This window comes from Prosopis cineraria, unplaced genomic scaffold (assembly GCF_029017545.1).
Source record: "Prosopis cineraria cultivar Desert tree isolate PC_DT_omini unplaced genomic scaffold, ASM2901754v1 PC14, whole genome shotgun sequence".
Lineage (NCBI taxonomy): Eukaryota > Viridiplantae > Streptophyta > Magnoliopsida > Fabales > Fabaceae > Prosopis > Prosopis cineraria.
Window position 1 is genome coordinate 29,958,941 of NW_026555345.1, and position 59,766 is coordinate 30,018,706.

The 59,766-nt window shown below is 33.2% G+C and overlaps 7 protein-coding genes and 1 non-coding gene across 9 annotated transcripts; 2 read left to right on the plus strand and 6 right to left on the minus strand.

Moving 5' to 3' along the window:
• The first annotated feature begins 2,481 nt into the window (after positions 1–2,481).
• LOC129294042 (small nucleolar RNA snoR118) lies at positions 2,482–2,577 on the plus strand. Its single transcript, XR_008589284.1, has one exon. It is a non-coding gene; the product is annotated as a small nucleolar RNA snoR118 (small nucleolar RNA).
• Positions 2,578–7,014: 4,437 nt separating this feature from the next.
• On the plus strand, positions 7,015–8,846 carry LOC129293204 (protein ROH1-like). The gene has a single exon (XM_054931023.1). It carries the CDS (start codon positions 7,303–7,305, stop codon positions 8,506–8,508), a length of 1,206 nt encoding a protein of 401 aa, XP_054786998.1. The 5' UTR covers positions 7,015–7,302; the 3' UTR covers positions 8,509–8,846.
• Positions 8,847–14,936: 6,090 nt separating this feature from the next.
• Positions 14,937–19,585, minus strand: LOC129292717 (uncharacterized). The gene is made up of 2 exons (XM_054930329.1): positions 15,689–19,585; positions 14,937–15,374 (listed from the first exon to the last, which is right to left on the minus strand). Exon 1 carries the CDS (start codon positions 19,466–19,468, stop codon positions 17,189–17,191), a length of 2,280 nt encoding a protein of 759 aa, XP_054786304.1. The 5' UTR covers positions 19,469–19,585; the 3' UTR covers positions 14,937–15,374; positions 15,689–17,188.
• On the minus strand, positions 15,685–17,183 carry LOC129292474 (uncharacterized). The gene is made up of 2 exons (XM_054930026.1): positions 16,016–17,183; positions 15,685–15,965 (listed from the first exon to the last, which is right to left on the minus strand). Exons 1-2 carry the CDS (start codon positions 17,181–17,183, stop codon positions 15,685–15,687), a joined length of 1,449 nt encoding a protein of 482 aa, XP_054786001.1.
• On the minus strand, positions 19,468–20,917 carry LOC129292476 (uncharacterized). Its single transcript, XM_054930027.1, has 2 exons — positions 20,764–20,917; positions 19,468–20,570 (listed from the first exon to the last, which is right to left on the minus strand). The coding sequence occupies exons 1-2, from the start codon at positions 20,915–20,917 to the stop codon at positions 19,468–19,470; spliced, it is 1,257 nt and encodes a 418-aa protein (XP_054786002.1).
• A 4,160-nt stretch (positions 20,918–25,077) lies between these two features.
• LOC129292060 (uncharacterized) lies at positions 25,078–27,590 on the minus strand. 2 transcript variants are annotated; one of them, XM_054929565.1, is made up of 2 exons: positions 27,278–27,590; positions 25,078–26,723 (listed from the first exon to the last, which is right to left on the minus strand). In XM_054929565.1, the coding sequence occupies exons 1-2, from the start codon at positions 27,435–27,437 to the stop codon at positions 25,234–25,236; spliced, it is 1,650 nt and encodes a 549-aa protein (XP_054785540.1). In that variant the 5' UTR covers positions 27,438–27,590; the 3' UTR covers positions 25,078–25,233. The 2 variants fall into 2 exon arrangements, with proteins under 2 accessions (XP_054785540.1, XP_054785541.1); XM_054929566.1 differs by having other exon boundaries at positions 25,081–26,760; positions 27,278–27,404.
• A 7,192-nt stretch (positions 27,591–34,782) lies between these two features.
• Positions 34,783–35,115, minus strand: LOC129292477 (uncharacterized). Its single transcript, XM_054930028.1, has one exon. It carries the CDS (start codon positions 35,113–35,115, stop codon positions 34,783–34,785), a length of 333 nt encoding a protein of 110 aa, XP_054786003.1.
• A 19,489-nt stretch (positions 35,116–54,604) lies between these two features.
• LOC129292614 (glycine-rich cell wall structural protein 1.8-like) lies at positions 54,605–56,180 on the minus strand. Its single transcript, XM_054930194.1, has 2 exons — positions 55,443–56,180; positions 54,605–55,063 (listed from the first exon to the last, which is right to left on the minus strand). The coding sequence occupies exons 1-2, from the start codon at positions 56,070–56,072 to the stop codon at positions 54,866–54,868; spliced, it is 828 nt and encodes a 275-aa protein (XP_054786169.1). The 5' UTR covers positions 56,073–56,180; the 3' UTR covers positions 54,605–54,865.
• Between the last annotated feature and the right edge of the window lie 3,586 nt (positions 56,181–59,766).

Here is a 59,766-nt window from a genome sequence, read left to right on the forward strand (position 1 = left end):
AATCTTGGAACCCAATTACCCACATGATCTCTTATATAACTCCACCACATCTAACTCTATTGTTAGTGCTTGACATAGCACCATCAACATTAACCTTAATGTAGTCAATAGAAGGATGTTTTCAAATGCCTACATCATTACAACATGAGAATTCCCTATCGACAATCAATTCAGCATGTATAGAAAAGGATTTTCAAATACTATTAATTACCACAACAGGTTCACTGAGCTTAATAAAGTTAGAATTGAAGATGAAATTATTCCTCCAAATCCAAAGCTTACATATTACTACCCCCATACCAGATTCCAATTCTCATGCAAATTCAAACTAAAATTTTCCTTTAAGATTAATTGCAAACAAATATTTTAAGGAAATAGAGTAAAACTGGTTGTAATGCTTGGAACTCAAAAATCCATTCCATAATTGCTTAGCATGACTGCATTCTCTTAAAATATGTAAAACATCCCCAGCGACGGTGTTGCACTATTTACACATAGGAGATTGTGTTGTAGTTATTTTTTGTATGTGTGTCAAAAGAAGAAGTTTCACATTACTTACATGAAAAGAGCTACTAATGTATAAATACTAAGGAGTAAAATTGGCTAGTAAAATAGGCATAGAGGAAAAGTGGGCTCGCGTGCATGAAACAGGCTAACTGAGGGTAATCACAATTGAAAACAGCTAATTCACCCCTTGCGTGCGAGTTTAATAGGCATTAGGTTTCTTTTATTCAATTATTTTTGTGAAAAATAACTAATTATTTATTTAAATTAGCTTACTAAAAAACCTTGTTTTTTAATTGATTGAAGTTTGAATTTGAACCTTAACTGTTTTATGGGCTTTAAACAAATTCTTAAATGGATTTTATTATTTCTATTGCACATTTGTCCCCTAATGGCTCTGGACAATTGTTTAATGGTGATTTATGTGTGTGTAATTGAGGTTTAATTGTGGTTTATATTAAATCCCAACGTTCATGTCCAGGATCTCGGCCTATGTATAGGCATGCATGTGGACTGAACCTTTTGCTTGGCTCTTAAGTTTTCGAGCCTATTCTTTCTTCCTCCATTGCCTTCTATTTTGTGTCAGTTTGCTTGAGTTATCTTGTTAGTGTTTGCTATTCTATTGCTTTGCTTGTTTGCAGGATGAGCTCGTTTTAACCCTAGGGAATTACTGGTCTACCATACCAGTGTGTTAGAGTAATTTTTAAGGACAATGTCCTTTGGCACGACTTAAGTTTCATTTTCCTACTTGATACCAACAATCTTAAGAACTAATATGGCATCCAATGCTGAGAATGTCATCCCCGAGGATGTGCCTGGTGGAGATAAATTCATCCTTGTGCTGTTGGTATTCCCTATCGAGGCTATTCCTAAATATCTCAAAGATAGAAGTCTCTGACAGTAAGAATTTCAAACATTGGCGAGAACGAGTCTTCACCCTCTTTGATCAGCATGGTGTAGCCATCTTTTGCTAATGCTGACCAAGCCTACAGAGTTGTATGCACTTATGCAAACAAGTTATGCCAACATACTATCATTAGCGCTTTATCTAATGATTTGTTTAATATCTGCTGCGTCTACAAGAAAGCTTGTAGGATATGAGAGTCTCTAGTGACAAAGTACACTGCTAAAGATGCTAGAAAACAAAACTAATTGTAGGAAACTATTATAGATGAGAGATGATCAAGAAAAAAGATATGAAAGAGTAGATAAATGAATATCACAAGCTGTTAGAGAAGCTTGGTGCCAACTCATGACAATTGCCATAGTAGATGAGCAATTAGCCTTCCATGTTGTTAGCTTGGATTTTTCACGATCCACAATGTACTGAAATTTCACTATAGTTTTCCTTGTGTTAGACAATAAATATGGGCTTTCTCATGGGCTTGAAAACAAAGCCCCCAAAACCAATAAAATGAAGATGAAGAGGAGCTGTTTTGTAACTGTTACTCATATACATGGCTGCTCTGCTCCCCCCCACCCTCAAACCCTTGCCTTTTGCGCCGCTGCAACTTCGCGGCGGTGAAATTGTGAAACGGACACATGATCTCTTTTTTTGCATCCATCGCTTTTCTTTTCACCTCTATAATTTTTATTTCCTAGTCGCTTCCATCTCTTTTGTTTAGTCTTTCCTATTATTCCAGTTACATCTCTATCTTGATGATGCCCAATGGTGCACAAATTAAACTCTGTTGAGCAGTTTTCAGCGGTTTCAGTTCTCTATTTGCCTTCACTTACCACTGCTTCTCTCTCTCACTACATGCACACACATACATGTTTTGTGATGGTCTGTGAAGGCTTTCGAAGAACGTCGTTGGCCTTCAAACTGTGAATGATCGATTAAAAGCTATGAGATCTGAGGCCATTTTTTGAGATCTATGCTCTTGTGTGGATTTTTGAGTTCTATTTGATATTTGCATTTTTATTCATTGTTTTGAGGCTTGTTTTCTGATTCTTTTGGATGTCAGAATTGGAGCAGAAGATGATGCATCATGCATGCACTGGGCTCTGAGCAGTTTTTTCTGTATTATCGATTATTGATGGAAACGCAATATAGAAAGCTATTTCTGACCTCCCTTGACAATTCCTGATATACATTACAATATACATATATATTCCCTTTACTTGATATATGATGATTGATGGGGTCAAGCTGTTTCAAGCATGTGCTCGGTACTGTTACTTCAACACCATTCATTTGGTAAGAAAAAGGCCGCTCCTCTGTATGACTGATTGATCAACCCGAGACCCTCAGGGTTTGTGTAAACTAAAAGGGTGAAAGAAGTCGGGTAATTATAAATAATCATCTTCGCAATAGAATTTATTAAGGAAAAATTACATATAAGCCCTTCGTTATCGTCCGTCCACCGTTGGTGACTGTGATAATGCCATTAATTCTTCCTCTTCTCTGAACATGTAGTAGTGTCAACTTTCCCCTGTTCCGAATTACATCTCCTCTTCCTTCCTTCTTCAGGCTGTCTCCAACGTTAATGATCTAAGGTGAGAAATTTCTTTTCTCCCTTACGCCGATTTCTGGTATGCACCGATTTGTGATTTCTTGTATGCACCGATTTTGTGATTTCTTGTATCTCATAAACAGGGTCTAATTTTCTTCAATATATATATATATATATATATATATAATAATAGTTAAAAAGACAATAATATCCCTATTAAATATATATACATTACATCAATTAAATAATTTACAACTACTTTATTTATTAATAATTTATAACTATAACTTCAATTTTTTATAATTATAACATTACAAATTTAATAGTTAATTTTTCAACTATTGAAAATGTAAAGTTACAGTTGTAAAAAATTAAAGTTATAATTACAAATTACTGATAAAATAGTTGTAAACAATTAATATTAAATTTTGTTAGTAACACATGGTTGCTTAACTATTGAATATATGAAATTATAATTGTAAAAAGTGAAATTATAATTGTAAATTGCTGATAAAATAATTATAAATTAATTATTTAATTGATGTAATATATGTTTAATAGAAGTATTATTATTTTTGCAGCTTAATTTTAGTTTTTGAATTTTATGAGACTTATTTGTAAATAAACCTGCTCTATGAGACCTATACATAATTTTTTTTATTTATTAACTAGTATGCATTAGCATGCTTGAAAAAAAAAAACAAAATATTCAAACTATACCTAAGCATGCTAAGTAGTTTAAAAGATATACTTTCAGTTCAAGATAAATGGTGGACTGTGGCTCACGTGCCCTTCCCACCATTTGTTTTGATTATATATTTTATATTATTTAGTTTATCTTTTTTACCTTTTTTTCAACTTCTATAAAATATTTATTTATATGCATAGTATAATTTTTTAAGGCTTTACTATTTATTTTGTTTAAATAGAATTTTCTAATAATAAAATAATTATAACTACTTGTAATAACTTGAAACACTTCTAAATTTTTTTATTTAATTCTACCTTACCTTATAAATTTTCTACTTTTCTAGGTTATGGCTCGGAATTAAATTCTCAAGAGTTATCCTCTTTTGGGCAAATTCTCCAAGATCTAAAGCAAATCAGAGTTCCATGTAAATATCGATCAAAAAAGGTAATGAAGTCAGAGTATCCTTTCATTAATTTCAACGATCAGAACCAAATATACATTGCTACTTGTGCTCTGCCACAAAACCATACAGCTTCTGCAATCAGACAATACAAAGACCATAATAGTGCCAAATTGCAAATAAAAGAGGTCATCAGATTCTTAAATGAAACCTAATTGCTTCCTTAAATTTCAGTGACAAAACAATGTCCCTTGCTTACCTTGCATACATGGTTCCATCTCTTCAGTTGCAAGAATTTTCTTCCATTTTCTGCAAGAATTTTTTTATTGCTAACATAACCATAGAAACTACAGTCATTATCCCACTTATCTTAACCTTGGCAATTCCACTGTCAAAATTTTCTGGGAAATATATATACAATACAACACTTTTGGAGGACGAGATATTTAACATCCATATGCATAACCTCACATAATATGTATACTTACTGGGAACAAACACATAGAAGGTGACAACTCACAGGAAAAACCATAGCAAGGGATGAACTCACGAATATGAAAAGTGAACAAAGAACCTAAAAATAAATGGAAGAGGGAAAATGGAGAGAATAGCAACATGATAGTGAACTAACCTATGAGAATCATGCGAAATGCTCCATGGGAAGGTCCCTTGAACAGGTGGGTCCCTGGGGTCAACAAGAAGAGCAAGGGGAGGAATTTAAGATTAGAATCACAAAATCCCTTGAGCGTGTTTTGCCTGTTTCTCTTTATCATTAGGGTACCTATCATCGATAAAGAATACCTTGAATTGATAAGAAAAGGGGAGATTGGGAGGGATTTAGGGGTAGGGTTGAGAGCAGAATTTGGAGAAAGAGGGAAGCAAGGAAGAATACGGTGCACTCAAAATGCAACGGCCATGCTCAAAAGAGGAGGAGTCATGTGCGAGGTCACGAGCAACGGTGAAAGGAGAGGAGCTACGAGGTCCAAGTTCTGAGGGAAAAGTCATTGATTTTGATGGGCACATTCTGAATGTCAATTTTTATTCTCTTAAATGACCCAAGTCTTTAAACAAATTTTAGGTACCTCCCCACAATTAAATTTGTGGTGAGGGATTTTTAAGCAATTGTTCCTTTTTTATTGCACTTGTTTTTATTAGTTGAGAGTTGACAAGTCAATAACAAAAATTAAGTTTAGTAAAAGAGATTAATTTTCTATAATATGACAAATTAAAATTTGAACTTATGTTGAAAAGGTATTATTTAGTAACCAATCATATTTTAAATAAGAATACCTTCAATTATAAAAGCATACATATGCATAATACAATTATGACAAGAAATACAGCCAGCATGTTGTCATATGTGGCGAACAGAAAGAACAAAAATTGACACTTGCGAACCTCTTAATCGGTTCGACTTAGTCCAATCCACTTTTATAAGGTTTATCTAAATTTATATGAGAAAATTAGATGATATATATTTGAAACGAATAGGAAAATCAATTTTATTTATTAAACAATCATCAATAAAAACCAAGAACCGGAACTCCTTTTTGGCATTCTACAAGCTGAACGCAAGTAAGCCCAAACTGAAAAAAATGATATATACATATATATATATATATATATATATATATATTACATGTAAAAATGAAAATTATGATTAAGAAGTGTGAGGTTCATAGTGCAGCACAGGCACACAGGTTCATACTTGTTGCTAAAGAATGCAATCATGCCTGAGAAGGAAAAGAGGTCCTAAAGCTTGGATTGGGGTGAAATCTATATCTTGCACCGCAAGTTCGTGTGCTTGTTCATTAGATTTTTCTTAATCTTACCAAATAATATTATTTTTGGCACCTCCAGAATAGGATAATATGGTCCCCAACAAAAAAAAAAAGTAAGATAATGACATAAAAACTATTTTATTAATTCAGCATAAAGTGGTATAGATTCGGTGATTCATTGAATATTTTGTTTAGGTTTTTCACACATTACAAGCGTCAAGTGTCACATCAAAAATAAAAATAAAAAAACCTTCTATGAAGCGGTCCACGACTTCAATAAGAGGTTCTGGGAGATAATATTTAAAAAACCAGAAAAAAAATTTGAAGTTGTAATACCTCGTCAACCTGGGCTTTTATCCTCTTTCCGCAAGGGTATTTTCGTCAATCGGACTGATGGGCATCTGACGTCACTCGCCACTCGTTCTAGAGGCCCTGGAATTGTATGAAACAGACCGAGTCCCTCCGTGGTTCTGTCTGTCTCTTACGCGCCAACGAAGACTCGGTACATCCTTCCATGTCAGCTTTTCTGACCCCACAAACAATAGAAATACTTAGTCCTGCCCAGTCAAACATCCCGGCATGGCACATCACGTGCTGTAAGGGCTCAAGGTGGAATAAATGTTTTCATTTTACTCTAATCTTTTAAGTCTCGGGCATTGTTTTAAAATTACACTTTCTCCAGGATGATTTTTACCCAATCAAAAACTCTGACATGCATGGGATGCACCACGTCATCTACGTAACAAATGATATAATACGTTCGATTATAGTAGTAGAATGATCTATGCAATGATTATTTACTCATGTAATGATATTCCGTGGTTAGAACTTAGAAGTAAAAGAATATCAATCCTGATTAGAAGTAAAAGAATTACTGTGACTTTTGATATGTAAAACGAAAAGTACTTTCACAGTAGTTACAAAACTTGAATGTGGCCGTACATGTTAATGCGGAACCTATGTCCTTGCCGGCGTGTTGGAATCGCGTAAGGTGCGCGGTTAAGTTTAGGAGGACAAGAGCCTCGATTGTTTAGTAGTAATTGCAAAGGTTAAATTGTTAATTAATTCTAATTACGGAAATGCGCCTTTCCCATTTCACGTTCATTGTGGTTTTACTCTTTTAGCCCTCCCGCTTTCCCAGCTACCTCTATTACGCGGTCCATTTGCGCCCCTTATAAGCCCTCTCCTTCCTCCTAGGGTTCCCATCTCTCACTTCACACCCATTCCTTCAGTTGTATCCCAACCCGACTTCAATCCTCACTCGACTCCTCAATTTTTCCTTGTCTCCGATTTCATTCAACTTCATCATCACTCTCTGGGTTTAGTGGGGACAATTCTGCGGTTGATTCTTGAATTTCATTTTCTGGGTTTTCAAATCTGGGGAAAATTTCGGCTTTCTGGGGATTCGGCTTTGAAATTCAGCTCCTAAAGTTGTGATTGGTCTTGAAGCAACTGAGGATATATGTGAGAATGCCCGCAACGGACTGTCAAAACTCGTCTTCTACGTTGTCGTTCACTCATATTGGACGTTCGCTTCTGAGTCTCCGGCGTGATCATCAGGTTCACTCCATGGAAGTGTCTACGACGCCGACCTACCAAAACGGCGGCTTGGACCACGATCTCGAGTCGTTTCAGGGACTGGTTAGCGAGCTATTTAACGGCCTCGCTTCTGCAAGCCAGGACGATTTGCTTTCCCTATCGTGGGTCTTGAAGCTTCTTGATTCCTTCCTTTGTTGCCACGAAAACTTCAGAATGGTTCTGCAAAGCCACGGAGGTCAGGTGTTCAAATCGCCGGTGGATCGGATGGTGTCCGATTACTTCGAACGGAGCGTGAAGGCTTTGGATGTGTGTAATGCAATTCGCGATGGAATTGAGCAGATTCGTCAGTGGCAGAGGCTTCTTGAGATCGTGGTTTGTGCACTGGACCGTGAAAGAACCGTCGGAGAAGCTCAATTTCGCCGTGCCAAGAAAGCGCTCATTGATTTAGCAATTGGAATGCTTGACGATAAGGATTCTAATTCCAGTACCGGCTCGTCTCTTGCACATCGAAACCGATCCTTTGGTCGAAGCAGAGACAATCATCATTTTCATTCTCATAATCATCATTTTCGATCACTTTCATGGAGCGTTTCTCGTACTTGGTCGGCTGCGAGGCAGCTTCAAGCAATTGGGAACAACCTTAGCCCTCCCAAAGCGAATGATCTCGTTGCCTCCTATGGCCTGGCACAGCCTGTATACACCATGAATGCCGTTCTGCTCTTTGTGATGTGGGCTCTCGTGGCTGCAATTCCGTGTCAGGATCGTGGGCTTCAAGTTCATTTCAGCGTTCCACGGCATTTCTCATGGGCAGCACCTATGTTGTTCCTTCATGAGAGGATCCTGGAGGGGTCGAAGAAGAGGGAGAGGAAAAATGCTTGTGGGTTACTGAAGGAGATTCATCAGATTGAGAAATGTGCGAGAGTCATGAATGAACTGTCTGATTCTGTCCAATTTCCATTAACGCAGAAGAAAGAAGAAGAGATTAGGCAGAGAGTGAAGGAGGTTTCAGAGGTCTGTGAAGCTCTTAAAAATGGATTAGACCCATTGGAGCGACAAGTGAGAGAAGTGTTTCATAGAATTGTGCGAAGCAGGACTGAGGGACTTGACTCTCTCGGCAGACCAAATTTTGCTGAATAATCTGCGAATGAAGAAGCAGGTGATGTAGAGAAGTTTAGGGCATGTGAAGAAGATAGTCCTCTGTGATTTATATGCTTTTTTTCTCTCTGATGTTGCCATTGTATAACATAATTTCTGGGCAAATTGATAATGCATCGCTCATTGCAGCTGATTTTGTTGGTGAATTTTTGGTGCGCGCGCGCGCACACACGCACTCATCATTGTGTTGGAAGAGCTGATTTTTGTTTTAAAATCACGTATCTTCCACTTCCACTGAGATTCTGTGTTTGCTGCCATATAATCTTATATTTGTTGTAAATTGATTTAGCTAAACTTGTTCTTTATCTTTTTAACTTTTACTTTTGGCATAATTTTCTCCTCCTTTCCTACTAATCTCTATCATATGCAAACTTTATCAAGAAGAGCAGGAGGTTATGAATGATATGACTCGGTTATCAGAATTTGTGTAACTCAGTTGACTCACGCTAGTTGCTATATGATGATGATTCAGTTAATTTATTTTATCTTTTCAACTCTTAAAAGTAATTGTAGAATTTAAAGACTTTGTTTTCTGGTGTATTATCTAAAAGATGAGGAACGACTAACAAACTTGATCACTTAGGTAAATAATAAAATGTTTTATATTTTATATTGATAATCTTAATTTATAATCCTAAACTGTAAAATATGCATAACAAGGTTTCTGATTTTGAGCCGTATAAGCAAAGGAGAAAAGATTTGGTTGATTAAAGCTCAAGATTATTAGTTAGCGAATCTTTTGGGAGTTTGTGGTCAAGTCATGAGAGTGGTCTGACTTTGACTCGGTACGATACATTATACATTGCCATCCATAGTTGAACATTTTTCAACTCGTGATAATGCAGTTGGATACTGGTCAAGGATAATTTTCCTGATCACATGTCAATGTCTTCTGTATAATCCTTTTCTTTATCTTTTTTTTCTTAAATAACATTATCGGAATCTCACTTTTTAGTTAACTTTAACATTTATGGCTTTTGACTGCTTTTCCCATTTTAATACTCACGTAATAGCTTGCACTTGCAGGCTCTGTTATCATCATCATCGTTGAGTTCTTCAAAATTACTTCTCCAAATTTTTCTTTACCTATTAGTTTTATTTTTTGGGTCAAATTATTTACCTATTAGTTTAATCTGATAAATAAAACTGATTTTTTTTTAAAGTGAGTTACATTTTGATTGAAAGAAATAATCTAATTTTAAAAGATATGGCCGGGTCAACTGAAATCTCTCATACTTTTGGCCAAAAAAAAAAAATCTCTCATACTCGAGTATTTCCATGATACAATGAATTTCTGAAATTATAGCACTCGTACTGAAATGTCACTGTCTTCGAATTTCTGAAATTTGTGGCATTAAGCAACTTTGAACTTATGGACTGACCTGAGAAATCAGAAATACTCCCCCCGCCCTCTCAATATATAAAATATTTTTAAAAATTTTGTTTTGTTTCTAAATATAAAATGTGGTATGATAATTTTAAGTAATTAAATAATTTTTTGCCTTTATCTTAAAATTGTACATTCGTTGCAAATATTTCTGCAAATCCTTTCAATTAAGTGAACAATATTTTATTTAAAGAACTCCTGTCTATTTCTTTTATTAATGAGATTGAAATCACTAAGAAATTCTTTGTGAATTGCACCATATGATTTATCCTATCACCATAATATTAATTATGATATTATTAGAAGTAAAATTTAAAAATTATTACTATGTAAAGTTCAACTTATACAATGTTTAGATATATATGAATTTGAATTTGGATTTGAATTTGAATTTGAGCCAAATTTATTGTTTAAATAATTAAAAATATATGGATTTGGTCAAATCTAAATTCTACCTCAATTGTCCCTCCATTTCTATATATAAAAGAAAAAACTATATCACACAATTTAAAAACATTGGTTAATTATAATAATTATTGAAAATAAAATAATTGGACTAAAATACCCTGTATTAATTAACATAAGTATACATTAATTATTTTTTATTAATGTAAATTATGAGAGGTGATTTAAAAAATGTATAATAAATGCTTATTAAAATAAGTGATTTTACTCATAAAAAAATATAAGTAAAAAATGATAGTTTCTCTAACAATAAAAAATTAGAGGGAGTATTAATTTTTAATTAATGTATCATCAGACTTTGGAAGAACGGAAGAGGAGGTGGTATACTAATTACAAAACCTTAATTTCCAAACTCAGTTGTCCTACCACTAAGCTGTCATGTTAATGAATAATCATTGAGTTTCAATGAGACGAGAACTTGAAATACTTATTATTATTATTATTATTTTTTAGGAATGCAAGAAGAATCAAAATTAAACGTGATTTTATAGCCACACATTTACCTGGAAATAAATGTCTTCCCCTTATCATCTGAATGCATCATTCAATGCCATGTCATTTGCTTACTAACAATTCAATCACCATGGGTTTTTCAAAACAGCTTCTTCTCTTCGACAATTATTTCTAAAGTTCAATGCTTTAAAATCGATATGATAGTTTGAAAACTATCCGCGCATCCAAGCACCTGTTTCAAATTTCAGGAGAAAATAATTTCAAAATATTATCAAACTATTCAAGGTATAATTAAGATTTAAGTATATTTCTATCTATGAAGGTTTTGATTTTAACATTTGTTTTTTACTCTAGAAAACAACATATAACACACGTATTCACATTATTATTATATGATCTCTGAATGATGGATTTTATTCTCCTTCAAAGTTTATTTCTCAGCACATTCAAACTCATGCATTATATATATATATATATATATATATATATAGGGAGGGTCCTCCTGACCTAAAACTCGCTGACAAAGTCGTGAAACCATTAATGCAGACCAAGCATGTTGCCAACTTTCCAATTAAAAGATTTATATTTATGTGCGTTCCTATATCTCTAATTGTTAGCAAGTCCTAGTCTTAAGATTTGATTCACCCCTAAATACAAGTCTCCGTATAAATCTTTTTCTTTTTTCTTTTTTCATAAAATACCATATGAGATATTTATTACATCTTTTTTCATAGAACTCTTATTTAGTATTGGATTATTTTTTGTAAATCGCATCATATGGGTTTAAATGAGGGTAAAATTAGAAACTTCTTTAATTTTCAAAAGAGTTGATGAGTTTAAACTTTTCATTGGTTCTGATGATGATGCTCATTGCCTTATTAAAAGGAGAGGAGGGGATGGAGTATATATATATACACACCAACTTTACTAGGACTGTAGTCTTTATATTTCGAAATTACAAGTTCAGATATAAGTGTCTATTCTGGTTATATTTTCAGATCAACCAAATTAACAATAACAGAAAACATTAATCCCAAATCAATATTAAAATCCTTAGAAAACTATTGGCAACTAGTAGGTAAATTTTAAGTCTGGGTTATACCAATGACACTATTATTAAAAGCTATTTTGCTACATTGTATCGATCACATGGCAGCTCTTTATAATTAAATATACTCGTCTTACAAAATTAATAGGTGCGTAAAACAACAGAGACTAACAAAATAACACAATACAAAAGAGGAGCTCAAAAACCCAAGAGCTGAGCCTCAAATACACTGTGAGCTATATATAGGCAAAGATTAAATGAAGCCTTAAAGTACAAGTTAATTGTGAGTTTCACAAAAGTAATAACACATTATTGTAATGAAGACAATTAATTCTGGCGTTTTGAACGTTTGCCATTTGAAGACAATTGCAAATTCGGTTTCAAGCTTTAATTGACAATAATGTCTAGTTAAAGCAAATTAATAAATCTGAGGATAATGAATTTACACTCGAAAACTGAAGGTTGGGGAAAGGACATTTACAAAATTAATTGAGACTTTTGGAGATATAACCCATATTATAGGACCAAACCAAATAAACAGCAAAATATTTATTATATTGTATATTATGGTCAGTTTATTATATTTGTTAATCATATACTATTATATATCAATGATAAATCCCTTATAACTTTTCAAATTTTCAATAATAAACCCTTTATATATTAATGATAAAATCCTTGTATATCATTGTGAACTGGCCATATAATGAGGATGGTCGCTCATCTCTCAAAATAATTCTAAGTTAACCTTAATGTAGCAAAAGGCCAACCTAGATCATCTCTGATGAAGTGTCCACTAGTTCAATCATGGAAGTTGTTTGAGTAAAATGGGTTTCAAATGTTTAAAGTTCAAATTGACCACTAAAACTAATGAAATAAGGAAAACAAGTTAGGGGTAGAATTAAATTGTTTGACAATCAAGTGTGAATGGATTGGTTCTTAAAGCTTGAATTAGGGAGAATTCCTTATTACTTAAGTTATTAACCAAGAATTATGCCCTTACTAGTCCAAAGTGCAACTAAATTCAATTAAACCTAATTGGCTTTAGCTAATGACCCAAGCTTAGTCCTAAATTAAGTAATCAAAGTGATGACCATCACCTAAATGAAGACTCCTAGTGTGTTTTTGTCTCACCAAGGCACGACTCTCTCTCTCTCTCTCTCTCTCTCTCTCTCTTTCTCTCTCAAGGCACTCAAACACTATGAGATTATGTAACACAAGAGCAAGGCTAAAGTTTAATCCACAAGATTATGTAAGACTAATTCTAAGCAAATTCACATTAATAAACCATAAAATTATGCAATTAATCAACATGGCAGCATTGAGAAGAGAGTCAAAATTCTAGGAAAAGTTCAAACAAATCATCTTCCATTACAACATAATATACTCAAATTAGAGTTCAAGCTAACCACAATATAACCTAAATTTAGAATTACAAAGTGAAATAAAATGGATAAGTTAGGTCAAATTAATCCTTAGCTAAAGACATAAGTATAGAACCATGGCTCCTCCTCCTTCATTCTCTCTGTAGCAACCAAGAATTTCTTAACCTTCAAGAACCATGGAAATCACCTTTAAGTTCTTGAGTTGACCAAAATACTTCATGACTTCAAATAGATGTTGAGGCTTTAGATGGAAGATCAAATGATAGGAGTGTGTAGAGGATGATAAGAGGAGAAGAATGGTGGTGGTTTTGTAAAAATCTAATGGTCAGATGTGGAGATGGAGTGGGAGAATTTTAGAGAGAAGGAGGAGAAATGAAGAACCCTAAGGACTAGAGAGAAAAAGAATAAAAGATGAAATGAAAATGATAAATGAATTGAGTGTTGAATTTGATTTTTTAGTGTATGAGATGTGCATAATTAGTTTGATCAGATTGCCTCTCAAAATTAATTCTAAAATAAAATCAAAAAGGTTAGAGAATTTCACACTTTGTGCACATGCCCTTAGGTGGTGCATTCTCATTAGTTGAGTAATAATTCTTATATTAACATGAATAATCCCATGCTTTGCACTTCAAAAATTTGATCTACTGCATCCTTTCAACCATTTGCATGCCACTTTATGTTCATAATGCTCTCTTGCACTTCTTTGACTAATTGATACAAGTTCAAATACACATAAATTACCTATATCACACAATGAACAAATTTAATCAAATAAATACAAGTAACATAATAATTCATATTTTGACATATAAGATTAATTGTTTAGATGGGAGAGAAATAATAAAATGTATTTCAAGGGTTGCCCCACATGAAAACACACATGTGCACACACATGCAAAATACCTTAATTAAGTCAACAATCCTAATTTTTGATTTGTAATTGATATCTCCCAAATTAAATTGAATTTTAAAAATTTAATTTCATATTCATTCTCCTGAATATCAAACATATTTGGACTAATTTTTTTGTACATTTTTTCAAAAATTTAATTTTTAGACCAAAATATCCCCAGTGTACAATTTTAACCTTTACACGATTTTCTTACTTCTAAGACCCTAAACGTGCCAAAATGAAGCTAGATAAAGTGTGTAAATAATGTGTCTTATTACCATGCTCTCAAATTTTTAAAAATTTGATCCATATTTCTTGAGTACAAGATTTTTTTCGACCAATGAACTAATTTATCCAAATTAATTTAACAACTTTTGCAAAATAAATCCAGTTTAAAAAAAAAAACTCAAGTGTCTTTTTGACTCACAAACACATGTCTCCTCTAAGCTCATGTATTAGTCTTTTTTTATTTCTAAGCATATACAAACTAAGAGCTATGGGTAATATGAGACTTTTTTTTTTTTAACACACTTACACAATAACTACAACTGTTTTCACCAATTTAATATCAACTATTTACTTGCATCTCAGTTGTTTTCACCAATTTCCAAACTTCACAGATATTAAGAACGTCCTTTAACCGGTTACTCTATTATTTTGGTTAAAGAGATGAAGCTAACACAATTCACAAATAATGGAAGATGCATCAGAGCATTCCAACAAAGCCGGAATTAAAGCACGCGCAATATAATGCCAAATCTAGGTTGTGTTCTCTATTGAGGTCTATCCATATACGCAATATGCAGAGACTAACAATGCCCTGTTCCGTGCTTTTCAATACAAAAATGAACTTATTGCAATATGCAGACTTACTAAATCAGCACTTTATAAGTGGAAAAAATAAAAGAATTTATCTTCATTAGTTCTAATCGTCTGTTCTATTCATTTCCATTGTTTTCATCTTTATCTGCTGAGACTAGTTAATCTGAGCCTGTACGTTTGTCAACAGAACAGGACCTCCTCATTGACAATGTATGGGAAAGCTATTGCACTTTCAAAGATCAGAACTCGCCAAAAAAAAAAAAAAAAAAGACTCAGTAGGAGCCTTGGCTCATTTGATTGATTACCTTCTCCTTCACTGATTTATTACAATTCCGAACTTTGATAACTTTCGCTTACTTACGTTCTTTCCACCTCTCTACATGAATCAGTTACCTACAAAAAGATAAAAAGATAAGCTACGCTAATTTTAATATCAAAATTCAAGCACAAATTAACAATAGATAAAAATTAACAATTCAAGCACATGAATTGTGAAATAACCAAGTTTGAACTTACGGAAAGTGTCACAGCACTCACAACCATAACAGTGGAACTAGTACTCTAAAAACATCTCCAAGCATTATAAGAGAAGTGACCCACATTGCACTCTTTAAAAGCAACATGCACGAGTGCAAAATTTGATATAAACTTCAGTTGTTGATTATTAGTATTGGATAAACAAAATATCTCTAAGTAATATACACTACCTTTTTCCACTTCTTTTATGGCCGAAGAAGAAAATTATGAGAGATACAATGAAGACTGATCCTGCAACAACCAGAGGAGCACGCAGTTCCACTCTCTTTCCACTTGCTTCCACTTCAATATCTTCTAGATCCTCTGACTCTCGAGAGATTTCCAGCTGCACCACATTCTCTCCTTCGCCAGCTTTTTCTTCTTCAATTGCATGTCCTTCATGGTCTTCTTCTTGCTGTGAAGAATGCGTTTTCTCAACTTCTTGGTCTGGTCTCCTTCTAGTTGATTCTTGAAATTCCAATTCTAGATGTCCGCCATCATGACATCATCTATTCTGCCTTCTTTTGCAACTACTAGTTTTTCAGCTAGTGGATTGTCCAGTTCATTCGCTACATCTTCTGATGCTCTGGTGCCTTCTACGGAAGAAGTAGACTCTTTACCCTCTTGGAGTTGTGGAAAATTCTCAATTGTTGGAGCATCTTCTTTAACACCTGATCTTGATGTTTTAGATGGCCCTTTGCTCAATTTTTTTATAGATGGAGATGGCAATTCTTTTCTTTGTAACTCATCAACCTCATCATTTGTTTGATCGCTGCTGAACTCTATGCTTGATTGTTTTGGCTGTGCAGCAGTAGGTTTTGGAGATTCTACTTCTCTGTTAGATATGACTGCTTCTAATTCTTCATCAGCATGAAAGGGAATTTTTCTTCTTTTTTCCTGCTCTACTCCTCTTACCTCCGAAATTTTCTCTTTGCCTTGAATTTCTGCAGTTTGAGGTAACAATATCTCTTGTGATTTGTCTGTCTCTTTGTCTGCTACAGCTTCCTTCATTTCTTCAGCAACCCCTTTCATTTGATTAATCTTTTCACTTCCTTTTCTCTTTATTTTAGGCTTCTTATCTTTGAATTCTGCAATCTTTTTTCTTTCCCTTTTGCAAGACGATGTTTCGTCTTCATCTTTTTGACTCAGCTTCTCCTCTTCTGCAACCTTATTGGTTTCTAATCTTTTCTCTTTTTGGAGCAAATAATGACCTCTATCCTCAGTTAGAGTTTTGAAGTATTCTTTTTCTCCCAAGTTGTGGTCTGGAAGAACATTTGGTTGCGAAGCTTCTATTTCCTTTTCTTCTGAAGGTGTCCTGCTCGTAATAGACTTTGGAATATCTATTTCAGGTTTTTGCTTGTCAACCATAGATTCCCGAGTTGTTGATGAATTTTTCACTTCAGGTGGTTTGCCTAATTCATATTCTTCTTCTTCTTCTCTTGCTTTTGGCACAATCTTCTTGGTCTTTGGAGATTTCCACTTCATAATCGTTTTTTCTGTTTCAAGAGGCTCTAAGCTTTGCATTTTTACTTTTAGGGGTGGTAACTCCTTCAACCTTGGCTCTTCAACTTCATTCTTCGTCTCAACCTTTTTTCTTAGTTCTGGATATGCAACTTTTGTTTCAAGAGGTTTTACTTTCTGAACTTCTGATTTTCTGGGATGCTCTTTCTCAGGTACCTTTTGCATTGATTCTAAAACCTGTTAACTGCATTCTCTCTTGTAGCCTTGTCGTCTTTAACATTTTGAGTTTTTCTGTGTTTCTCTCTTTCAAGACTTGCCTCTGACCTCTTGCACTCTTCACATATTTTGTCTATTTCTTTAACTTCCGATGTTGACAGCATACTTTCTATTTCACGCATCCCTTTCCCCAATTCTTTTGGATCTTCTGCCCCAGGTACTTCTTGCAAAGCTGTTTCAAATTGTTTGATCTTACCAATCCTTTCAATCTCTGCTTCTCGAATCTTTTCTTCTACTGCAGACTCCTTATCTGCCACAACTTGAGTTTCCTCACTCTTTCTTTTGGCTTCTTTCATTTCTTCTGTCTTTGTCTCTTTTGGTCCTTCACCCTCATCCAGTGATTCTGCTATTTTCATAGGCAGCTCTTGTACATGATGTTGAGCCTTTTGTTTAGTTCCAACCATGGGATCTTCAGTTTCCTTCTCAATTCTCTCCCTTGTATTATCTTTCATGGAAGGACTAAAGACTTCACCTTGTACATTGTCATTACTCTCTCCTTTCACTTTCTCCGCTGAAGGTTCAGTTTCTACACAGCCTTCTTTAAGGGCTTTAGTTTTGTCCCACCTTGCAGCCCCTAAAGTCTCCTCATCAAATCCTCTGTCATCACCAGGCAGTCCATTTTCCAATTGAATTTTGTCCCTAGTTGTGGCTTTCTCAAAACCCTCTTTTGCTTCATCATATTTGCTTACAATCATTTCTTCTTTCACTCTCACATATCTTTCTCTTTTTACAATGATATCTTCTTTCACTTTCACTTCTTTCTCTCTTCGGGCCTTCGTTTCTGTAATCTGTCCAGGAAACTTTGCCGTATCAGTCCCCAACTCTTCGAACATGTCTCTGACAATATTCTCTCGCACTTGTGGTCCATCTCCAGAGGATCTATTGGCAGACTCTTCAATTTCCTTTTTTCCAGAGTTCCTTGCATTGTCATTCCCAATAACCTTGCTGGCAATCTCAGAAATCTTCAATGGTTCTTCTCCTTCAACTTTCTCCAAAAATCCCTCAGCTTCTTCGCTCCCTCTTTTGGCCATGGCTTGTTTGGCCTCTTCAATTCCTTCCAGATTTGATCCCTGTGAAGTTGCACATTTTGGTATCTTGCTATTTTCTTCGACATCTAGAAACTTAGGTCCCTCAATTTCTTTCTGTTTTGCCCCTTCACTTTTGTCTTCACCGCTTTCTATCCCCTCAAAAGTACCTTCACTTTCCTCCAATTGAACTGGTAATTTTGGTTCCTGCTTCGGAGACTCTTCTATTTTAGTTTTCCTTGCTTCAAATTCATCATTACTAATTTCTTCATCTCTATTTTCATTTTCAAATTTAGGCACATAATCTTCTCCCTTTTTTGTCCCTTCAATTATGTCTTTCCCAGTAACCCTGGTTGCACTAGAAAGAAATTTTTCTAATACCCCTTCTTCAATTGCAGTACCTTTTGCTTCAAATTCTTCCGTAATTTCTGTTGCCACCCTCTCTTCGTCTTTGCCTTCAATTGCAAACTCATTCTTTTCAATTTCTTTCTCTAGTGTCCCTTTGAATACTTCCACCTTTTCTTTATCTCTATCTTCAATTTCAAACTTAGTTTCATCAATTTCTCTCTGCTCTATCGCTTCAACTATGTCTTCCTCATTGACTCCAATTTTCCCATCAAGCAACTTTTTGGATTCCCCTCCTTCCATTTTACTTTCTGTCGCTTCAAGTCCTTTCTCATTATTTTCTATTCCCACAAATTCTTCATCTTTCTCTTCGATTTCAAACTTAGCTGCTTCACTTCCTCTAATTGACCCGACAAGCGCCATTTCAGATTCCCCTCCTTCCATTGTTGTATCCATTGCCTCAAGTCCTACCTTGCTAGTTTCTGTTCCGACCCTTTCTTCATTTGCTCCCCCAGTTTCAGACTCAACTTTTTGAATCTCTCTCTTTTGTGTTCCTCCAAATATGTCTTTCACCCTTTCCTTATCTTGATCTTCAATTTCTTTCTGTGTTATGCCTTTGACTACGCCTTCTTTGCTAACCTCAATTTTCCCACCAATCACTTTCTCGGGTCCCACTCCTTCCATTCTAGTTTCTATTGCTTCAGGTTCTTCCTTTCCAGTTTCTCTTCCCTCCCTCTCTTCATTCTTGCATTCAGTTTCAAACTTAGCCTCTTCAAACTCTCTCTGTTTAGTCTCATCAATTCCCCCTTTCTCATCAAACCCAGTTGCCCCAACAAGCATCATTCTAGATTCATCTCCTTCCATTATAGTTTCTTTTGCTTCAAGTCCTCCCTTCCTAATTTCCACCTTTCCTCAAATTTTCCTTCACTGTCAGAATTAGTGTCTTCAATTTCTTTCTTTTGTTTCCCTTCATCTATAGCTTCACCATTAATCCCAAAAGCCCTAGCGAACACCTTTTCAGGTTCCCTTTCTTCCATCGTAGCATCTATTGATTCAAGTCCTCCTTTACTAACTTCTGTTCCCTCCCTTTTTGCATGTCCTTTCTCACTAATTTTTGTTCCCACCCTTTCTTCATCTTTGCTTTCACATTCCAACTTAGTTTCTTTGATTTGTGTTCTTTCAAATATGTCCTCCTCACTAGTCCTGAAAGCTCCAGCAAGAACTTTTTCAGATTTCCTTCCTTGCATTGTAGTGTCTCTAGCTTCAAGTCCTTCCTTACTAATTTCTGTTTGCACCCTTTCTTCATCTTTGCTTCCATTTTCAAACTTAACCTCTTCGACTTCTCCCTTTGGTGTTCCTTTAAATTTGTCTTCTCCAGTGATCCCAGGTGGCCCACCGAGCATAATATTTTCAGTTTCCTCCAATGGCTGAAGCACAGGCACCTTCAACACTTCGGGACTTGCATCTTCAATGTTCTTTGGTGTATGACATACATTTTCGCCTAGGTCTGATTTCTTCATTGCTTCAAATCTTGGGCTTTCAATTTCTTTTTGGATTGTGTCAGCAGTTACATTCCCATTGGTGGATTCTACAAGTTTCTTGTCAGATAATCCTTCTTCCAGTTTGAAAACACTCTCATTTTCCCCAATTTCAGAAGCTTTCTGGCTTGATTCCCCAAATCCTTCTTCCTTTCTCACCTCTTCAATCTGAACCCCGCAAATCCCTTTCACCAACTTGGGCATTACAATTTTCAATAATGATTCATCTTCATCAAACTTGGCGCTGATTCGATCCAAAACCACTCCACAGGGGATTTTAAAAACCTTTCTAAACCCTACAGTTTCCACATTTTTCTTCAACATTACCCTCCCCATCATCAAAATTTCCTGAACTGGCTTCTCTCCATTAATGGAAATCTCCTTACCATCCTCACTAATCTTGATCTCAAAGCTATTTCTGTGGTAACCTGCAAATTTAATGAATGCTTACTGTGGTATACTGGATACGAAGGTTCCTAAATCATCAAGTATTCAGAGCGTTTCATCTTCCAAGAATAAAATATTTTGAGTTGAGTGATAAATAAAAAGAAAGAATACCAATCATAATCCGGGCGGAAGAAACTATATATAGATAGAAGATTGAGAGAAAAATAGAATGACCTTTGAGATAGCAAGTGAGGATGAAGGTGGCGTGAGTTTCAGTGGACACGAACACTGGACCTTCTCTGCTTTTGGAAATGCGAAGCTCAGAGATAGAGGTGGCATTATCAGGGGCCCTGGTTCGAGTGATCTTGAGCCCAAGTTCAAGCGCCATAGGTGACGATGTTGCTATATCGTGTCACATGAAAAAATGGCTGTGCAACAAAGAAGAGAGCGAAAACGAAAGAAGTACATGAGAGAGAGGCTTACTGATTATGTGGCTAGAAGAAGAGTCTGAAAATGGAAGCGGTGGCTTAGCAAAAGAGGAAAGCATATATTCATTTCTTCCTCATGTACAGTGCTTGCGGTCATGTATTTCTGCACTCTATGTTTGAACAGAATAGAGCATACAGGCCGAATGGCAAACACGGGACATTCCAAGAAAGCCAAAACGCATGGACAATTATTCTGTGTCCCCCAGTCTCTCCCTCTAAGCTGATCATAATAATTGTTCTCTCAGACCCTCACCTTGGCTCTTGCTGTACTTTTGTCTTCCTGTTGGTCAATCTCCTTGGAATCTGCACCACTATCACTCCATTTTCAAATTTATCATTCTGATTTTTTATTGTTTTTATCCAATAATTAATTTGTTAAAAAATTTCTCCAAATTTTCTAAATATATCCTTACTCTCTCATGTCCTAATTATAAAATCTGATTAATTAATTTATGGAGATTAAGAAAATTAATTAAGTTTGTTATTTAAGGGATGATGAAATTTTTAATCTCTTAAATTTGTCTTAATTATTGATTTAATCTTTAAGTTTAATTTTTATTGATTTAATCTTTTATATATTTTCTTAAATTATTATGAGTTTTTTAAGCTTTAAAATACAAATTAATTTTTAAAATAATTTAGTGTATATATGATATATGGATGACTTGACACACACACACAAAGAGTTAAATGAAAATAAATTAATTCTTAAATTAGTTTAATTTTATCAATAGAATCCCTGACACTATTTTGTTCTCTTGTGTTTTGAAATTTCAGAGTTTGTTTTTACCTGTACAAATAAATATATTTCCTTTCATTAATTATCATTATTTTGTTATACATGTCATCAAATTTTAACAATTTCACTTTCTTTTCAATCAATTTAAGGATTAAATCAATAATCAAAATAAACTTAAAAGATAAATCGTCAAAAATTAAACTTGAACAGCCAAAATTAATAACTAAGATAAACTTAAGGGACAAAAAGTTGCACTATATATCCCGTTATTTAATTTGCCATTATTATGTACTACTACTAATTATTAACTCATGAGTATATATCATGGGGAAGTTCTAGAAAAATTATTCACTAATGGAAATTGAAATGTGTGTTTTTTTTAGGAAAAATTAATCTTTTAGTCCTTCAACTTTTAAGTCACATATAACTCAGTCTCTCAACTATAATTTGCTGCAACTCAATCTCTCAATTTTTGATTTACCTATAACTCGGTCCTTATTTTTAAATTTTTTTAAAAAAATTTTAAATAAGAAGGATAAAAAAATGCTCATATATTATTTTAAAATACCCTCTTCTTATTCATTAATGTGAGATATAAGCTAATATGACAAAAAATTAATAAAGGTTAAGGAATTGATTTATAAGTGATTCAAAAGTTAAGGGACTGAGTCATAGGCGATTTATAGTTGAAGAACTGAGTCACAGCGAGTTATAGTTGAGGGATTGAATTACAAGTAACTTAAAAGTTGAAGGACTAAAAGATTAATTTTTTCTTTTGTTTATTGCTCACAAATATACTCTTGTATTGGAAGTAATTCTATTTGAGGTAAGATCAGATATTAAATGTGGGCATCTCTCTAAGCAAGGATTCAAACATTAATTTGTCATGTTATAAGACATTAATGCCTTTTACTAGACTCAACTTCCGTTGGTGAAAATGTGTGTTATTAGAGAAAGTGCTGGTAGTAATAATTAATGAGGTATTGGATTCAAGCTTGTATGAAGCTAAAAAACATTTCTAGAAGTACTCTTTAATTGAATTTGATAAACTCGAATTTAATCCAATCAAATAGTTATCCTCTATAAAAATAAGTAATATATAACAATGTTGAGGCATCTGATCTGAGGGTCATTGCATTAAAGAATATATATATATATATATATATATGGCCGTTAATAGTTACTAAGATTTATATATAGTGGACATTGGGTAATGGTATGTGCATCAATGCTTGGAAAGACTCATGGATCGATCCCAGGTCTATATAGTGGCAAAGCTGTTAAACAAGATGGCGTAATGGTTAATGAAAATTTGCTTGTTGCCGATTTAATACATAATGGGAGGTGGAATCTACCTTCAATGGTCCACCGTATGACCTCTGAAACCATTCAAATATAAGTAAGATCTACATCCCCTCTAACGGTGCTCTTGACTCTTTTTCTTGGACAGGTGCAAAAAATGGATAATATATTCCTAAACTTGGATATTGATTGGAATACTGCAGGTCTCATTCTATAATCCCAAGAAACACAAGGTCATCTTTTTTGCTGCCTAAAAGCTTTTGGAATTGTGTTGGGCAACGTAAGATCCACCCAAAAGTTAAGCAGTTTATGTGGAGAGCTTCGAATCAGTCTCTTGCAATAAAAGATGCCTTGTATGCACGCAAGTGCTCTCCCAACCCACTTGTCTATTTGCAAGCATACGCGTGAAATCATTGAGCATCTTCTATTACTTTGTGGATGGGTCTAAAAAGCTTGGTTTGGCTGTCCTTTCACCCTTATTGTGGGTCCTTTACATTTACATCTTTTAAATCTTGGCACCATGCTTTTCTACTTGATGATAGTCCACTAGATGACTTTGGTAAGGCTTATATGGCTTGTCCATGCTGGAATATTTGGAAGACAAGATTAGCCTCTGTATTTTCTATTGCTGAGGTCAATCCCAGTAAGTTCATTATTGACACACAAGCTGCTGTTAGAGAATTTTGGACTGTCAATTACAAGGCAACTGCACCTAACTCCCCCCCTATTCCCCACAATATTAAGTGGAGTCCTCCTGCTCAAGGTTGTCTCAAGATAAATTGTGACTGATCTTTCTGCACCAATTTTGGCAAAGCAGGTATTAGTGTTATATGCCCGGTCTTTAATGGAAATTTTCTTAAAGGGTGCGGGGAATCTGCTCACGCTAGCTCTAGTTTCATGACAGAGTTATTAGCTTGCTCCAAAGCCACTGCTCTTGCTGCTGATTTCAGAACCAACATGAGACTATTGAAATGGATTGCTTAGAACTTTTCAGGGCCATTACAACTAAAAGTGCAGCTTGTAGTAGCTGGTTTTATCATGGCATGATGCCAGATCTCTTGTCTTGTATTGAGTCAAATACTTACCTTTCCTTCTCATTCATCAGATGTGAGGGAAACGCAACTGCTAACCGGCCAGTAGCCAACTCGCCAAAGGGTGCAGACCATCTTGGTTGTCTTGCTCAATCCCCACTCCTTCTATTATTACCTTACCTCTTGCGTGACTCAATACCTGGTAGAAGTATTTTTTTGCATCCTGTGACCAACAACTATAGGGAAGGCATTGGTTAATGCTTTATTTTGATTTAAATTTTGTTCTGTAGGTCTTTGCTGCCGTGGCTTATGACTTTTTCTCTTATGTACTCCCGTTTCATGAATGAAATTATTCCTTTGATTTTTTTTAAAAAAAGATATATATATATATATATATGCATGCATATGTATATTTATATATTGTTTTTCCTAAATGAAGAAATAATTGGAAGTAACTTGAGACAAAAATTTCATTAGCTCCATTGAGTCATGCATGAGTCCAAATTTTAATAACTAATGGGCGAGTTTGAGATGCTAATCATACAGGCATTAAACTCCGCATGTCATGATATTATATCATACTTCAAAACAATACTACAATTTTTGTTGGCAAAAAAAAAAAAAAACCGACAATTTTTCTTCCGATAAGTTCCGATTTAGATTTATCCTCTTATTGCTTCCATGCGTCATCATCTCTTTGAACCAGTAAATCTGAAGTTTTTCTGTTATGGCGGGAAAGTAAAATAATAACATGTCATGTGGCTGCGGGTCACCCTCTCTCTCTCCCCTTCACTGACCTGTTCTATCAAACTTGATGCCATATGACCTTTTTGTTTTTTTGTTTCTGGCTTCTTTCTGCCTCATCCTTCTCTCCTTATTATACCACTTACATATAATAAAATAAAAACAGGGAAAAATTAAGTCTTAATATATCTAACACCATAATTATTATATAATTTAACTAAGCAACCTATATATAATTGTCGAATAGAAACCCTAGCTATGACTGTGAAATAACAATCTTTATTTGAAGTTAAGGAAAAGTAGAAGCTATAGCATCAACAGATGGAACAAAAAATAATTGCATTTAATAATTAAATATCATCTCCGAGGAATAATCAAAACCTTACTGCAAGAGATGGACCTACCTCTTTCCAACTCTTCTTTGGCGAATGAAGAAAATTACAAGAGACCCGACAAAGGCTGCTGATCCTGCAATGAATAAAGGACGACGTCGGCGACCATCCAGCATTTTTTTCTCTTCATTCTCTTTGAATGGGATTTCTCTTCGCTCTTCTACTACTTGGGAGATTTCCACGTACACATCATCTCTTTCAACGCTAGCTTTCTCGTCTACATCATCTGCTTCCACTTGGACATCTTCCACTTCATCTATTTGCTTTGAGATAATTTCCACGTAGACCCCATCTCTTTCTTCCATATTAGCTTTCTCCTCTTCACTTGCTTCCACTTTCACTCCATAATGTTCATCAGCTTCCACTTCAATTTCCTGTCCTCCAACTTCGCTTTCTCTCGGTCCTCTAATCTCATTATTACATTCTACGAACCGTGGGGACTCTAGTTGTGAGCTTTTCAATAGCTTCACATCAGAATCTTGCTGTTTCTTTGTTACTTGAGATTCTTCATTTCCACTCTCACCACATTCATTGTTATCATTGTTACACAGTTTGCCTTTCTCTTCATTTATTTCATCTCTGACGTTTCGTCCAAACATAGGCTCTTCAATTTCTGTCTGTCCCCCTTCAGTTATCTCCACAACACCGTTACTTTCATCCGGTACTACTTGAAGTGATTCTTTTGGTTCCTCGGGAAGCTCTTTCACTTTCGTTTCCATTATTGCTTCAAACCCTTCCTTATTACCCATCTCTTGTTTTACACTTCCTTCACTGTGATCCTCAGCTTCCAACTCCAGTTCTTCTGCTTCTATTCGATTTGAGTCTCCGTTTGTGTCTTCCACAAAAGTACGACTTGTCTTCGTTTGAAGTGATTCTTCAGCTCCTTCTTTCACCTCTACATCTCTATCTTCAATCTCTTTCTCTTTTGTGCCTGCAATTATTTCTTCCCCAACTTCCTCTAATGATTGAATCAAAATATTTTTATTGTAAACTTGTTGGCGTCCCTCTCCTATGTTCTCAGGAATATGGTCTTCTTCTACATTTAGCTCTACTTGTGAATTCTTATTCACTTCTTCACCAGTTTCTTCTTTGCCATCCTCTTCTCTCTCACTTTCCCCATATTTGTTCCTGATTTTAAAGCTAGGGTTTTCAATTAGATGAAGCTCAAACTCTTTGACAACTTTGTGACCGCTCGACTTTCCAAATTCTTCTTGTTCCTTTACGGCTTCAATTTGGGCCCCAGAAATCCCTTTCACAAGTTTGGGCATGCAAATTTTCAGTGCAGATTCCTCTTCACTGTACTTGGCCTTGATCTGATCCGAAACCACGCCATTAGGGATTTTGAAAACCTTTCTAAACCCTAAAATTTCTCCATGATTATTCTTGCGCATTACCTCCCCCTGCAGAATCACCAGCTTCTGAATTGATTTCTCTTCACTTGTGGGAGTTTCTCTACCTTCTTCCTTGATGTTGATCCCAATGCTATTTCTCTTGCACCCTGCGTTTTTCACAACTACCTAGTCTGGTCTGGTATACTGAAGAATAAAAAATATTCTCAAAAGATTACGAGATTATTAATTTAATGAAACTTTAGATATTATTTTTTAAATAAATTATATAGACCCTGCCTAAGTTATATTTCATTAAAATCACAAGTTAGAAACACTTCCCATCCATTTCTAGAATATAGATACACTTCCTTCATTGAAATAAAGTGTGCATACTGCTGGATTTTTTTAACTGAGAGAAATTAGATTCCCTTATTAATACATCTACTCCCCTGATTTTGGATAGTAAGAATGTTCGTTTAATTAAAGTTAATAAGGACAATTTAGTAGGAAAAAAAAAAAGTAGAAGCGGATGAAAATGTTCCATATGGTTTCAGAAGATCGAGAAAATGGTACTGTAGATTTTAGCATAGAAAATAAGAAGCATGAAGAATTCTTATTTTGTGTAATAATAAATTTTAATTAAAATACATTTGAAGTTTGATTTGAATGCTGTGTATTTTGAAAGAATAGAAATAAAATAAGTGATGAGAGAGATACGTACGATGGAGATGGGCACAGAGGATGAACATGGAGGAAGTCTCTCTACTCCAGAAGACTGCCTCTTCTCTGTCTTTTGCTATCCGAAGAAGCTCGCAACCGTCACTGTCGTTGTCGTCGTCGTCATGTTCTCTGGTTCTTCTTTTGATGATGTTGTCTCCCATTTCTAGCTCCGTGTGTGCGTGCGCGCGCGTGTAACTGCGAGGTGAACGAGTTGCTGCTGATTTCTACGTATATTATATAGTATGATGCAATTACATGAACAATGAAAGGATGCTAAAAAAACAAGGACATAGAACCAGAGAGAAAAAGTGAGGTTGCTTTAATGCGTAAACCGAGTAGTGTTGCTCAATTGAGAGAGAGGCTAAAGAGACGACAGCATATATTCATTTCTTCCTCTCACACTACTTCTGCTCTTTGTCGGCACTCCGACTGTTCTCTTATTTTTTAGTTTAAATCATTTTTATCAAATTTTAACAAGGTTTAAGAGTTTTTTTTTTTTTTACCCTTTAACTATGTGCGAAACGTCACAAGTGATCCTAAATTTAATTATGCGCTATTTATATCTCTCAACCTCAAAGATCATTATGTTTGAACCATTTGTTGCTCTCTGTGGGCCTTGTGATTTGAATTTTTTAATATTTCATTATAAAATATTTAATTATAAGTCCCATCATTTTTTATATTTTTATAATGCAAAAATATTAATCTCCAACACTTTCTCTTTGTCCCTCCCCTATCTATGAGCTAAAGTGGTAAAAACTAAAAAGCACAAGCTACCTCCTCTTCTTTATTCTTCCTCCTCTGACTTGCATCTCCCTTCCAGTGCTACCTCTACCACCCTCAACCTACTTCCTTCTAACTCTGTTTCGCTCCTCTCCTCTTAATCTAGAGTCAACTAGGACAACAAGCTCCTCTATGCCCTCAATGAGCGCTCGACTATTATTAGTGGTAGGGTGTTAAGCGCCCCTATGGTAGATTCATTTACTTCATCATCCTCCAGAACTTTGACCTTCGTGGCTTCTTCCCTCTTGACACCTTGTCCTGTCACAACTAGCTTTATGTCCTTAGTCTTTATAACAACTCCTTCTCTGGTCTGAGACCAAGCCACCTTACTAGCGAAGGACAAACTCGAGTTGACTCAGATCTTCGGCATCATCACCTTCACGTACTAGCTACTCCTCTTTCACCTTCACTCTATCGACCATATAGGAGAGGAAACTACTTGCTGCTATAGCTCATGATCATTGTCTCTCTATCCACCACTCTTATTGAAATTACCCCAAGAAGAGATTGTGTCAGATCATGATCCAAGGTTCATATCAAACTTCTGGAAAGCATTACACAAAGCTATGGGTATGAAATTGAAGTTCAACAATGCCTATCACCCTTAGGCTGATGGTCAAATAGAGAGAGCCATTCAAGTCTAAAAGACATGCTACGAGCATGTGCCATCAAATGGAGTAGCAGTTGGGTTGGGATAAGCACTTATCTTTAGTAGAATTCTCTTATAACAATAGTTTTCATATGAGCATTCAAATGGCTCTATATGAGGCTTTATATGGAAGGAAATGCAAATCATCCCTTTATTGGATCGAGTTGAGCGAGAAAAGCATAATGGGTCCTTATTTAGTGGATCAAACCATCAAGAAGATTGAGACAATTCATCAGAAGTTGTTGACTGCTCAGAGTCAATAGAAAAGTTATGCAGATAAGAGGAAGAGACCATTAGAATTTATGGTAGGCAACCATGTGTTCCTTAAGGTTACACCCATGACAAGAATTGAGAGGTCTATCCGTGCTAAAAAGTTGACTCCTAAGTTTATTAGGCCATTTGAAATTCTTGAGAAAATTGGGCCTTTGGCATACTAGATTACTTTAATTTGCCTCCTAACTTGTCGGTTGTACACGATGTATTCTATATGTCTCAACTGAAAAAGTACCAACCCAACCCTTCATATGTCATTGAGCTCGAGGATATAGAGTTACGTGAGAATCTAACATATCAGACAGAGCCGGAGAGAATTGTTGATAATAAGGAGAAACATATGAGAAACAAGACAATTTGACTCATAAAGGTCATATGGAAAGGGATGACTCCTGGTGATGCTACGTGGAAAATCGAGGAAAAGATGAGGTAGTAATATCCTCACTTGTTCTCTTAAGGTAAGTTTTTCTGGCTCTGTATAAGTATTCAAATTTTGGAGACAAAATTCTTACAAGAAGGGGAGAGTTATAATATTATAAAATTTTAATCCCCTAATTAACTAAGCTTAATTATGTTAATTAAGTAAGTTGAGGTGGCGTATGGCTAAAGAGATCTAATAATCATATTCAATTATGTTTCAGCTCTAATTATGGGTCTAGTATCAAGTCAGGCCACGCGGGCATTGAAAGAAAAAGAACATAAAGATTTAGTATTGCTATGTCATATGCCACGGCATGAATCACGTCTGCTGCGGTGCACAGACATAATTGATATGAGAAAAAGGCCTTTCTGTGCCATGCACCGTGACACATATAGCATCTGCCACAATATATAGCCATTTTCTACAACATATCAATTATAAACTAAGACAGAAATAGAGAGGAGAGGAAGGAGAAAATGAGGAAGGTGTGCTAAACTTTGCTAAGATTTGTTCTTGGACGACATGAAGAGTATTTTGGAAGCTATAATCACCATAAGTAAGTATCATACTCATTAATCTCCCTATCTCTTCCATATTTATGAGTTTATGATTAGGGTTTAATATTGGAAGATGATTTTCGATTTATATAGGTTATGAGTTCAAATCCCTTGACTCAAATGAAGTTAATAGGAATAGATTTGAGTGTCTAAAGCTAAAGCTAATTAATTTTGGTATTTTTGGTTGTTGAACTTCATAAATATTCAAAAATTATATTTATGAGGGTTGTTGGAAAAGGTAAAATGCCATTAATAGGAGCTTAATGGCTCATTAATGTTATTGGGAACTAAAAAGAGTTAATAAACCTAATGGGTAAGCCTAAACTTCTACAAACTGGGCATTAGGTACCCTAAAAGTGGAAATGAGAGTTGTGATGTGTGTGTTTGGCAATGTTAATGAGTTAAGAAATTGATAATTATAGGTTAAGCTCTTGGATACTAATTTGGCTTGGAAATTCAAGTTTAGAAGCTGCAAATATTGAGGGGCGAACTTTTAATTTCTCAAATGTTTGAGGTAAGTGGGATAACCCTATTCTAGGTAGTTATATGTCAATTAATTGTTAATTATAAATAATGTAGATTGTCACATCCATGAGTTAATTTTAATGTGAAAGCATGTTAATACTCTTGATTTATGTTTTCAAAATATGAATGTTCATGATGTTATATTTGGCTTGTATTACAAATGTGAAATCAATGTAGTTTTTAAGCTATGAGCATGCATATACTGTTGAGAAGATGAATGTAATATTAGGTTGAGGTAAATGTGGATTAATAAAAAAATATAATATTGTGTTAGGCTGTAGCATCAATAGACCCACGAGGTAATGGTGAGCCTAAGTAGGGCAAAAGACCCTAGAGGGTGTGGTGAGATGTTACACTTAAAAATAGAAATAATGTTGAGAAAATGAGATTTGTGAAAATAATTAGTCCTCGCATATGGCATGATTATTTAGCGAAAGTTCACCTAGGGATTGAGAGTAGTTAAAATTCATATGATATTTAAGCTACTCTCCAATGCACGGGGGTATAACCTTGTTCCATAATTTATCAAGGAACTATTTCATAGTTTGTTAAAGGACTAGAACCTAGCTTTCACCACCATTTTATCGAGGAGAATGGCCTAGGAAATATGACACCCTAGATATTCAAAAGTAGGAAAATCAGTAGTCCAAGAACGAGTCATGTGATCTTTAGCTAGGTTGCACCTCAGGATTGGTGAGTTTAGGTAGTCTGGTCACACGAATAGAGCCCTATTCAATGTTATAGCCTACAATTTCAATTAGAAGAAATAAGGAGGTTATAAGATTGGTTGATCATTGCCTATGTGAACTTATGATGTGTCACACACTTTAAGTTGTGGAAAATTGTGTGTTGTGATAGTCATAGTCACATTTTGAGTGTCTTGTGATTATGTACCTAGTATGTATGAGATGAAAATGTGTTAACTAGATTAATAAGTTATGATGTCAAGCATGTTTTAAGAACTTGGTTTCATATGTCTGTGTTTAATTTTAATTAATATATAACTGCATACGATAGTGTTCATAGTCAAGTGTTACCTCAAGTGTACAAGTCATCACAAGTATAGAATATTTCAAAGTTATCATTCCTATAAGGATTTAGGCAAATGAAGGTTAAAATTCACCATTAAGCTTTAAGATAGGTTGAATTAAATCAAGAGTATGTTTGTGTGAAAGTAATGAAAATTGGATCAAAATTGTTTTAAAGTAACTAAAATTGTTGAAACCTTAACTTTCAAAGTTGAAGATTTAGGATTAACTCTCCCCTTTATATTTCATAAAACTTAAATCAATTCCTCTCAAATAGATTCTTTTAATGAAAATAAGTGTTAGTCTAGGATTCTAATTTACTTGAAAAATCTTTCTCAAGTTAAAATTAAGTATATTTACAAACACTAAAATTTTAAAATCTCTTGAAAATAATTAGTGAAAACAATTTTTAAGCTCCAATCTTAATGTAACTATAAAGGGTTAATAAAATATCTCTATTTTATTAATAAAACCATCCATTTATCTTTGTAAATTTTAAGTCCAACATTATTTTATCTAAGTTCTCTACCTAAATTAACTCTCTCAAGTACAACTCAAGTGAACAAAATAATCTAAATAGTGATCAAGCACTTAAAAACATTAAGCAAAGGATGAAATAAAAACGCATATATCATTAACTACTAAAAGAGAGAAATATTCAAGTCTTAATCCATACAAAGGTTTAAAATAATCCTATAACAAGAGAACTAGCTGCCCATGCTTAGAAAAAAGCCAAAAATGTCACAATATACAGCATTCATATTAGAAACAAAGAGAGAAAAGGGAAGAGAAGAAGAAAAACTGAAAGAAATCTACTTGAATCTCTTTAGATCTTTAATCCTTGGCAAATATCCTTCAAGAACCCTAAACACTAGTAGGGCAAGCCTCAAAAAATCTCTAAAAATTGCAGCTCCCTCTTTGGAGGTGTGTTTATGGCTTATCTATCATAATTTTTTCATTCTGCAACTCAAAATGCATAGCATAATTTAGATCATGTGCCACGGCATGTTGTTAGTGCATCGAGGCACATATGGTAAAATGTTGAATTGTGCCATGGTGTAGCATGCCGCGGTGCTTCTGCATCTCTAGGAACTCCGTCTCTGTGCCACATGCCCATAACATAATTTGTATGCACCATAGCACATGACATATAATCTCTAATCTTCACTTTTGGCTCTAATTTTTCTACTATTATATTTTCATATGCATCTTTAAACATCATTTAGCTATCTATTTTTAAAATTACCAAAAATAAATCACTTGAAATAGTAAATACAGCTATGAGATCTTTCAAAGTTTAAAATCAAGGTAAGAATTTATGCAAAATTCTCAATAAATTTTATTTTCTTGGTCAACCTAGATTAAAGCTCATTTTCCTATATTTAAACCTAAAATATTCACAATTGATCTAATTCATCAAATAAAGTGTAGGAAAATACGCTGAATTGACATTAATTTTAATAGGTTATCAAGCAGGTTTTACCTTAATTACTGAGTGACTAGACTCACCCCTTTCATTTAATACTTTATAGGCTCTAGCTCTGGTGCAAAGAGGGGGAAGGCTCAAAAGGTTAGGAATTAGTTGATTCCTACAGTATACCTCTAGATTATGTTTGTTTTATGTAATAGAATATTTTATGAATTCTGGGTCTCATATTATTGCACTTGTACTGTTTTATTGTTGCAATTATTTGAATTTTATTTTAAGCCCTAAGTAATTGTGTTTGACGAGTTATATATGTTGAGAGAGTCAAAGCACCAGTGCAAGTTCAGAAATGATAATTTAAACATATTATGATGGTTTTTGATGCAAAGCAAAGCAAATTACCTCCCCCTTCTATTTTTGGTGAAAAAAGGGGTTGAGGAGTGATTTTGTGTTTTATTGATAGTTGAGCATGCATGACATGTTGTATTAATAGTCCTAAAACCAATAGACATGGTCGGGGTGTTAAGAAAAACTTTTAGCACTTATTTTGAGTTTTGGACACCCTCTGTTTGTAAAAAGTTATAAAAAGCGGTAAAATTATATTTAGGTGTCCAATTTCATGGTGTGATTAGTTTTGAAAGTGAAACCTATGCCATTATTTAGTTAATAAGAAGAGCTTTTATATAGACACCTAAATCATGTCATTCAAATATCGGATAGAGATTTGGGGTGGGTCAAAAGTTTCATGATTCTACTATCAATCTATTGTTATTTGCGTGCAACATGCCGTGGCTTATGGGCAGCGTATTACCCTATCTTGCAGCAAATGAGTTGTTCTTCACTTGTTTTCATTCTTTTTCACTCCTCTAAGGTATCACGTACTTTTGTAACTTATTTTGATTTTGACATAAGAGATTATGATTGATTCTAAATTCCTTTTGATTATAAAAACTCGGGATCCCTTATTTTGAAACTAAAACTTCATAATCTTCTAATTAGGTTAGTCATTTGATTATTATGAGTTTGTTTGATTAATTGTGTTTAGTAGTGAGGGATTTTACACTTTTAATTTGATAAATATTATAAAGATTTAATAACTTTAATTTTATTTTTTAAAATATAAGAATTAATATTTTAAATGATTAAAACTATAAAAATTGTATTGCACCGAGTTAAAATTTAAGAATTGAGTTATAATCGAGTTAAAATTTTAAGGATTAAATTACAATGAGTTAAAATTTAGGGATGAAATTATAATTCAATCAAAATTACTATTATAGAGATCAAATAATTAGTTTTTTCGTTCATTTAACTTGGTTATCTGTGAACTTTTTTTTTTAATTGGTCATGGATTTTTTTTTTCTATTCAATTTGGAATCTCTCTCTTGACAAAATCTTTTCAAATTCACGTGGTTAATTCAAAACAATTCATTTCTAAGAAAATTTGAATTCATTTCACTCTACCAATACTAGTAATTATATATAATTTTAAATATATGATTTTTGAGATTACTTTAAATTTGAAACTTTATTTATAATTTTTTTAAGAGATGGAACCTAAAATTAATTAAAACAAAAATACTCTTACGTGCGCCATTAACACATGCTCTACAATCATTTGAACACATGGCTTCCACCATAAGTAATTAATTAATGCCACACGAGGTAGCCCATGTGACTTATTAACAGTCCCATCCTTCATTACAACACACAGAGGACTTGGAAACACGTTCCCTCCCTCCTAATTTATTTTAAAAGCACAATAATTACTTCACATCACAAAACATCACCTAGAAGCTCCAAGCTCGCAGAACCTGCCAGCTTGATCGACCAGCATTCTCACTTTAGAACCGACCTCCACGTGCATCCTCGGAGCTGCCGTGTCTACCACCTTCCCTACCACCGGAGCCGCCAAAGCCACCGGAGCGCTCATTGCCACCACCAGAACGCTCATTGCCACCACCGAAAGATGATTCCTTGTGTCCACCACCGAAGGATGAGTTGTTGTGGCCACCAGTTTCAAAGTTTGCACCACCACCACCACCACCAAAGGATGATTTGTTTTCATTGTCACGGCCGGCGCCACCGCCGAAGGATGATTTGTTGTGACCGCCTTGCTCATGTCCTCCTCCATGAGCACCGCCGAAGGATGAGTGATCGTGATGCTGGTGAGACATGATGATGATGATGATGAGAAATGGGAATGAATAATACAGAAGAAGAAGAAGAAGAAGAAGAAGAAGCCTGAGAAGTGGATGTGGTTGAAGCAGGCATGTCTGCAGGTATTTGTAGATGAAGTGCCTGAGGTTGATGTGTGGTCAGTTCTTTGAGTGACCACAAATGACCTCAAGGGGGAAGATAAGATGAAAATAAATATCTGGCTAGAACTTCGTGGGAACATGCACGTGCTTTTATATTTTGTAAATTATAAATATCATCAAATCGGAAGCATCTACACATATCCAATGATAGACATGGTTCTGGCAACGTGCTGGTTTTTACTTTTAAAATTGTTGAACCCAGTATCAATGTCATAATAAAATCTAAAATTTACATAAGAACTAAGATACTATTCATAAGACTTGGATTAAATTTCATGTAATGCTATTTTTTTTAGGTATTTTAAGTCTATATACTTTCCTTCCTCTATGATGTTTGTCCCTATAACCAGTGGTGGAGGGAGGGGGACCAACAAGGGCTGCCGTCCCCTAATTTTCAAATTTTTTTTTATATTATATGCATGTTACATACTTATGGCCTTCCTACAATTTATGAAAATATTGTAGTATATATATATTTTAATTTTGGCCCCCTTTATTCTTAATTCTTGATTGTGCCCTGCCAATAACTTTTAGATGAATATTGACGTGACACAAATGATATTAAAACTACTAATTTATCCACTTACACTATTAAGTTTGTGTTGAGGTGTTAAATGATTGCTAAATTGGATATTTTAATAAACAAAATAAATTAAAAAAAGCTACATTAGATTAAAAAAAAGATTGATCTAGAGTCTAAAAAAACTCTAAAAATATCTATAAAATATCTTTAAAAATATTTAAAATGTACTTTAATCTTGATTTTAAAACTTTAAAACCTACAATTTTTTTTAAGAAAATTGAGTTTTCTAAGTATTTTAAATATCTCAAAAATATATTTTATATTTTTATAATATAAAAATAATTAATTTTAAAGAAATAAAAATTAATTTTAAAAAAATTAAAAATTAAGCTATTCAAGCATTCAAGCCGGTCTAAATAGGTACAAAAAGGTTAAGATCAGACTTAGCTATTCAAGCTTTTTTATAAGTTCAAGCTCAAAATTGAAACTTAAAGAGTTAAAAGAAAAAGGTAATAGGAGAACCTAAAGCTCTCGACCTAATCTCCTTCTAACTAGAGTCAATAATTCTGATAAGTCATCCTTATTCAAGTTATTGGATAAGCCCCAATTTTAAAAAAAATTAATTTTTACTTTAAAATTAGTTATTTTTATATTATAACAAATGTAAAGTATATTTTTGGAATACTTAAAAAATGTAGAAAACTCAATTTTTTTTTAAAAAATTCTGGTTTAAAGTTTAACAATCAAGATTAAAATATAAAATATATTTTTGAGATATTTTATAGATATTTTAAGTTAAGAGTTTTCCTAACTCCTTGTCAGTCTTTTTTTTTTTAATCTAGTGCAGCTTTTTTTAATTTATTTTGCTTATTAAAAAGTCCAACTCAACACCCATTTAACATATCAACATAAATTTAATGTCATTAGTAGACACATCAACAATTTTAACATCATTTATGCCACATCAACGTCACTCTAAAATTATAGAGACCAATATAATAGGAAAAAAATAAGTATAAAGATCTAAAATATAAAAAAAAGTTCAAAGACTTGTAACAAAATTTAAGTATAGGAACCAAAAGTAATGTTTTAATTCCCTTAAAATATGATGATATATAATTAGTTCTATTAATAAAAAGATTTGGTCACAAATTAAAATTTGATAACATTTCAAATAAAAAATAGTAAATAAAAAATTATAATCAAATTTAAAATAAAATAAAATAATTTGACCTTAACATATTTTTTTAATCGACTGAATTGCACATGCTCATATTTTGTATGGAGTTTGAGATGATCTATAAATATAAATAATGAAACAATTTCTATGAAATTTATGTTCTATAAAAAATATAGATTCTATTTTTCTTAGTCCCTCTAGTCCTATTTGTAGAAAATTTTTTAGAAGTAATTTTTAATCCAAAATATAGGACACTTTATAATAATTAAATTATTTTTTTTAATTTTACCTTTTCTTGATTAGAGAGAGGGTATTTAATGTAGTTGTAACATTATTTAAAGTTAATAATAAAAATGAAAGTACAAATCACTTTTTTATGATTTCAGAAAAAAACTTTTTCTTAAAATCCATGAAATGATTGAAAGTGTCTTACAATAAAGACCGAAAGGAGTATGTACTATTTACATCTAAATTCCTGATATAAAATAAGGTAAATGTGCAAATTTAGTTACAAATTATTTTTTAGGACCATTGAGTATCCCATACTATGAGATGATGCCAAAAAGATTAATTATAGAAAATGTAGCATCCACAACCTTCTGTCCATTTTGTTTATATCATGTTTGAATCTTCTTCTCCTCTTTGATTCTTTTCTTTTTTTCAACCACTCCTTAGAGGCGTCCAAGAGTGGTATCCCTCTTTGTCTTCAATGACCTTTGCATCTCTTCTTCCTTCTCTCTTTGGACTTTGTAAATCATCTCTTGCAATTGCAAGATTTAACCATCTACAAGCTTCAAGTCTATCAATTTCATGTTCAATCTTTCCCAGCAAAGCTTGGCAAGTTCACATCTTCCCTCCAATCCACAGTTGATTTCCCTTGTAACTGCAAGTCCCTCTACAAAGCTTTCTTCCAATCCTCCCTTTGCCCTCTTATCAATCTAATTCCTTTTGCCTTCTCAGCCTAGTTAGTTTCTCCACCTTCACAATTCTTATCCGTTGAGTCTTTAAAAATGAAATTAATTTGCACATTATTGCATTTTGGAGATGTAATTTTTCTTGTGAATGATATATTTGATTTTGAAATTACTAAAGAAATATTTGTGGGTGGATGAAACCAATACTTTCATATTTTTGCTTACCTTGAAGAAGATGCTAGATTTGAAGCTCTATTGTAAAGGAAATGATGAGTTCATCCTTTATTGTAGACATCATTTGTAAGGTCGTTGTTAATAATCCACAATTACCTCTAAAATCAAAATAATTATGACATTAACCTAAAGAATTAGTAAGTTTGTAAAATCATATAAATAGTATTCCAAGATTTTTAAACCTTTTATGCATTATATTATAACTTTCATAAACCAAAATAAGAGTGAAAATATGTTCATGGAAATATGGGATCCCAATTTGTATCAAGGCATTTATGTTTAAGTTGAAAAACAACAATCCATTGCAACAGAATAGAGGGGCACCACATCATTTCTTCCATGCACTGAGGAAAATCTTTCTTTGTATCATGTGCTGCAACGCATTGCTAGTTTTTGACAGCCCTATTATTGTCATTTGACAACAACTGGAGAAAACTTTCAATGCACCCAAAATCTCTACTTGACATCCAATTGAAATAATCTAGATATATACAAAAAGCTCTTTCAAAGCTTTAATGGCACCAGTTTCATTCACAAATCATTTTTCATTTAACAATTAAACACCCATTTGTAAACTCACTTCTTTTACCCTTTTAAACACAACTTGGGTGTCCAGAATCACTACCAAATGCCAAAAGTTCATAATTAGCATTTGATCACACTCAATTAACTAAACGGCACTTGTGCAATATACCACAGTAATATGATAACACTTATATAATGATTTCAACTCTCAATCCCTTGATCACAAAACATAAGAAGGAGCCAAGTTGCTATAAAATGTATTAATCATTCTTTACAATCTATGTTATCATTAATATCGTACTTGTATTATTTATTTTGATCTTGTCTATATTTCTCAATCAATCATACATGTAATCTAAAGCCCAAAATACAATACTTAATTCAATTCATCATACAGTGCAAGTATTCACAAAATATGAAGTTTCTAGTTAACAATATCATAAATAAATACACATAATGAAGCAAATTGTAGGAGGCCTCCAATTAAGAATCTATATTCCTAAGCCTTAATATTAACTTAAGCTAGCACCTATAAATATTGAAGAGAGAGGAGTAAGTATAACCACTTAGTAACCAAGGTTAATCTAACCTATATAAATATATGTTAATCAATTATAATAATGCAAGTGACATTTACACACATTTCACAAGTTTAAAATTTTCTTCTAGAGTGTTTGCTACAATCATAAAACTAACAATCATGTGGCTAAAATAACAATGATTGATACATATAAGGGAACACGATACTAACAAGCATGTGCCTCTGTCAAAATATGTAAGACCACAACAATAACAACCATGTGGTCATATAAATGAAGTGGATGATTAATGTCATCCTTATACCCTTTCGATACCTCCGACATGAAATTGTTAACTATTTAGTATGATTCATCCATTTGATTGGACTATCCATGCCTTTCAGTTATGAAGAAATACTTGACTAAAGCTACTACACTCACTTGTGAGTCATAGTTTTTCCCAATACTAACAATTATAGAGTGTCATACCTTTAAGTTAGCCTCCTCATGAATAGGTAAAGACTAGTTAGGTTTAAGTTCTTTAATAAACAAGTAAGACAACCCCTCAAAGAACAAAAGAGATAATAAAATATAAAGGAAAACCATCAAGATTTGAATGGCAACTAAACTACATGGATTTCAAATATCTACTCCTCTACCAATAGACAAACTCCCACCTCTAATAATCATGCAAATGAAATATGCTTAACACATAACATCCATATTTTCAAACATACCCCTTATATGAGGATTTCCAACATCATAGTCATGGCATGCAATCTTTTTCCCAATCATCATGATCAACACATCACATAATTCAAGAACTACCATATCACAATCAAAATCCATATTTCTCATTCATCATCACATCAATATCACATCATATTTTTCATGCATATTATCGTGTGTATGCTTGAACAAGTCATTCATCAACAATTTACAAACATGATCAAGTTATTAATTAAGACTTAGATCAATGATTTATGACACATTTGCAGTTAATATATATTCAAAGCATACTCATTTTGTTGAAATAAATTATAATCATATAAAACTAATTAACAAACAAATGTAAAAATTAAATTTTTTATGTTACCTCAAATCTTTAAAAGGTCAAAGGTTCGCTCCTCAATACAATTTCTTTCAAAGCTTTTCAAAAGCTTGATTGGTGCCAAATTATAATTAATTTACAATTAATCATATTAATAATCATTAATATCCTCAGTAGGATAATTTCCAACATCATATTCAACACTTTCAAAACTCTAAAAATCTTAATTTCTCACTTATAAGCAAGCCCATTAGGCTCATTACTTCCCTTTAACTCACACTAGCATCATTAAGCTCTCAAGCCACCATTATTAATATTTCAACTTTTCCAACAACCTCATTAATTGTCATTTTCAGATATTAATGGCTTCCACCAACCCACACTTGTAAAATTATCAATGCTAGGTTTAAATAATTTAAACAACTCTTATTAATTCTATTTAAGTTGATGGGTTTAGACCTAGAGCCTTTTTGGATTGAAATTCATCTTACTCAAACAAACCCTAACTTAAAACTTAAAAAAAAAAAGTGAGAGGATGGGAGGAGGAAGCTTGAAAGACTTACCTTAGGTGTTATCAAGCTCTAAATTGCTTTTAATCCTTTCAAATAGCAAGCCCTAGTAGAGCTCTTCACGTGCCCTTCATTTCCTCTCTTGTTTCTTTTCTATTTCTAGTCTCACTCTTATTTCCACAAAATCACGACCGTCCACTATGACGTATGCCACACAAGTCACAACATGTGATACAAAGAGCTCTTCTTATTTTTGTGGCTTGTGAGCCATGTGGCACAGAGGCATTTTCTCTCATTTTTCCCTTCCTAAGGTTCGGGTATCCCAACTCCTCTCTGAACCAAATTCTAGGGCTGAAATCACAACCTAAAACATTAGTTAGAACCCTCTAACTACACACCACATTAATTTACTTAATTAATCATATTTAACTTATTTTAATTAGGGTTAATTAAGATGAACGGTACGAAAGAGATTTTTTTAGTTTTGCTCAATCCCTTTCATCTTCAAAAGCTATATACCCTTCATTGTTAATATTGCCATTCTTTGATTTTTTTTTTTTGGAAAGTTGTTTTCCTAGACAAGGTTAGAGTTGTAATGCATGCCAGGTGTTTGTTTTTTTGTCATTGAACTAAATTTTTCTGAAGGGAGGAATTGAAGAGTGTTAAGAAGAAGAAGAATAATGAACTTTTTTCTAAGGTGCTAGAATAGTATATCATCCTTTCAACATGGGCACTCCATTCCAATAATGTTTTTGGACCTAGTGACTCTAAGCTTGTTTTGTTCATTCTAAAGTTAGGAAGATAGTTAGTTGGGCAAAGGTGGGCTTCCTTTTTCTAATGTAGCAAGAAATGAAACCTCATTACCTATTGAGTCTAATCTATAGGGATGAATCTGGTGACAGTGATGACTGGGATCAGATAACACACACAAGTGAAAAATCATGTGTGTGTGTGTGTGAGAGAGAGAGAGTGAGAGAGAAAGAGAGAAACTATGCTCTATTTCAAAGACTTGTCGATGAAGCTACGGGGGAATGAGAGAGAAGATGAAATCTAGAAAGAGAGAGAGAGTGTGTGTGAGGTAGATGAAAGCAAGGAGGTGTTTTTTGTGGTGAGTTCCATAAGTTTAGAAATAAACAGCCATTTGTGAAAAATAAATGGTAAGTATTGGATGCTCCTCTTTCCATAGTTGATAATTTTTTTTTTTTACCATCATACATATAGAATATTCAATGGTCTTTAGGAAATAATTTGTAATTAAATTTATACATTTATCCTATAAAATATTTAACTCGTCAAGGGTTGGCCTTGAATTTAATTCAAATAGTATTTTTTATATTTTAACTCTAACATTTATTTGTAAAAAATAGCCCAGCGATGTTGAAATCTCACATGTCCATTGTACCCCAAAAAAAATCTCATATATCTATAACGGCAGACAAAAAAAAAAATCCTCGATTTCCAAGATAGATATTGGAGCCAGAGAGACCATAGAAATTGGGGGGAAGAAAGGACCAGAAAATAAATGAAAGGTCCAAAATGAGTCCTAGTGGATAGACACTAAATCCAATATAAATGGGCCCACATCTGATAACCTGACATCAAATGAAACCTTTGTGGCTGGCCTTTTTCTCAAAAAACAAAAAAACGAATATTATAGGCATAAATTTAGTAGAAGATCTCATAACAAAAAACTAATTTAAATAAAAGAGTTTCTTAAATTTATAAACCCAATTCATTTATAAAGTTTTTACATTGAGACTCAATGTTTTTAAATATGATAAGCCTAGTTTTTTAAGATTATTTGGGTGACTAACCTTCTTTCTATATAGGAAGAAAAGTTGAGAGGAAAAAAATAAATAAAAGAAAAAAATTATAATAAGAAAAATATTGTCTCTCCTTCTATTTGGATGAAAAGAAGAAACTAGGTAAGGAAAAAAAATAAAAAAATATTATAATGACTATGATGTCCTTATATAAAAATATACTATATTTCATATAATTATTTTTATGAAACTAAATTAAAGGAAAATTTATATTAAATTAACTTCATCAAAATAATTTAATATCAATTTATTTATTAAAAATATATTTTCATGTTATTATATTTTAAAAACAAGTAATTTAGTAAAAATATATCATTTTCCTATTTGAAAAAATAAAAGTGGATAGTTTATCCATACACTGGGGCGTAGTTTTGGCGCGATTACTGCACCGAGCAGAAGTAGAAGAGCGTGGGGCAGGGCTGCTCCTGGACGACAAGGCTGAATACATTATTGTGAAAACAAAGAATAGGTGGGAGAGACAAGGGCACGCAAGGAGCAGCAAATTTCCTCCCAAAATATCTTTATGCATGGATAGAAATTTTGGGAAGAAAATGTAATAAGTTTTATACATTATTTTTTATCTGCTTTTCCTTTCTCTCACCTTTTCTTCCTCGTCTGTTTTCTCTCCTGTCTCCCCACGTTCTCTTTTTTTTCCTTATGATTTCGCTCCATTCAAATAAAGCATACAATGAAAGGAGCTAGTTTATTTTGAATATTGAATTGTATCTCATGATCCCAAACATAATCTAAATTATCTTATGCAAGATAGGGAATATCACTGTAAACAAAACTTAATAGATTTTTCTGTATAGTTTTCATACTCGTTTAACGTCTAAGTAGAATACAAGTACTTCTCTATTAAAAGTTGTAAGAAGGGTGGAATAAACTATAAAGTATATATAAGTGGTAGTTTAGGATTCAACTAAGAAAAATCTCGTTTTTTTTTTTTTGTGTAAAAAGTGATGCCTGTTCTACATGAAACGTGGTCCGTTTAGCTTAAATCAAATAACAGTACCATATGCTATTTCTTTTAACCGATATACATCAAATTAATAAAGGATTAAGAGGGGGAAAAAAAACTTTGGGTACCCCGTCTCTTTTAATTAGTTTGAGAAATTTTGTCAGGTAACTTTAAGAAAGGGAACAATTTTACCCCACCATTAAATAGTGAAATATTGATCCTCAAAATTAAATTTTGACCAAATGAAGGACGTACGGGATTATCTAATTTGTTTGCTACGTAGACATTGACAACTTGAAAACCCAGATTTTGAGTAATTTTTTTTTTTTTCGAGAACTTCATTGCATTCAACTCCACTTGCAAATGCCATCAACAAAACAAAAAAATATGACCAAGCATAACCTTTCATAGGTTCCTCTAATCATCTTGGCAAAATACAAATCTTTTTTCCAAATTATATCCATCGTTCATCAAGCTCTTCCTCATTATATCCATCTTCTTCCTTCTCTTTCTGCATCCAATATCGTTTTTTAAAAGTGTTTAGAGAAGTTTGGATATGCATCTCAAGCTTTATCCTCCCTATGGTATTTTACCCTCCACCAATCTCACACCCAAAAGGCTAAAAAAAAAAAAAAGTCACATAAGCACAAACCAGAATAGATGATTATTAATGTGCTGGAATATTAACTAAAACTATTGAAGTACTTCCAGATTTCGTGTGGATCCGACGAGGTTGAGATGAAAACGGTGCGGATCCAGGCATCCAGCTAGGAGGCAACGCTCGGCGACCGAGATTTCCAAATCTGGGTCCTTTAGCTTCAGCGACGGCATGGGCTAGGCGCCACCTGTCCCTCATTTGATCAATTTTTTTCAGAGTTAATGGTAGGACAAAATTAATTACTTTCTTTTTGAAATTTTTATGACAAAATTTTTTCATTTAAAAGATAAAATTATCTATTACTCGGCCTCCATTTTAAATTATAAAATAATTTTAAATAAAATTTTATATATTAATAAATCTTATTAAATATATTTAACAATATTATTTTTTTAAAATAAAAATATAAATTTTTAAAAATACTCATCATTTAATATATTGAAAAGAAAAAGGATAAGAATTAATTATAGAGAGAGAAAGAATAATATTAAAATTAGTATATTTAATGAAACTTTAATCTACTCAAAGTATATTATATTTTAAAACAGAAAAATTCCTTTAAAAATACCGTATAATTTAAAATGGAGGCAGTATTTCTTTTAAAAAACTTATAAAATATTTTTACCTCTTAACCCAGCTGATAAATCACATTTCGAAGGGGAGAAATTAATTAATTAAAATAATTTTGACAGGAAAATAAAGATGCAAATTAAATTCTATCTGTGTCTCATTCAAGTCAATGTACGACTCGTAAACTTGAGAGAGTCTCAGAGTCTCGCGGTGTAGAAAACATTAACCAGTCACGAGTTTTCCCTCGACCAGGGGACGCTAGCTTGCCTTGACTCACAGTACCACACCTATAATTGTTTTTTAAAAAAAAAAATTTGAAGGTCACAGAAAAATGAACAAAAAAGAAGAAAGAGAAGAAGACAAAATTTATTCATGTCAGAGTTTAACCAGATATTACCCTCTAAATGTGGATCATCGAAAAATAATGTTGTCAAAAGTATCATATGATGCCTGGTGAGTTACGTTGTCCACTCAACACGTTTATTTATATTTCCAGTTCTGTAAATCGGGGGTCTTTCATTTTCTTGATCTATTAATTGTTTAATCTTGAATTCAATGTTCATCAATCAGTAGGTAAGTTGTTTCATTTATTCCCCTAACCAATTCAAAACTAATTAATTCTACCATCTAAAGTTCCCCCATCTCAACTAAATACAACATACGTTCGGTGCGCATGATTGATCAACATCAAAGATATTGTCCTCAGTTTGAAATTTAATTTTATAATTTTTTTTAGCGTTTCATTTTAAGTTTTTCGTGTGAATGAGGATAGGCAGTTCATGAGCAGAGGTGAGATGAGATGAGTTTAATTAATATGTCAAGATAGCCTAATTGGCACGCAACAAAAATGTTTAAATGTGGAGTATTATTAGTGTTTGAAATTATACGGTAACTTGCTCAACATTTAATGTTGAGATCATTTTTTTTTTTTTTTTGGTTAGGTGGCCTTCCAACAATTCAAGCTCACCCGCAGCCACGTGAAACGAGTGAATCGCAATGCCTCTCCATCACTGTCATTTATTATCGTGAAATCACAATCAATGCTATGTATGTACTCCCCCTCCAGTTCACGTATAAGACTATTTCAATGCAGATCATATTTTTCTTTCATTTAAAAATATAAAATATTTTTAATTAGATATTATCTTTTAATAAAATAATTATTTATTTTTAAATTAATCATATTTTTTTATATTTATCTTTATTAAATATTCTATAATAAATATCAAGTCATTCATTAATAGAGATACTTTAAAAAAAAGATAATTATTACATTGTGAAAGATTAAAAATACTTTATATTTTTTAATACATAACTCTTCAAAAAATACTTTATACTTTCGAACAAAGGGCATATATTAATATAATTTAAATTTTACTAATACTCATGAAAGAATTAATTTATTTGTTCAGTCTTACCTTTTTCACAACTAATTCCCATAGTGCATAATTGCTCAGAAATAAAAATAAAATTCTTAAAACTACAAAACCTACTCCCTCCTGTATACCATTTATAAATCACTTTCTATGAATTCTTAATTCTTTGTCTGAGTCATTTTACATAAAAAGTTGGATCATTATTCACTTTCTTTCCATTCTACCCTTACAATTTTCTATGAACATGAGGAGAGTAAAAAGCTACATGAGGGAGAAAATGTTCTAAAAAATGATGCATTTAATGAGAATAAAATGAGGATTTTGTTTCTTTTTTAGACAACACAATAATTTAATTACTATTTCTCATTGTTTTGATAAAATTATTAAAAGTAACTTATAAATAGAATATGAGGGAGTATATTTTGAATTAACAATGGTTTATACAAAATATTTTATATAATAAACTTATTACCTTACACCCTAAATGGTAAGTCCCCTGCCTTTATCTTCTCCAATATGTAATTAATTTTTCTCCCAAATATTAATGACATTTTGCTATAAACTTAACTAATCCATTGATCTTATCCCAATTAATCATCAACGCAAAGAAATTTTTGCAATTGACGATCTTTCCTAACCTAATTAAACTTTTTTTTTAGCAACAAAATTGGGTTTATCAATATGTATAAGAAAAAGATCACATAGCAGCAGCACAAGCATTTAGCCAAGGAGAAAAACTAATGACCCAAAAAAGAAAATTGTCTTAAGTGACGTTGAAAGCAACGGGATAAAAGTTAGCCAGTGAAGTTTGAATGTCATGGACTATCACATCACGATGGAACTTGTTGGAGAGGATTGGCTGGAAGAGTTTTTATTTGAAATAGATAATATGCATTTCTAAACTAGGCAGAGCAAGATTGGAGCATAGATTATTAACTCACCATAAAGCAGCACGAAGGCAAATGAGATAGGACATATTGGATCGGCGTTCCTGGAGGTTCTCCTGACAACAAACCCATTGAGAAATTAATTTCTAAAAAAAACAATAATTTGACAACTAATGAAGTTTCTCTTCTTGATTTTCTTAAAACTAATGTTCCAATCTAAATGAGTCAGTGTGGCATGCTAACATGAAGATGAAGCTATCCTTCTCTGAGAAGGTTTTGTCCAACTGCAAATGTTTTCTATTATAGAAACCTTGCTATTAAAAGCTCTAGAAATAACCAGTGTGCTTTGATGAATGCCCCAATGAACAAGCAAATTCCTTGACTGCCAAATGGTGTTCAAAAGAACAATGAATTGCATAATCTAATCATACTTCTTTCAAGAATACAAGAACTGAAATTAACTCAATAACCAATTAATCAGACCAATGTGAGAAAATGAAGAAGTCCTAATGTTTATGCATTCAAACCAAAAGGGATTTAGCCAGATCACAAAAAGGAAAAATATGGTCAAGACTTTCCTCAGTAGCTTAACCAAATGGGCATTGTTCGCCCTCTCTCTTCTCAGAGTTTACTCCCCAGGTGTCCTTGGTGGGGCGAAGAGTAAGACCTTCTTAAGCCCAATTTACTCAAGATAGTGTATGCTGGTAGTGCAGCTATTCTAAAGCCTTCCCAATAATCGAATTACCAAGGAGAATGGCGTATTGCACACCCGCCTAAGTTTGATCCCACAACCTCTCCTACAAAGCAAAAAAGTGGGCAATATTGGTACCAGGCATAAAGAATTATTTGAAAGATGATGTTCTTTCAAGATATCTCCAATCAAAACTGCCCCATAAAACATCTTCCATGAAAATAAAAAGGATGTTAAGATATATTGGACAAGGTTAAGAGTTTAAAACCCAATTTATTGTATATCCCCCAATGGGCGAACCAGTCTAGAAAAGTTTATCCTCTTAAGGTGAACAACCTAATTGAACTTAACTATTAGTTCATGCTTTTTATAATATGTATTGAGAATAAATTATGTATTTTAGGTTGTTATTTGTATAGTTCTTGTATGGCTCTATCACTTTTGTTATTTTGTATTATTGTTTAGCCTTATTTTTTTCTTATATAAATAGGCATGTATAGCTCTTTCTTAGCTTAATGCAAAGTATTATTTAGATTATGAATCCAAATTCACATTATGGTATGATATGACAAGTTAGTCTACTACCACTCAACATAGTATCATGAGCTAGGCTGGGTAGTAGGCCACATCAGTGGTTTTCTTTTCAATTCAAGATTATATCTAGATTGAATTAGAGTGGGTAGTACGAATAAGAAGTTGATCCATAATTCAAGAACTTAGCTCAGCAAAAACTAACCCAGAATGCAGTGTTTCTTGCCTAAGCACAGAACGACCTCCACATGCGTTTCTTGAAATGATGAGTTTCTTGATCTTCAGAGAGTCAAATTCCAGAATTCTCTTTAGATTCAACATCTCATCTATGCTTCCCATCTTGATCTTCATGTTTCTCTTTGATTTCTTCTGACAAAACCTTAACCATGGGTGGCAATGAGAAGAGTTCATCTAAGAAAAATACAATATCTTCTATCAATTTCACCTATCATTTGTATATGCATCCATCTGACAGACAGGTAATGTCTTTAGTTCTTCATGTCCTCACTGATACTAAGAACTATACTAATGCAAATTTCCTTACTCGAAAAGCACAAGCTTGGTTTCATAGAAGGATCCTATAGTAAGGAATCTTAAGATCTATCTCTCTATGGGTAATGGGAATGCTACAATGCTGTTGTCTTATCATGGCTACTCAACTTTCTTTTGCAAGAACTGGCCAATGGGATGGCTTATGCTCAAAGTACACATCATATTTAGGTTGATCTTAAAGAAAGACTCGATAAGGTGATTGGTTCTCAAGTTTTTGCCATACACCAAGAAATAAACTCATATGTTCAAGTATCTTTGACTGTCTCTAGCTATTACATAAAGTTGAAGGAATTGTGGGAAGAACATAATGCATTAGTCACCATTCCTACCTATCAGTGTGTAACGTTGAAGATTTATTCTGATATAATGCAATGGCAATGACTTTTACAATTCCTTATGGGTTTCAATAAGTCCTATAGTCAAGCTAGGAGTCAAATTCTTCTTATGACTCCCATCCTTACTATGAATCAAGCATATAATTTGATAATGAAGGATGACTCAATGTTTTATTACTGGATTTACTAAGTCCTTGTATGTAAAAGGAACAACTATGGCAATAGGTTAGGGATAAAGACGTGGTAAAGACCATGGACGCACTGATTTCTCAATTGAGTATGCCCATATTGTCACAAATGCGGACACAACAAAGAAAGTTTCTACGAGATTGTGAGGTATCTTCAGAATTATGGAGGAAATAAGAACAAACATGCTCCAAATTCAAAATTACAATAAAAAAAGACTGAGGCTGCAAATAGAGCAAAAGACATAAATTAGACTGTTATACCTTCATTTACTCAAGAACAATAAAAATAAATCCTTTAGCTATTAAAGAAGGATGATAAACTAACGGTCCACGCACTCATCAATATAAGTTTGCATAATTCTTCTTTTAAGATTAAAACTAATTAGATACTTGACTCTGGTGCTACTTCTCACATGGTGAGTGACTTACAGTTTTTAGATTCTTATAGAAAATATATTGGTCCTATTAAAACCATCAAAATCTAAATGGATAAAGAGTACCCATAACACATGTAGGAGATATTAGTCTTTCAAATGGAATTTCCTTAAGGAATGTTTTATATACAGTTGAGCTTTGTTTCAATGTAATATCTATTCCTAGACTTACTAAAGAAGAACACTGTATGGTTGCATTTTTTTCTAATCTATATGTAATGCAAGACCTTCAAGGTGGCAAGATGAAAGTGACTAGTAAAGTTGTGAAAGGTTTATACATTTTGACTATTAGTAACCATCTTGTTGATGTTGCTAAAAATTCTAATGTAATAAAAGAATCAAGTGAACTTTAGTTGTGGCACTATAGATTAAGCCACCTTTCACTTCTTGTAATGAGTTATTTTCCCTTATTGAAAAATGATGTTCGCTTGAATATTGAAAGTAAAGACTTATTTGAAGTCCAAGCAAACTAAGATTTCCTTTTATTCTAGTTCTATAAAATCTACATTTTGCTTTGAGTTGTTGCATATGGATGTGTAGGGACCTTTTAGAATACCCACACACTAAGGTCACCAACATTTCCTCACTGTTGTGGATGATTTTTGGCAAGCTACTTAGGTGTTTTTGTTATAAAATAAGATAAAAACTATGAGTAGTATTAAGAATTTTCTTGCCTCTGTTCTAAATGAATTTAATGTTCATGTTAGAAGGATTAGAATTGATAATGGAAAAAAATTCTTGAATAATGAACTAAGAAATATACTTGAGGGTAAGGGAATCATATATGAAACTACATGCCCATATATTCCTGAGCAAAATGGGGCAGTTGATCGCAAACATAAGAGCTTGATACAAGTCTCTAGGTGTCTCATATCCCAATTTGCCTTACCTATTCAATATTAGGGAGAGTGTTAGAATGGAAGATTACTTGATAAGCCACACCCCTTCTAGATTTTTACAGTTTAGAACTCCATATGAGGTTGTTTATGGAAAGCCACCTAATTTTGATAATTTAAGAATTTTTAGATTACTTGCATTTTTCACAAATTTAAATGTCACAAATAAATTTTAGTCTAGGTCTATTCCTTGTATTTTCTTAGGTTATCCTAATAATCAAAAAGGATTTATCTTGCTTGATTTGAAAACAAAATGAATTTTTGTTAATAGACATGTTAAGTTTGTTGAGAATACATTTCCTATAAAGATATTGTTGTGGTTAGTCAGACTAATAATGTTAAATCTTTTGATGATATTCTAGTATGAACCTAAGCAGGTCAGACTTAGAAATGAGAATAATAATTCTATTAATGCTAAATCTGTTGAGGACAAACTACCTAATATGAATGACCTAAGAGAACTACCTGAGATAAGGAATGATGACATAACTGAATGTAGTAATTAGGAACGACATAGAATTAGGCTTGTAAGGGAAAAGAAACAACCTGTACAGGCTAAAGATTATGTTTATTTTGCATGTGACACATATACACCATTAAATATCCAATACAATTGCAAGTGCCTTATGAATTTGTATCTGCTTCACATCAATGCTATCTCTCCTCTATTGATTCTGATACGGAACCTAAAAGCTATAAAGAGGCCATTAAGGATAGAAAATGGGTAAAGGCTATGAATAGTGAACTCAAAGCCCAAAACGATAATAAAACTTGAAAGATTGTAGATTTACCAAAGGGAAGGAAGCCCGTAGGTTGTAAATGGGTGTATGAAATCAAACATAAGGCCGATAGAAGTGCTGGGAAATACAAGGTTAGGTCAGTAGCAAAGGGTTACAGTCAAAGGGGGTTGACTATTAAGAAACATTTTCCTCTATTATGAATATGGTTATTGTTAGAATTGTTTTATCCTTAACTACACAATAAAATTAGATTTTACACAAAGTGGATGTCTACAATGCATTTTTACAAGGAGATTTGAATGAGGGAGTACATGACCATTCCTCTAGGTCTTGTTGGTAAGAGGGAGAGTAAGAATAACACATGCAAGCTTAATAAATCATTGTATAGCTTAAAACAAGCATCTCAATAGTGGAATCATAAGCTAACACAAGCTTTAAGAGAAAAGGGCTTTAGTCAAAACATGTATGATTATTCTTTGTTTGTTAAATATTTTCATAATGGTGTGGTATTAATTCTTGTTTATGTAGATAACTAATTAATCACTAGTAGTTCTAAAAATGGAATTAAACAGATTAAAGAGTTTCTACATAGCAAGTCTAAATAAAAAAAATCTTGATTTATTAAAATATTTTTTGGGAATCAAAGAGGCAAGATCCCAAAAGGGAATTGTCATGAATCAAAAGAAATATGTGTTGGATCTGTTGTTTGAAATAAGGATGAGTGGTTGTAAACCAATATCAGTACCTATGGCCATAGGCAGTGCTACATTAAGTTCAAGGGGGCAAATGTACCCCTTAGACTTGAAGAAAGTTATAATGAAGGGTTATATGTTTCACCATTTTGCACCATTGATTTAAATATTTTACATCCCATAACTTAACTTTAAAGATATTTGGGTTCCAAAAAAAATTTTAAATATGTTCAGTTGAAGGTCAAAAAAATTTAACTCAAAATTTTGATAAGGAAAGGTTAATTGAATTTGTTAAGTTTTATTCATGTGAGTTTTCTTCCTCTGATTTAATGATACTTGATAATCAACTTGAGACTTATATCATTCATATGTGAACCAATACTTAATTTGCATCATAAAAAGGAATTGGTAGTCTTGCAAAAAATTGGCAAAAATAAGAAGACATATAATTTATCCCCTAGTTTATACTTTCTTAAAGTTAGCAACGATATTATTGATTGCCACAATAATGGTAGAAAGAGTCCTTTTTGTTTGAAGTTTGTAAAATATCGATTACATAATCGTATGGGAGATCCATTAATGAATAATTGTCTAGTGACTTATATTAAAAAAGATATTTTCTTTAACATCAAAAATGAAATGATTATTGAATGATTCCAAAACATGAAGATGTGCAAGGTATAATAGTAAGATATGTGCTTTCTTTTTTAAAAAAATATTAAAGTATTTTTAAATTATTAATTTTAAAAATGTTGCACCCCTTGACCCCGGGTCTTGGCATCGCCATTGCCTATGGTGTAGAATTTAAAGCTTACAAAATATGAAGAAGGTAAAAACAAGAAAGAGGAACTATTAGAAGACCTAGGGAAGTATAGAAGACTCATTAGTAAGCTTGATAATGATACGTCCTCACATTCCTTTTCTGTGCAGCACCTTAACTAGTTTGTGCAAGCTTCAATAAAAACACAAATGGCAATGGCTAAGAATGTGATGAGATATTTAAAAGAAAACCTAGGCTTGGGAAGACTTTTAAGTTCAAAAAATAGTTCATTTTGTGACTCAAATGAGGTAGCGTGTAATACCACTAAGAGGTCAATCTCTAGTTATTTGTTGAAGCTAAGAGACTCCTTAATCTCTTAGAAGACAAAGAAGCAGGGCATTGTATCCAAATCATTAGTTGAGACTAAGTACAGAGATCTTAGTGCTTTTGTTTCTAAGATAGCTTGGGTATTAATACTAATGAAGAATTTGGGATTACATAAGCTAATGCATATGCAAGTTCATTGGAATATTAAGGCAACTATTCATACAACTAATAACCCTGTTTTTCATGAACAAACCAAGTACATAGAGATAGATTGCCATTTTATCACGAAGTTACAGCAAAAAATGATTTCTCTCCATCATGTGTGTTTTGCAAACCAAGAAGCAGATATATTGACCAAGGCATTAGGGTAAAAAATCTCATGATGAGTTTCTTAGCAAGTTTAGAACTATTGATTTACATAGTTTCAATTTGAGGGGGAGTATTGAGAATAAATGATGTCTTTTAGGTTTTTATTTGTATAGTTCTTGTACAACATACTCTGTCATTTTTGTTATTTTGTATTGTCATTTAGCCTTAGTTTATCTTGTATAAATAGGCATGTGCAGCCCTTTTTCAACTTAATGCAAAGTATTAGTCAGATTATGAATCTATATTCACATTATGGTATAGTGTGACAAGTTAGTCCACTACCACTCAACAATATGCTTGCTGTCATAAGTGTCGCAATGGGGCAATGCTGCAATATTATTCAGAGATAGATGATTAAAATTGAGCGCGCGCGCGCACGTTATTAAAAACTTAATGACCCTCAAAATAATATATAAACGCGTGACTTTATGGAGCCACATGGACATAATGTCTTTTGTTGATTTTTTGGCCATCCATACATTTATGGAAGCTTTATATTATATATAATTTTCAATTTCATCCTCCTTAATTATAACTAATTCTAACTTGATGGCTATTAACATGGCTGGAACATCTCGTCCTGTCATCTTGATTCAATACATCAGACGTGGTCCCCCCATCTTCGTCGATCTGCTACTATTAATTAAAATGGTGCTATTCTATATAACTTTTAAAAATATTACATGTAGCACACCAACATGGATAAACAATTTTCTTTCTTTCTTTCTCTCTAACTAATTTTTCCCATTTTTTTGGGTGGGGTTGGGTTGGCTTGGATATACATGATACCACATATATATTGCTCCTACTCCAAATCCTTTCTTGGTTCATGCTTCATCCGTTTCAAGTTAAAACAGAAAACATTCTCATGAGTTTTGTTTTTATGTATGTGTAAATGACATAGAATAAAAGTGATATCAATTGGTCTTGATTTTAAATTAAAGAAAGGGATCATAACCACTAGCTTAAACATGAGTCTCAAGTTTGAGTGAATGGAGGGGGAAAAAAAGAATTTGAGAGCTATCCTAATTGAACTCGAATATGAGTGGATGAAATATTTGTATACGTGTTTATAAAAGTTAAAAGTGATCCCACATACAGTAACTCAAAAGTAATAATTATATTATATTGAAACGACAAGTATAACATGCGTAGATGAAAATAGGGACATGAGAAAGCACCAGTAATAAAAGCAATCCACGAACTCACACAAGATGGGGTTATTCAGGGGCAAATGGCGGAGCGAAGTAAAGTGAGAAGATACATAAAGATACACAGACACAGATAAGAGAAAAGCCAGAAGCAGATCCAACAACACCAATTTATAGAAGACGACCCATATATATGTGTGTATATAATTGATCAGCCAAAGAGATGGTGATGCTTCTTTTCATGAGTTTCCCCGTCTTGTTCCTTGGCCTGTTCCTTTGCTTCCTTCTTCTCATGATGTTCATGGAAAGCAAATCCGCCGGCTCCGACTGCCGCCACGGCCGCAACCTCCTCTGCTATTCTGTGCTTGTGAGCATTTTCTGGGTCCTTATCGGCCTTATGCTTCTCATACTGTCACAGAGATCACCATTTTACACAGCAAGTCAGAGTCAATTCCGATTTCTTTTAACTAATATAATCCCTCACATATTCATTAATATTAATACCCATATTACGAGATGCAAACTGATCGGAGTACTCTGATCAATTTAGAGAAAATTAATTATTGGTGTTTTTAATAAGAATCGTTAGTGTAATTTTTATTGAGTTATAAGCAATACCAAATATGGTCCTGGACAGATCTTAATACTTTTTATGATTCAACTAGTGCGCGTGTTTGTCTCATATAACATATAAAATTTGCGAAATGAGTTATAGTATATGTAAAAGCAAATTTAAAATTGAAACTTTATGAAATTGATTATAAGCGAAGAGAAGATTAGTTACGTACCAAGGCATAAGCACCGGCGGCAGCAGCACCAAGCCCTCCGAGCTGCTCAAGATGCTTGTGGTGCTTCTCTTCCTTCTCGTAGTCAACCTCAGATTTCTCACTCTCGCCGCCGTACCCAGCTTTGCCACCTCCACCGTACCCACCGGTTTTCTCATTCTCACCGTACCCACCACCGCTGGTCTTCTCAGAGTATCCACCAGCACCTCCATACCCAGCAACTTTCTCAGTTTCACCGTACCCTCCGCCAGTAGTACTGTCAGAATATCCACCGGCACCGCCTCCGTATCCACCTACCTTCTCGGTCTCGCCGTACCCACCTCCAGTGGTACTGTCGGAGTATCCACCGGCACCACCGCCGTATCCCTCAACCTTCTCAGTCTCACCGTACCCACCTCCGGTGCCTCCGTAGCCGCCGCCGCTCTTGTAGCCACCGGATGGCTCATCCGCGGAGTAGCCTGTCTTGTTGTAGCCAGAGTCAGTGTTGCCGTAGCCACCGGAGGGTTTGTCGGAGGAGTAAGAGGAAGGCTTGTCGCCACCGTAAGCGGTGTCGGAGTAGGAGGAGTCAAGTGGCTTGTCGTCGTCGTCCTTTTTGTGGTGGAAGAGGCCGCGGTGGTGCTTCTCTTCAGCCATGGAGGATGATGATGAAGTGATGAAAGTAAGGAATAGTGTAAAAGAGTGATGAAGAAGACGAAGTTGATGAAGAAAGTGAATGTGGAGGTTGATGGGATGGGAGAAATAGGGTGGGGATACATAGATATTTATAATAAGCGATGGGGTGGATCATGTCGACGACCTATTGGCCATTTTCCCGCTCTCTTCGTCGGCCATCAATGATCTTCTTGCATTCTTTTAAAGTCTGGGTCCCTGTATATCCTTTACGTTCTCCATTTTCCTCTCAAACGAGATATACAAAATGTCAAAAAGAAAAAGTTATTTTATTTCGAACTCGCTATTCACACGGAGATAACATTATAACAAAAGAAAAGGAACGTATTTTCCTTTCCAAATGTGATATTTTTTATTAAAAAATTTGATTACCTTATTTATTTATTTTTTATAATGAATGCACTTGTTGTTTCGAAATATAAATAATATTATTTTGAAAATTACGCTTTGTTATAATTTTTTTGCCAACGCGGTTTGTTATAACTTTACAAAGATATATGGATAAAAATAAATGGCATGAAAATGGGTATGACAGTTAAAAGCGAGTCGTTATCAGAATAGGTGGTGAGTAGATATTAAAATAATAAATTTCATACTGACATGTTTTGGTAAACTCAATCTAATCTTAAATATAAGAGTTAATTGAAAAGTTTGTTTTAGTGGCATACAATATATCTTGACTCATTAAATATGTTTTAAAATGAAAAAAAGAAATTCAACTTTATTCTTATTAAAAATAGTAAGAAAAATTTATAATGTAGGATGAGCTATAAAATTAAATTTAAAATAGGGTTAAAAATTGAAAGATAGTTAAAAAAAAAAAAAACCCTCCACATGTCAATATTAAAAACCAAAGACTTCTCATAGAAAGTGCTATATAGTAGGGATCGGAGAGATATATAGCTCTTACATTTAAACTTGAAAGGTCAAAGTAATTAAATATTTGATTAACATCAACGTATACTCATTTAATTTTATTTATAAAGTAAAGAGAATATAGGGCACTTCAATCAATATTATTTTATCTTTATCATTTTACCTTTATTAAACATTGACAATGTTATTAAATACTTAAATATTTTATTTTTAAAATATATATATTTAATAGGAATAAATTTAAAAAATTGTTTAAATTTTTTTTTAGTTTTAGTAAAAATGTTGAAAGTTGCTGACCAAGGCTAGTATCTACGCACACATTTTACCAACTTCTAATTAACCACAATATTACAGCCTACAGAATACCCTTGCGCATTACACTGACAAAGTTTGATATTCATGTCAGAAAGAGAATAAAAATAAAATATGTATTGCTGGGAAAACTAATCCTCACAGGTTCACAACTTAAATTAAAAAAAAAATCATGAGAAAAGAAAAGAGATTTTTTTTTTTAATGTTTGGTTGAATACGGGAACAGTGGTAATTAAGGCGTGAAGCTACAAATGATGATGCGACTAGTCTTCATGAATCCTCCCAAGTCTCCTGTAATTATTGTATGGAAATTTAAATTGAACCGATCCTGTGAATTGATAACACCATCTCTTTTTTAGTTTAAATTTCTATCTAATCAGCTATTGACCCAATGTGATCTAGGGTCAATTCAGGATAACTTGGCTGACTCGGTTATCAGGTTATTGGGTCAACGGATCACTTTTTTAATTTTTTTGTTTTTATTTTTTAAAAAAATTATAAAAACTAAATAAAAAGTAAAAAATTCAGCTTGAAAATTAAAAAAGCGAAGCAATGAAGGGCATCAAACTAGATTTCACTGTTTGTAGTTTGAACTTCAAATAGAAGGCCTTAATTGTAAGTTTGAATTTAAAAAATTTAATATTCTTTTAAGTTAATTGTGCCTTAATTGTTTTAATTTTTTATTATTTATTGTTGTTCATTTGTCTGATTGTTGCTTAACATTTATAAATTATGACTGTCATTGTTAATGATTTTAATGTTAGTGATAATTAGTTTTGGATTTTTTAATGATTAAAGGGTGGTAAATTGTAATTGTAAGAATGAAGATTTAGAAAGTTGTATTTTATTATTGTTAGATTTTTGGAGGATATAATTCTGTAATTATTGTTGTATTTGTATCTTATATTAGAGATTAGTCTTGAATTTGCTTAAATATTTTCATAATTGATGTCTTTTTATTTAAATTATATTATTTTAATTATGATCGATTTGTCCTCCAAGTTGAACCCTAATTCAACCCTAAGTTAAACCATTAACCTGTAACCTGTTGACTTGATTGGTTTAATGACCGATTTAATTTTCAATACCTTACCTATAATGACCCTACTAACATGCCGGTCGAATTATGCAATAATTTCTTTTGTTTTATTTTTTCTTGGCCAAATTTTTATTTGATTAAATCATAATAACTAGATTTTTTTGGTTTTAAAAATGACATTTAATCCTTGTAATATTAACTTAGGCCAGAAAAAAATATTGCGATAAAAATTATCTATATGATAAACTTCCAACTCATTTTACGTAAACAGCCAACATTTTGTGTGCTTTAATATTGGAATTTTATTACTAATATAATCAGAAAACGAAGTTGATGTTATATTAGAACAAGATTTTATGATTTGGTGGTTAACTAAGCGGCCTCCGTGCATTGTAAAGAATATGATATTCACTATTCAGAAATAATGATATTTATTATAAATTTTATATTTTATATCAATATCATAATAAATTGATCAGAATAATTTTTTCGTCGAAAGAGACGCTTATTTTATATTTAAAAAGTTAATTATGTTGATAGAAAATTTGAAAGTGATGAGGAAAAGATTTCAATTATTGTTTAGATAAAAAATAAAAAAATGGAATGTAATATAGGAGGAATAGATAATTTTAAATGTTTGAAAAACACAACATATATTTTAAAATGAATCAGGACTATGAGAAAAAAAAAGTGAGTAAAGAGCGAGCAGCATCAAAGAGTTGGGAATAAAGATTTGAAGTTAAAAAATTAGGGTGTTTTTAAGAATTTGAGCTTAATATCGGGCTCTAATAGACTCTCAGAAAAGAGCATGGGCTCAAGTGGCCTCCAAGCTTCCTATTCAGCTATTCTCCTTTTCTTCTTTCCCTCATTTCAAACGCATTGTTTAACTTGACACTTGAAAGAAAATCCTACGTGCACTTATGCTACACACTCTGACTCTATAGAGATCTGCTCTTCCTCTCGACCTCTCAATCACAATAGAGGACTCACAATGCTCTCACCTCTTGTCTTGTAATTTTTAATTCTTGATTTCAAGTGACATTGTGGGTGCTTGATCACAGTGCTTTCCTTTACACAGTTTTACAATTTGCTTTCCCTCTCGATCTCTCCTCATGATCTTAGCTTCCTCCCTTTTGCCTCTGTCTCAGCCTTTGTCTCAATCTTGCCTCTATCATGATGTTAAGGCGCCTCTACCTAGTGTCATCAGAATATAAAAGAGAAAGATGAATTTAGATTTGCTGTGAGTGGTCATTATTTTTTCCCCCACCTTTTATTTTTCAACTTTTGCTTCTATTTTCTTTTTCTTTCTTTTTGTTTCTTTATTTTTTTTGAAACTGCCATTTTTATTTCACTTAATATATTTCTAAAACTATAGAAGAGTACCTAAAATTAAAAATGAATCACTTCAAGCATTGTGATATGAAGATGATT

Bases quoted from the DNA above. Each gene is read 5' to 3' on its own strand.
- LOC129292614 (XM_054930194.1), bottom strand. From the start codon at position 56,072: ATGGCTGAAGAGAAGCACCACCGCGGCCTCTTCCACCACAAAAAGGAC. The intron at 55,064-55,442 runs GTACGTAACTAA...TCTCTGTGACAG, and splicing joins CCGCCGGTGCTTATGCCTTG to TATGAGAAGCATAAGGCCGA.
- LOC129292476 (XM_054930027.1), bottom strand. From the start codon at position 20,917: ATGGCGCTTGAACTTGGGCTCAAGATCACTCGAACCAGGGCCCCTGAT. The intron at 20,571-20,763 runs GTCATTCTATTT...TTAAATTTGCAG, and splicing joins CCTCACTTGCTATCTCAAAG to GTTACCACAGAAATAGCTTT.
- LOC129293204 (XM_054931023.1), top strand. From the start codon at position 7,303: ATGCCCGCAACGGACTGTCAAAACTCGTCTTCTACGTTGTCGTTCACT.
- LOC129292477 (XM_054930028.1), bottom strand. From the start codon at position 35,115: ATGTCTCACCAGCATCACGATCACTCATCCTTCGGCGGTGCTCATGGA.
- LOC129292474 (XM_054930026.1), bottom strand. From the start codon at position 17,183: ATGCAAAAGGTACCTGAGAAAGAGCATCCCAGAAAATCAGAAGTTCAG. The intron at 15,966-16,015 runs GCAGAATAGATG...TGGAATTTCAAG, and splicing joins ACTAGTAGTTGCAAAAGAAG to AATCAACTAGAAGGAGACCA.
- LOC129292060 (XM_054929565.1), bottom strand. From the start codon at position 27,437: ATGGGAGACAACATCATCAAAAGAAGAACCAGAGAACATGACGACGAC. The intron at 26,724-27,277 runs GTACGTATCTCT...TGAAAAACGCAG, and splicing joins CCTCTGTGCCCATCTCCATC to GGTGCAAGAGAAATAGCATT.
- LOC129292717 (XM_054930329.1), bottom strand. From the start codon at position 19,468: ATGGAAGGAGATGAATCTAGAATGATGCTTGTTGGGGCAACTGGGTTT.